The sequence below is a fragment of the Enoplosus armatus genome, chromosome 19 (assembly GCF_043641665.1).
Source record: "Enoplosus armatus isolate fEnoArm2 chromosome 19, fEnoArm2.hap1, whole genome shotgun sequence".
NCBI classification, from domain to species: Eukaryota; Metazoa; Chordata; class Actinopteri; order Centrarchiformes; family Enoplosidae; genus Enoplosus; species Enoplosus armatus.
Window position 1 is genome coordinate 14048438 of NC_092198.1, and position 50770 is coordinate 14099207.

At 40.0% G+C, this 50770-nt stretch overlaps 2 protein-coding genes across 2 annotated transcripts; both read right to left on the reverse strand.

Annotated features, from left to right (window-relative positions):
• Nucleotides 1-4834: 4834 nt before the first annotated feature.
• On the reverse strand, nucleotides 4835-19717 carry LOC139302630 (apolipoprotein B-100-like). The gene is made up of 27 exons (XM_070926333.1): nucleotides 19666-19717; nucleotides 19341-19453; nucleotides 19081-19226; nucleotides 18826-18973; nucleotides 18530-18682; nucleotides 18204-18328; nucleotides 18002-18087; nucleotides 17454-17898; nucleotides 17210-17324; nucleotides 16978-17124; nucleotides 16678-16889; nucleotides 16338-16533; nucleotides 16066-16245; nucleotides 15754-15957; nucleotides 15490-15657; nucleotides 15190-15395; nucleotides 14690-14872; nucleotides 14469-14599; nucleotides 14146-14356; nucleotides 13897-14069; nucleotides 13457-13620; nucleotides 13263-13372; nucleotides 12793-13166; nucleotides 6458-12487; nucleotides 6255-6366; nucleotides 5904-6090; nucleotides 4835-5818 (listed from the first exon to the last, which is right to left on the reverse strand). The coding sequence occupies exons 1-27, from the start codon at nucleotides 19715-19717 to the stop codon at nucleotides 4835-4837; spliced, it is 11355 nt and encodes a 3784-aa protein (XP_070782434.1).
• A 4710-nt stretch (nucleotides 19718-24427) lies between these two features.
• apobb.1 (apolipoprotein Bb, tandem duplicate 1) lies at nucleotides 24428-40128 on the reverse strand. Its single transcript, XM_070925967.1, has 29 exons — nucleotides 40074-40128; nucleotides 39698-39730; nucleotides 39487-39599; nucleotides 39241-39386; nucleotides 38969-39116; nucleotides 38672-38824; nucleotides 38119-38243; nucleotides 37934-38019; nucleotides 37389-37833; nucleotides 37144-37258; nucleotides 36912-37058; nucleotides 36612-36823; nucleotides 36281-36476; nucleotides 36009-36188; nucleotides 35688-35891; nucleotides 35413-35580; nucleotides 35096-35301; nucleotides 34704-34886; nucleotides 34488-34618; nucleotides 34169-34379; nucleotides 33909-34081; nucleotides 33126-33286; nucleotides 32935-33044; nucleotides 32473-32846; nucleotides 26148-32168; nucleotides 25943-26054; nucleotides 25826-25849; nucleotides 25517-25703; nucleotides 24428-25423 (listed from the first exon to the last, which is right to left on the reverse strand). Exons 1-29 carry the CDS (start codon nucleotides 40126-40128, stop codon nucleotides 24428-24430), a joined length of 11415 nt encoding a protein of 3804 aa, XP_070782068.1.
• Nucleotides 40129-50770: the final 10642 nt, after the last annotated feature.

Sequence of the window (50770 nt, forward strand, 5' to 3'; positions counted from 1 at the left end):
CACACAAAACAGAAACAATCGATCTTCTAAAAGAAATGTTAATTGCATTTTATGCTTTCCATCATATCAAACAACATGATCCACAAATATGGATCAATAAAAAACTAAAATAATTTTTTGCCACCCCTGTGTTTAATGGACCTCTGAGCTCACTTCAAAGTTCATTCTGTGAAGCTGATCATCTGATTGCTTGTGTTGTGAAAGGAGTGAGAACAGAGAGAGAGGATCAATATGGTTCAATGCGTTACATGTGGTGTCATTGTATGGCAACAGTGGTACTCAAAATCAATGTGGATGTAATGCTTCTGACTAATAAATCTGGACAAAGGATGACTAGGGAGAAAAGTGGCAACGATGGACATTTAACGTATAACGGTAATTTATAACATCAAAAACCCCAAAGCAGTGAAGCAGTAAAGTACAGTAAAAACATGAGATACAAGCAACATTACAAACATTAAAAAAGTAAGCAAAGTCGGCAGTAAAGTACACCCTGAAGTAAATAAAGCCTGATTGCGTCTTGCTTGTAATCTGGGTTTGCACTGCTCTGGACCCTTACAGGATTAGTTGGAGCCAGACCCATCACTGCTTTTAAAGTGCTCAGCAAAAATCAACTCACCTCTATAACTGTGGTGAGAGAGTTGATGCAGTGGGAGTCATAACTACTGGACTTAGAGATTCTTCTGACTGAAATACAGATGAAATGGCAAGGAGAAGAGATGAAAACCATTAATCATATTTTCAAATCACTACCAGATGGAAATATGCTGGCAAACACCAATGAACAGATTAACCAGACATTACAGACCAATCTAATTACAGCTGCTGATTTCTTCTGTGTTGTTGATTTAACAAAGAAATGTGTTTTAAGTTTTGATATATGGGGGATATTTGAGGCTTAAATATCTCACATGGACCCCAAAAAAGCTTCATGAAACCCTTCTCTTTTACACAGTTGCCAGTTTATTAGGTCCACCTACCTGAAGGTTCATAAAGGTTATAGTATTTGGTTTTTGTTGATGTTGTTTTGACATAATTGTTTATTGATATAAATGGAAAGGCAAAATATTAGAAACACTTCTAAGTATAATGTAATACAATACAATTCAACACTACAGTGAACATTACAGCGTTGGTATTATCTATTGCAGGCTTGTTGCTAGTTAGACTGGATTAGTTTCAGCTAGTTGTACCTAATAATATGACCTCTGAGTGTAGTTTGTGAGAGATGAGCCTCCTTAAAGGTTTTGCTTGTGCATATATACAGTAGTATTGCATTGTGGTGAATCACCACGCTTTTGCTGTAAACAGTAACATTTGCCCAATAGACATTTGTCGCAGCCTACTTTTTGACTTGTCATAATGTGCAGCTGTAATTAATAACATTAATGATGCCTCCATTACATTCCTTCCATCTATTTAAGCCCTGCCAATGAGCTGGCATGTTCAGCACCAGGTCCCTGGGACTGGTAAATGCAGTGCAACCATTATTAATGTTATTACAGCAATTCGGCCTGTGCTTTTCCTGCTACGACATGTTTGACATATGACAGTGTCTTTCATTAGGAGGGCTTATGGGCCATTACACAATCACATTAGAACTGTAAACTCAAGAGCTCTGTACCAATCAGGGCAGGGCTTAACAACAGATCAAATGTTGTGTCCTGTGTCTCACCTACACTTTGCATTTGCCGAAGTGGGTATTGCAAGACTGTTGTTGGGCGGACTGTTGTGACTGTGTTTGGATAGGGAGCACTCCAGTGTTTTTTCCAGTAGGTGGGTTTCAGTGAGTTCCTGAAGGTGCTAAAAAGCGTGACTTAACTATTAAAGTATACTTGGTAAGTGTGAGAGGAATGGTCCTTTCCTTAGTGTTGAAAAGCTAGAATAGTTTTAACACGTGCTGTTAGTAATAAAGCTGTTGAAACCATGGGAAAAATGTCAACATGTCATTAGTGAGTGATGGACCCATAAGCTGTAGTTTGCTTGGTGGCAGAAGACTTTGAGCTTGAACTCTATCCAATTGAGGAGAGCATCTTCGCAGTGTCCTTGCTTTGGCCGAGGCAGAACTTGTGGAAATTGTGGTAGTACTCACTCTGGGCGGCTCCTCCAACAGCAAATTAGGGTGTGCAACAGGTGGAGCAAAGTAGAGCCAGGTAGACATGTTGTTGAATGATCTTATTTGTTGCTCCTGTCAGTTAACAAATAATTGTACACATCTGCCGTATGTGTGTGTGTCTGTTGACAAACAGCAGGATTTAAAATTTCATAATTGCTAATCAACCAGTATTAGTTGGTCTAGCTTTCAGTGCTGAGCTTCCAGAATTCACTATACATGTTGGGGCTGGCTTAGGTTTTAATTTATTGTGTAATATTACATAAGAGCTGGCAGTAGGTGCGTAACTTAAGCAAGTCCACTGAGCAAGTACTTCTGGGCAGAAAGGCTTGGAATTGTTTTCACAGACTGTTTGTGGAAACTTTATTAAGGTGCACATTTTATAAAACTTCTCCTGTTGTAGTGCAGAGGGCAGCACTGACTGATATCTTCTAGTACAGTATCTTCAGGAACTACTTGATAACATGTTCCAGGACTGCTAAAGAAAGACAGTCATTGATCAAAGGTTTCAGTTTCTGACAGTGCTCCTCAAAAGCTCAATCAGGAATTCAGCTGAAGACCTAGACTTGTTTTGACTTATTTTATATACCAATATTTTATGTATTTATACTATATTGGCAAATATAAACTGTTTGTACACTTTAATTTGGAATGCGTCTTTTTCATGGTTGGTTGGTTGGAAAGTAGCTGATTGGCTATAAAGCTAAGTTGATAATCAATGTACAGTGAAGCGTTTCTACCATTCAGGATTTTACAGAATGACATGCTACCATGCAAATGAGTAATGAACATTTGGCAATGTCTTTATAAAACTACAGGACCATAAGACAGACATCCACATTGACCATTGTGGCATGGTTATCAACCCAAGCCCCAAGAAACACAAAGCTCCTGTTCCATTTTTTCTATTTTTGGTACTGAATCACCAGCATGTTGACTCTCACAGTCATACAATAGTAGCATTGTAGTTTATGAGAAAAATGTTCCAGTGACCCCCTCTGGTTGCTAATAGACATTACATTTGTGCATCTGTAGGCTTGTTCATGAATCTGATATCCAATGTGCAGCGCACATGGGCCAAATTTTGAGTTTTAGATGAAGTTGACATGCTTTCCTGTTTTCATTGGGGTTCATGAAGGCCTAATTACAATATCAGCATTTCAATTTTTTTTAATTGAAAACACATTGACATCAGTCAAAAAGAGTAACTCAAAGTAATATGCCTGTTAACATATTTTACAATTGTGTAACATGGATATACAGTATAGCTGCTTAACATTCTAAAAGAAAGAGAAAAGCAACAACAGCTAAAATGTAAGGGACAGATTGCAAAAAGTAGTCTTTTTAGTTTCTATACTTTTCAGGGGTAGTGATATTTGTACAATGTCTCTCTTTCACTCACTTCATCTTGTAGGTAACTTGACCTACCTACCTACCTAGTCACTGAATTTGATATCATAGATAGAAACCTCAGTCTATGATGAGGTGGCAGTTTATGTCTAACCTGATAAACTCTGTGTCGTAATCACAAGGTTTTCTGGACCCAAAAGCAAGACTCAAACAAGGTTAGTCATAGTTAACAAAGTTTATTGTGAAACCAGGTAGTTACCAGATGATTGGAGATGAGCAGGGTGAACTGAGCAGAATGGCAGAGCAAGGCAGGCAGCGTGAACAGATCTGTGAGCTGGTGAATGCTCTGGCATGGCAGAGAGCGAGGCAGGCAAAATGTAGCATTGTACCACGTTGGCAAACAATCTGGCGAAGAATGGAGTGAAGGGTTGGAGTTTATGTGCTGCAGGAGCTTGATTAGTGGATGAGTTGCAGGTCTGCAGGCAAATTGGCAACTGGAGCAGACGAAGAGAAAACAGGGGGCCGACAGGAACACAAGGAGGGAAAAAACAGAAGGAAAACACAGGGAATGAGGAAGAGGCACAGCTGAGACCATGACACCTTGCACAGCAAGATGCTGGGCTTTTTGCTCATCAAAACAACTGTCAGAGGGAGATGCTACCACAGATAGATTTTTTATGTTTAAATGATACACCTGGTTTTTACATTTGAGACATATTCATTGATAGGCATATTTAACTCAATGGCAGTTTCTAAAATTGTGGGATATTTTGCATTTGGAAATGTATGTTACAGGCAAGACAATAGTGTGCCTATACCTTGTATGAGTTGTAAAGTGCAGTTTTACACCCAATTCAATTAAATTTTATTGTCACTTTACTTGCATCGTCTTATCATTCCAAGATGAAAACTGTTTAACTTGTAATAACTTTTCATGTATTCATACATTGTGGTTTATAGACATAATACATTTATATTAGTATTAATTCATATTAATTTATATTATATTAGTTGCCCATGTCCATGAAAAGGCAAGTAAGCTAGTGTCCATTGGGAAAAAAAAGAATTGCTACAAAACTCTATTCAGTACACACTTTATTTCATAACACATATTTCCACAACACAAAGATAGAAAACTTAGACACAACACATATGGTGTACAGATTGTTATACACGCCCTTGTTACATGTGATGATGATACATTGTGTTCAGATAGAAGTTATTCATCTCTTTTTTAAAACAAAATTCAACATGTTTTGAACACCTTCATGTTAAGATAATAGTGTAGCAATTCAAATAGTAGCATTTCAATCTTTTAGCTTACTGGTGTCGTTAATTTCTTAATAATACACATCACTGGTAAAGGTGGAATCAAAAATGAATCTCAAGCTTTCTACCCTTAACTTTTACATAAGATCTGTACTGAGCAGGAGCCTTCTGCAGATAGTCAGTAACGGTGTAGTTAAATTGATTCACTACAGATCTGAAAATATCTAGAATGTAATTAATGGTGCCATTTATATACTCAATGTCCACAGCTCTGTGGGCATACCTGGTGATTATTTTCACTAAGCTTACGTATTTGTCATAGAAAGCATTAATGTAGACAGCAATGGCATCAAGGACATCAGACTTTAGGGTGTTGTCAACAAAGTCTTGAGCTTTGTCAACAAAGAATTTAAAGGTGTCACCCAATTTGTTCAGGAACATGTCTATATTCTCCAGGTTCTTCAAAAGATCCACAATAGGATTGGGCATAGTCTTTACTCTGTTCCTAATCTCGTCAATCACTTTGGCTCCAGCCATGACATCACCAATGGGCATTGTGACCTGAATTTTACTGATTGTGCCAATTACGACACTGAAAGCATATTCTACATTAACAGCCACCAGGTGGATTGTCCTCTCTAGCATAGTTGTAAGGCTGCTGGTCATCTTATTGAGCACCTCAATGAGAGGGGTCATCTTCTCAGAGCCAGGCAGTTTGACATGGGTCTCCCTCAGGATCTTAATGGCAGCATCCAGGAAAACATGAACAGTCTTCTGGTACTGAACAACAGTGTTCCTAAAAAGGATGGACACCTGGCTCAGATGTGGGGCATGGTTGTTTGCAATGTTGTGTGCCTCCTCAGTATAGTCAATAATAATATTTTTCAGCTGAACAACATGTCTGAACAGTTGGTATTTCTCAGCAAAGCTAGACAAACAAGAGGTAATGGCAGGAAGTCTTTCCTGTAGTCCACTGAGCATGATGTCAGGGGCATCCATGTTGAAGACCATCTTCAGATTCATTTTATCAGCATCCTTGGCAGAAGCTCTGATGATGAAGATATCAACATCCTTCCCAGGATCAGACTGTTTAACATAAAAAAACATAAAATGAGACAAAACTCTTAATCATTGTTACTCTGCAAATACAATAGCAGTTCGAGATCCTTACAGAATAACGGCCATAAAGCCTGGCATTCATCTGAGATGGGACCCTGGCATGAAGCTGGAGACCAAGGAAGCCAGTAGATGGGATAGAAATTGTAGTACTGATTCCATCTTTGCGGACAGCGTAACGCAAGTTCATGTCAGTGAAGGCAGGGCTAGTTATGTCCACATTCAGGGTGAGACGGGAGTCACTGTAGAGACAGGCACGAATGTGTGTCACTTTTCAGTACTAAAGAAGGCAACTTTACCCAGGAAACAGAACTATTTCACAGGAAATAATTTTCTTGGGAAATGATTAAAAATGTATGTTTTCGAGCTGTAAAATGTCACACGCAATGCTTATTTTAAGAGTTACCTCAGTGTATGGGAAAGAAGGTGTTGAATGTCCATGGTCAGATCGCTATGGGTGAAAACCATCTTCCCAGTCAGGCTTACGCCGGCATGTTCAATGTTTATGGTAATGGCAGCTGTTGAAACATATTGAATTTAGTTAAACCTTACAATGATGCTTTTTAGTTAAGATGTAAAAGTGTATTGTATGCTAAGGAAAAAACTTACAGTCCAGGTCATATTCCAAGAAGACAATGGCAGAGGTGGCAGAGGACCTTAAGTTGACTTTGAAGACAGGAGCACTGCCCTCTACTTCAGCTGCCAGGTTTGTAGTGTACAGTGGGCTGACAAACTTTGCATTGGTAGAGATCTTCTGCTTGGTGGCTGTCACTTCAGCAACAGTTTTCTCAAAGATGGTGAAGTCGCCCAGGCTGCTTGGCTGAGATATATCTATCTCCATATCAGCAGTCAAGGAAGATGTTGTTGCAAAGTCAACAGTTGCCTGGGCAATATGCTTCCCCTTGGTGTTGAAATTGAAGAGGTTTGCCTCGTTGTTGCCAGTATACTTCAGCACTACATACACACGGCTCAGGGACGCTTCAACAGCAAGATTCTCATTTACATCCATGCCAATGACTTTGGTGGTGCCATGGTTAAGCTTGGCATCAGCAATAACCTTGGAGGTGGAGCGTAGGCCATCATTATTCAGGTAAAGATTAACCTCATTATCCAGGACTCCCAAAACTAGATAGTCATCAAGAACTGTGCCATCCATGTTTGCCCTAGTAGATGACTCCATGGAAACATACTCAAAGGTTCCGTCCAGCTTCAGATTGTGGTCTGCATCAGCCTTTCCAACAGCCTTGATCACAGGAATGTTGAAATCCCCCCTCATTCTCAAGGTGGAGACAGCATTTAGTTTGGTTTTGGTGTCTCCAACCAAATTTTGGTTTACCTCCAGGTTGAGAATAGGAAGGGCAATCTTCGCAACACTAGCCACAGAGACGGCAGTTTCAAAACTCTCAGTACTCATGCTGATGGTGCTGTCATGAGTGCTTTCAATGTGACGATTTTCAAGGGAGAGGGAATTGGCCAACTTGATTCCTCTCTTGGTGGTCAGACTGGTGGTGCTATCAAGTTTGGCTTTTAGACCCTCAAACACAGAGGCTGTGGTAGCTCCCAGACGGAACACAAGATCATCCTCAGCATACAGTCCAGCATTGACATTCAGATTAATGATGGCAGACTTTAAGGACAGCTCTGTGATCAGGTTACCCACAGAGGGAATCTGGATCAGACCCATCATATCAACAAGGGGGGCAGCCTGGCTTTTCTGGTAAACAACCTTTGCATCTACATCAATAGTCTGCTCAGTGGTGGTCAAAATGTGTTTCAGCCCGGTTTGATCATACAAGTCAAGATCACTAATAGCTGGGGTTTGTAAGTCAACAAATGGAATATCAATCTCGGGAATGCTGATGGGCCTAGTCAGAAAATCAAGGTTTGCTTCTCCTTCTACAGCAGCAAGGATGGCAGCCTCCCTCTCATTGTTCTCTACAGTGAGGTTCCAGAACAGTTTGTACTGATTAAGACGGGCCAGAGCTACAGTGTTTATATTTTGTGTGTCAGGCCTGAAGGTTGCAGAGTAGTCATTCTGCAGATCAATTTTGGCCATAAGAGCATCATTGAAATTGACCTTGGTGTTTCCCTTATTCTGAAAGCTGAACACAACCTCCCTGGGACAGAGAACAACATCAATCCCATTGTATAGGGCTCCATTGACAATACCAATTAAATCTGTGCTGTGGGTTGCCTTCAGCTCAAGCTTCATGTCATTCAAATTGGCATTTACTGATCCCACTAAAAGGTTGTTTTTGATAGTGGGGCCTTCTGCTTCAGAGCGAATATCAAACTTGAAATATCTGAAGATGACAAAGTCAGCACTCAGGGTTTGTCTCATCTTCAAAAGGAATGTATCTGTGTCACTACTTAAGGTCAACTTGACTGCACTTGGATTGACCGTGACTTGCAGGTCACTCTTATAGATACTGTCATGAGAGTTGAAGGTGGTAGTACCCTGATTTCCAACAGTTATTGTAATAGAAGTGCCTTCCTGGCGGGCCACAGCTTTTTGAGCTACAGATGTCTCACCAGTGAGGCCCATGACAGGGAGGTTGAGCGCATGTTTATAGGAAGTGTCAAAAGTGGCAGATAAACCACCCTTGGTAGCTAAGAAAACCTCATTTAAAAGCTCAGCATTGTAAGATGCTGTGGTGGCCTTTACTAAGGTTTTAGCTGAGGCCTGGGCTGAGAAGTCATAAAATGTCACAGATGCATGATGATCCAATGCAAGAAAATTGTGAGTGAACTTAAGAGTCTCAGCAGCAATCACACGATGTCCCTTGGGAACAGCAATACGAGCAGTGGAATCCAGGTTGAAGTTAAGGATTTCAAAGCTGAAAGATGTTCCTTGGGAAGTCAGAAAAGCTGTCAGCTGAGGAGTCTCATCTACATCAAGAGAGCTCTGGACTTCAGCAGCATTCCTAATAGTGTAGATGGGGGAGTTGATTTTTATCTCATAACTTAATTTACCAAATCCTGGAATCATGATCTCACTAGGAATGACTGGCAACTTAAATGTTGGGAGCTGGAGAGTATTAACAAGTTTCTCTGCTGGAACATGAGGAAGTATGGGGAAAGAGAACTCAGGTACTGTAATCTCAGGAAGTGAAAACTCAGGCAGGACAGGAAGGTAGTTCATAGTCAGGTCTCCAAACGAAGCACCCATATCAAAAATCTTCATCTCAAAGTTGAGAACAAAATCAATCAACTCAATGATTCTCTGTTTAATGTCATTAATTGAGATGGTGGTGGCTTGCACAGTGTAGAAGCCCATGATAGTGAACTCAGGGATGTCCAGCTGTGGTGGGATTTCAAACTGGTGAAGCTTATCTATGCTGAACTTCGTGGAAGGCACAACAAAATCAGTGAGAGGAATGGTGAAGGATGGCATATTCAGCTCGGCTTTCTCTAGTCCAGTAATGAGCCCCTTGATGATCTGCAATATCTCACCGACAATTTTTTGCTGAGGTGCCACCTTCTTAATGATCTCAACCATACTGGTGAACATATCAGTGGCAATAGTTATGAACTCAGTATAGCACTTTCTTGCCAACTGCAGATAAGAGGTAATTTCAGCATTGACATCCAGTTTTGCCATTTCCTGCTTTACAATTTCAGCAAATCCCTTCAGATTACTTAACACAACCTGGTCAAACATATCCTTCACAACTTTCATAAATTCTACAACTTGAATTTCTCTCAGTTGTTCCACAGAACCCCTAACAGAGGATAAGACAAAGTTAGCAAAATCTCTTGTTGCCTCAAGTTTCTGGGGGATTTCAAGAGACGTGATCAAGTCATTCACTTGAGCAGTGTATTTAGCTATCATTCCATTGGTGTGATCCACAAAGTCATTATAATCAAATGACTTCAGTTTCTGCTCAATAATGGCAATATATACATTGAACTGTGAAATTATATCCTTAATCTCTGTTTCTTTCAAGTAGTTGATAGCACCCTGGAAGACTTCCATAAATTTGGTAGGGATGTCTGCGTCCTTCACCATCTTGGCTACAGCGCTGATGGTTTCCTCAATTCTGAACTGCTTGATGAGCTCCACAACCTTCTCCAAGATGACTTGAACCTTTTTATCAGCCTCAAACTTTACAATCAACTCTCTCATCTTGGCATAAAAAGTGTTGATCTTACCTAGGATGTCAAGGTCCTGAATCATTTCCCTAATATCATTTATTATATTGCTGAAAATCTCTGTGGGAATCTGACTCACCAGTTCCTCAATGTGAGCTTTAAAGTTGATGGATGAAATGTAGCTCTTCAGCTCAGCAGCAAATGTCTGCATGTCAAAGGTTTCAATTATTTGTTTCATATCACTCATGATTGTTTGCAGTTTAGCCATGATTTCATACTTGGCATCGATATCACGCAGGAATGCGATGCTGCTGCCCTTCAGTTTTCCCAGGTCAGTCTGCTGGATCATCTCCCTCATCGTATCAATCACATACACAACCATAGCCTTGATGTTGTACTCCTCATTAATGGCATTCAGCTGTTGCTGGATCTTCTGAATGAGGTTGTCAGGGAGGGTGCCACTAGCAAAAATGTCCTTCATCATACCACCAAATTGTTGGATGCAAAAAGTGAGTTCAGCCAGAAGTTTCTCAACAGTAACCTTCAGATTCCTCAAAGAGGCTTCCACATCCTCCATGGAGATGACATAGTTTTGGGTAAAATCATTTAGGTGCTCTTTCAGCTGAATTATGTTGCTTTCTATATTCAGTTGAGCAAAAAAGTCATTTAAATGTTGTGAAAGAGCCTCAAGTCTATTCTGGATGTCCTCATTGTTAACATAGTTTTGCAGTGCCTCTGCAACGTGTACAACGAGCACCTTGATGCTTTGCAAGAAAGTAGAAAGACTTTCAGCTATAGGGAACTGAATTATGTTACTATTTGTGCTCTTGTCGTACTTGAGGAAGCCAGAGGTAGTGAATTCTTGATTTTCTGTGGAGGCTGTGTTGAGGATATTTGTGAGGATGGTGCCAGAAACCTCAATTCCAGTTCTTTCAGCAGTGTTGTAAACACTTATGTCCTGATTGAAGATGTGGTCATTCAGTTTAGACTTAATTCTAAAACTGGTCTTCTGCTCTTGGAGTGAAAGGACATTATCCATCTTGTTGTCAAATGAGGTCTCAAGAGTAAAACCATTATCTAGCTGCTGGGTTACTGATGCTCTGCATTCATGTGAGCTAGCAAAAGCCAGGGGTTGTGCTTTCAGGAGGACCTTGCCATAGAGCTGGGCACTGTGCTTTCCATACATGATCATGTCTCCATCAGCATTGACAATGGCATCAAGGTTGAAATCAAAAGGCACAATACTGCAACGGATGATGTGGTCAAAGCGCATTGGCTGTGAGTTGAAGCGGGCATCATGGGTGATCCTGGCAGCAAGACCAACAGCTTCAAGCTCAGTGTTGTGGCTCATGTGAGTTCCAAAGAGTTTTCCGGTGGTGCTGCACTTTGCGTTAGCAGTCATATCAGCATAATTTACCTGATAGGTGTGCTTTATCTCTTCCTCACCATAGATGGCTTTCAGGTTTCCAGTTAGGTCCAGCTTGTACAGCTCTGCCAGCAGCTGAGCCTCATTAATATAGTTGGCCGCCAGAAGTTTCAGGTTGTTATTAACATTCGCAGAAGCAGTGTAGGGTTTCAGGTCAATGGTGATATCATGAGTGTAGGAGGCATACTCACTTGCGGTGGCTTCAGCCTTTGAGTTGAAGTCAAGGCTAGAGAGAGTAATGGTCAGAGTGTTGGCATTATCAACCTTGATGTCACGAATAGCAGCCTTGTTGTTAATGGATAAAGTAGCCCTTGAAGAATCAAGTTCAGCATTGAAGGTGTTTTCCAGGGACAGGGGGCTCTGGAGGGTGGTTGTTCCACTTGTGGTCAAACCATCCTTGTTCATTCTCACAGTAGCCTTGTGAGTAGCCTCATTATCAAGGAGCTTCACAGTGGCATCACTGTTTACAGCCAGACCATTAACATCAAGAGAGGCAGTCAGCAGAGAGTAAAAACGTTTTTCAGTGTGGTCTGCATTTGTCTCCATTCTCATGGTGACTTCGCCGGCACTAGCAGAGGCTTCAGCCTGGTTGTGGATCTTCATACCAAGGGGAAGGGCATTTGCATCACATTTCAGTGACAGCTTGCTGTCCTTGAATGAAAGCTCAGCAACATGGGTCAAGATGTCTTCAAAGGCATTGGTGTTAGACACAACTGAGAATTCACCATTGGCAAGGGTTGCTGCAATTGTGTTCTGGGCCTTAACTATTGTGGAGTCACACTGAACAGTAGAATCAATCTTTGCTTCTGGCCTAAATGGGAAGATGCTGAATGACTGGGTTGAAATGGTCTTGCCATACATGGGTCCAGCCTTGAACATTCCTTCAAAGTTGCTATCAGCAGAGATTTCTTCAGTGGTGAGTCCAGCCATACCAGTGTGCTCTAGTGCAATATTGAGACCAAATGGGCTTGTGGCTTCAATCTTGCTGTTTGATCTCAAATTGATTTTTTCTGTGATGGTCACATCCTCAACAATACTAAAACTGGCTTCAATTAATTTATGGGCCAAAGAGCTTTTCAAATGGGCCTGGATGGAATCAGTGGTGGCCACCATTCCAGAGCCTAAATAAAACACAGAAGAAGAAAAGAGGATTGATAAGTGATAATTGCAGTGATTAATTTTCGAGAAAACATTAAGATTTTTTTTAACAGAACAGAAATCTACACAATCTACCTGTTTAGTGTAGTTTTATCAGAGAACACTTTAAAATTGTAACTGAAATCAAGTCACATTGTTTCACACCAGTGGAAGATGAAAGACATTAACTGAAAACTGTTCTACCAAAAATGAACAACATATCATTTTTACTGAGTTGAGAACATTGTTACAAATTCTAAATTCATGAATGATATTTACTATGAAATACCTTCAATCTTTATTGAGAAGATGTCAATTGGGGAGGTTCCTTTCACATCAAACTTAGCTGAGTAGCTTGGTGTCTCCACAACATCTTTTCCGGCAGCCATTGAGGCCTCCATGTTGTATAAGTTGCTCTTCATCAGAGTTGAAACCTCAGCTTTTCCAAAAAGAGGAATAGAAAGGGTAAGGCTCTCAGGGACAAAAAGTTCTGGGATGGGAATCTCCATAGAGACAATCTCCAGTCCAAATTGGGGCACAAAAATGTGAGGAGTGGTCAAAGCTGGTGGGAAGTTAAGCTCCTCTGTTGACTTTCCTCCAAGAGGGAGAGGGATAGCAATGGTGAAATGTTCATTGTTGAAGTGGTAGACAGCCTTTGCCTCACTGTTAATGAGACAAATAAGATGAAAATCAATAACCCTACAATGATAACTTTTTCTGAAAGTTAAGATATTGATTACTGAGTTCTTTCAGACTTACGCATTCAGGAACAATGTCTCTGGCAGTGAAATCTCAGGTATTTCAGGCACTCTGAGGCTCTGAATGTAAGGGATATCTGCAGCGTACCTTTCCATGTGGTTGTTTGTTGCCTAAAGAATAAATAATGTATGATTTATACCTCTCCAATCAAAAAAGAATCAAAGATCTGTCAGTCAAAAATCAAAGATTTGTACCTCCACAAATGCCTTGAAGATTTTACTGACCGTCATGTCAGTCTCTCCTACCCGCATGTCAAGAACATCATTACCATACTTTTTGATCTCGCCAGCATACGGAAGGGTGTCCAAGATCTCAGAGCTCACATCTGACTTTACTTCAACCTCAATCTTGCTGGTATCTGTATAGAAAAGGTTTAAAAGAATCCCAAAAGAAAAAAAATGAAAACATTTCTCCAAGGTTAGATTTAGGTTTAAATACAGTTGTTTTTGTTTTTTTAACAAAATCCTTTCCATCTTATTACAAAATCTGATCACAAATAGAAGTGGGATAAAGATGAGCGTCACCTTGTGACACCGACAGAAAAAACGAACTGGACAAGCCAATTATGATTCATGTTAAAGTAAAAGCATCTAAAGAAGTCAGGAACGATACAGTAACTGGAAACTTATAATACCGTATTTCATTGTGATTTTCTGCTCAGCAGTGGTTTCCAAGAGCTTGATGTCACTCTTAAGCTCCAATTCCATCTCTTCATCACACTTCAGGTTAGCTGTGACTGTCGCATCAGCATTGATTGAGGGGACAAGAAGTTGGACTTGCAGCATACCTTCCTTCATGGCCTTCAGACTGAAGTTTAACAGTGAGTTAGTGTATGAGGGTGACATTAATGTTATTTCATGAGGAGTTATAGTTGATTTCTTACTTGGCACGGCCAACCAGGGAGAGCTGAGGGATGTTCTTGTTTATAAAGTCAAGAGAGATGGAGTGAGTTCCTTTGCCCTTGGTGTTTCCATCAACAACACCCAGCCTGAGTCCTGCCTCCACATCGTAGTCAGGGATCTGTACGTCAGCTGTGATGACATTCTTCCTTCTGTTATATTTCATGATTGCTCTGGCTTCAGTGGGCTCTGCACCTGTTGTTGGCCAACCAATAGAACAATATTAGATAACTCCACTAAAATTCTTGGGCCACTTCAGCCACTGAGAAGACAAAGATTTTTCCATATTGTCCATGTTGTACCTTACCTTCAGCCCTCAGAATAAACTTCACAGAGTCAACCTTCTGTCGTCCCTCTTCTCCCTCCCTGAGAAGCTCATAGGCAACAGTAGCTGTGTACTCAGTGACTTCACCAGTGGGATGGAGCTCCACAGCAAATCTTTCAAAATCAAAAAAGCAAGTATTTCTCAGTAAAATAACTAAATTTGAGAGGCAAATATTTGCTGGTGGTTTAGAAGGCCTTGCTCACTTGCTGTCTCCAGTGAAGGGGAAGTAGGGGGACGTCTCTTGAGAGAAAGCATCAATGTACTGCAGAGCAGTGCAGTATGTCATTCCAGTGAAGAAGGGAGTGCACTCACTAACATCAACCTTGTCCATCACCATAGGGGGGATGGTCTTCACCCCTGATCCAGTCACTGCTACCAGGGTGTTCCTATTTAGGGAAGTTACAAGGATAGCAATATGAGATTAACCTTTACCATATCCTTTGTCGGGAGCAGCTCTTCATATTCTTTAACAAGTGTAGCTATCTGTACATACTGTATATCTTGTCCATTTTCAATGACTGTCAATATCCCACTTTTTCTTTAGTTTTGCTAACAGTTGCCTTGCAACTAGGAGTGCATAGTACATTGTTTTCCTAGTGCCAGTTGAACATTGCTGGCACTTGTGCCTTACTGTAAGACAGGAGACAATCTTGTCATATATGTCACTATGTGATAACGGCCAAGAACTCCACTTTAGGCTTACGTCATTTTGATGAGCTTTGTAGGACTCATTGGAGCAGGGATGGTCAGCTTGACATTGTCACGTCCCATGGAGATCTTGGCACTAAGCCCACTCTTGTGGAAAATGTTGGTGTGCATCTCTAATCCAGAGTTGACATACTCAGGGATGTGAGAGCCAACCTGAGTTACAAACTCTATGGCAGCTGAGGGCATGAAGGTGACTTTGCTCTGTGGAAACAAAGTAGACATAGGTGACTTCTGTGTAATAAACCATGCAGTTGGCTGAAAACCCATTTTTGGCAATCATTTTTAAAATAATTACCATGTCAGAAGCAATCTTAAGTCCACCCTTGATGCCTGGGGTGAAAGTACCAGACAGTGCAATCCTCAGAGGCACACCAGTGACAGTAGGCAGAAAGAATTTATTGTCCATGAAGATGTAGTGGGCAAAGATTGTGTTGTCAGCCTTGGTCATCAGTGCCTTCATTAGCTGTGGCAGAAAATACAAATATAACTCAAATGATAAACAATGGTTGATAATCAAATCTGTAAAATACTTTAAATTAAAATAACTGGTTTTATTTACATCAGTTGGGAACATCTTGAACATGCTATCAGTCATCATGGCAGCGGAGTAGGCCATCTCTGTGATTTCATTGGTCCTCAGATATCCCAGCTCATTTCCTAAAAGCCTCAGGTAAACCATTGCCTCGGGAGACTGTGTGGTCTTCAGTTCCCCCACCAGTTTGTTGAGGTTGCGCCCGATCTCCCTCATCAAGTTCTGGGAGGCCTATACATATAAATGCCAATACTATATTACTAAATTCATCACCGTCGGGTGATTACTAATATAAGATATAATACATTTAATATATACAAAACAGATTACTCTGGATACCTGTCTTTTCATCATGTCCTTCTTCAGAGCAGGCAGCATGTTCTGCAGAATCTCATTGACTCTGAGTGGCATGTTGTCAGAGACAAAGTACATTGTCTTCAGGGCAGTGTCGGGGAAGAAGCCATTCTTTCCAAACAGGGCATCAACGGTTGGCTCAAATCCTTTGCCCTCCATACCAATCTGTAAAGGTGACAAAGTTTTCACAGTCACAACTGAACAGCTTACTGAAAAATTGTCTCTAAGCACGCTTTAGAACAGCTCAAAATGTTTACCTCCATCATGTCAATGTCATAACCAAATGCCTTCAGAGTCATTTCAAGCATGACCTCCTTTGGCAGGTAGCTGGTACCCTCATAGATCATGTTGCCTTTCACAGATCCGATCTTGTAGTTGCGAGAAAACTTGGTGGGGTCCATGGTGGGCCCAACCTCATTCCCCTGCAGGGCGTCACTGATCTTCTGTCTCAGTCTGTAGGAAAGAAAAAAATATGTTACAGTTAAATGAAATGAAGGGTGATGAAATTAGGACACCACGGACACCAATTAGGCTCACCATGTAGTGAAACAACAATTCAAAAACATAAAAATATAGATGCAACTGCTTTTCACTTACACTTGGGTGTCTGGTTCAGTTGAGGACAAAATGTTGGTAATGTGGGAGATCACAAAGCTCTTGACTTGTTTGTCCTGCTCATTGGTCAAGGCATCAGCCAGCTGGGCCAGTTCAGTGGGCTGGGGGTCCTTCATAAGTACCAGATATGCAGCAATACGCTTCTGCATGGGGCTGGCACTGTCCAAAAGCACCTGCATGAAAACCTCTCTGCCCTGTGACCAAACGAGATCAATAAAATGAGCATACAGTATAAAAAATTCTTCAGATAATCTGTGAAACCCATTACACAATTTGACTTGCCTCCTCAGGGACAGGAGTCAACCTGAACACTTGAATGGCAGCCTGCTGCACAGCCAGGGAAGCTGCAGGTTGGTTCACACACTGGATCACAGTGGCTCTGAGCGCAGGACCAGCAGGTACCACAGCTGGAGCCATGTTTCCAATAACCTAGAATCAAAGGACTCATTAATATTGGTTTGCTTATTGGTGTTGGCAATCATTTCAATTTTGATCTATGGGGAAGGTTACCCACTCTCAATGTCATGAAAGTGTTGTCCTTGTCACCAGAACAGTCACCCAACTGGGCAGCCATGAACTCGGCAACAGAGTAAATCTCAGGAATCAGTTTTCCCTCAGCATTGTAAAATCTGTCGAAGAAAAAAAAAGATATTTCAAATTCAAAACCTGTGTTTTATTTTACACAAAGAGGAAAAAATGTCTGCTGAAATGTTACTCAGATATTTAACCTGGAATAAAGTGTGGTTAACCCCACTCACCTCTTGACAACATTGCTCAGGGCATACATGATGGGCTTGCTGGGCTTGTATTTGGCCATCTCGAGCATGTCATTGATCAGGAGGGCAGAAGGATTGGACACGAGTCCCATAGCAAAAACACCAGCATCAACCTCGAGTGAAGAGCTGTCAAAAGTCCTGAGGATCTGCATGATGGCACTGCTGCACTCAGGGGTTCCACATTGGGCCAGAACCTGGTAGGTCAGGACACGGGACACGGCAAGAGCTTCAGGAATGGTGGGACTCAGGGTCTCAGTCTTCATTCCACGGACCATGGTGACAAGCTTGTGGAAGAGGTGAGCCCTCCTCTCACCCTCAGTCTCAGGCAGAGAGGCCAGTTCTCTCAGGAGGTTCAGACCTGCATCCTTATCCTGGACAACACTCTTGTCCTCGACAGCCTCCATGTGAAGACTCTTGACTATGTCACCTATAATACACAAGTAAAAGTTTGGAATTAGTTATTTATACTTTTTATTCAATGTTTAGTAACTAGCATTGCATAAAAAGAACTGAGAAAAAGAGGAGCTTACTGTGGTCAAAGACTCTTTCGTTGTGAGGAAAAACCTGAACCAGAGTCAGTTTTTGCTTTCCAACATTGGTAACTCCATATTCTCCTCTGTGGAGAGGCAACACAAGTTTGAAAAGTACAGTCAAATCCTTTGACAAGACATATCAGTACCTACACTCACATAACTGAGTATAGTATAGAGTGCAGTGTAAGGTTTCACTTACTTGTGTGAGAAGGGAATGAGAATGTGCTTCTCAGTGCAGGACCCAGAGGTCATGTGTTTTTGTTCATTGTCAAACTTGTAGTTGCAGGTCTGTGAGCTTCTGACCAGCTGGGCAAGAGGGTAGTGCTGAAAGACAAATAATTCAGCTAATCTGCAAGATTCTTGTACATTACTGTGAATGTTAAGGGTACTGTTGTGGTTTGCTTTTACACTACACTGCAGAGAGATTATGTGTCCGTCCAACAGAGTCAGGTTAGGTTGTTCCGAAAATTGTAATTTGTCAGCATTTCAAACCAGACCCACCCATGTGTTGTGTGGATGTCTTACCATGCCAGAGATAAGCGCTAAGGGGCTGGTGTGATCTCTCAATGGGATAAATTTGTCACATCTGGACAGATCCCTCGTAAGGCTGATGTCTGTTGCAATGTCCTCTCTAGTGTTGATGGAGTAATGGGTCTTGCAAATGCCGTGGATAGTGGGCTGGAAATACGTGTGAACAGAGAAATGAATAACATCTCATTGCCGTTGTATTCTTATCATCATTGTGTTTGAGGAATCTGTTCTCACATGAGGAAGAGAGAAGTGTTTTCTTTTTAGCATACAGTAATAAGTAAGGGACTTACCATATTCTTATTCTTGTCTTCTTCAAGCAGAGGCACAGCCAGGGCAGAGATGATACCCCTTTTGATGTTCAGGATGGTTGTTGTCTCACCATCCTCAGGGTACAGTTTCACATCGGACACTCCTTCAACCACATACTTCAGAGGATATCTACAGAAAATGTGAGACTTTTACCATTAAGTCCTATAGCAATTGTGTTTCATTGCATAATGTGTGTTCATTTATCTGGATGTGTCAAAACTGTTGATGTCAAATACCTCTCCATTTCAGCAGCAAAGGCACCAGAACTGGGTGCAGGACCGAACATAGGGTTGCCCTCTGCGTCCATGTCGACCACCTCACTCAGGCTACAGCCAGTGGTGCGGATGATGAAACTACAAGTCTGGGGTACTTCAATTTCAACCTGTTTTAAAAGATAATTTTAGCTTTTCCCTGCTAGATAAAATGTAGAAAGAAAAAGGTGTACCTTTATATATATGTAGAATGATGATAACTGTTAAAGCACAGTAGCATGTACCTTGCAAGTGGTTTTAGGTCCATTCCTGAGATGTGAACCACCACTGATAGCATTCAAGGACTCAGCTTCGTACAGGTATTCATATTTGTGGTAGGCTTTGTACCTTTGGTTTACTGGTAGAGAAGATAATGATTTTACATCAGATTTTTAGTAAAGCCATGATTTACAGTATGTGCTGTATGGATAAGACATCAAATAGTGTTTTCATCTAAAAATGTGAGACAAAATACTATATGTGTCCATATTTCTTGAACAGCCACAGTATAATTAACATTTACAAAGTGTTCAGATTGTATAATTAACATATCAAGATTTTGGAACTCACTCAGGCAGGTTGCATGCTCTTCTTGGGCATCTGTAAAGACAATCAAGAACATTTGATGTAAAACTTTCCTCCTGCAGGAAAACTATTTTACTTCAAAGAGAGATCAGAGTGTTCACTGTGGTGTTTATTCTTTAATACCATTATATTGTATTAACGGTATCCCCAATCAAAAGAAACATTATGTAATTTAAAGAATACTTACAAGTAAAAGTAAGTGTGATTAGGAGTAGGGAAAGACAGAGCTTTGAGTCCGCCATTATGGGCTCTGTGCAATTCTCTCCTTGGTGCTCCTTTGGTGAGTACTCAGATGAGACTGGGGCCTCAAGCTCCTCATAGGCCTTTTATACCAAAGTTGCTCCATAAGGACGTTAGGTGGAGATCACACACAGTACTGTCTCTGCTCCAAAGTCCACTCTATACGTACATGTGGAGGGACAAAGGCAACTGGTTTCATAAAGCTTTCCTTGAATATGATTGTCAAGTTTCAGAATCTGTCTTTTTGTGTTAAAATGTGGGGACACATTCAAGTAGCATTCTGCATAATATACTTTAAAGTTACAAATACAGTTACAAAGAAGTGCTTTATCCTGTATGTAACAGAAGAATTCACATACTCTACATCACTACTGATGGACATCTTTCCAGAGCAAAGGCCATTAGATTGAGCATTGTTTTTTCAGTGACAGGTCATGAAAAATATATATAACATATTCTTAGTAGGTACAATATCAGATTTTTATGTCACAGAAATAATATCCTGCTCTTTCTTCTTAGGTCCCACATAAATCCATAGTTGTGAGTTTCTTAATACCTCCAGGTTTTCCAAAAGTCTAATTACAGGAAATGCTGTATAGGTTTATGTCAAAACTACATCTGCACCAACACATTTCAATCGACTACTAAGTTCATCTTTTGCATGAAATACTTAACAGTGTTAATGTTGATAATCAACAGCCAATATTAAAGATTTAAAACATTCCAATTTCTTAATTTTACTTGGTGTGTAAAGTTGAGAACCATACATTAGATAATCATATAGTTAGAATGCTTATTCAGAAGCACAACCCAGAAACTGTGGAGTTGTGCCCCCTAGCCTTGATAAGGAGTTGTAACACAGAACTTGAACAGATTGTTATCAATTCTTGTCAAAGGAGTATTGGACTACAGTCCTGGTCCACTGTGAAGACATGGTGTTGCACACATTGAATTAGGTTTTACATTCTCTGAACTGGTTATCTGTTTTGGATAAAAATATCTTTATCATGACAAGATGAAATTCAGACTAAGACTATTAGCAGGACAAAATTGAGACAAATTCTTGGTACTGTAGAAGGATATTAGTTATTTTAATTGCATTCTAAACAAATCTAGTATTTAGAAAATTGATTGTATAACTTTGATTGATGGATTCTGCATGAACACATAGTTTTCTACCAAATATAGGACAGATTTGGTTATTCCACAAGAGAGACATTTTCTGTATTTTTTTTTGTCTGCACCTTTCTTACTGTTTGGAAGTGGGTGGTGCTTAGTTGGAAAAAGGGGATGTCATGTACTTGTGTGCACCAAGCAAAATGTGCTGACAGTTGGGTCGTTTGTCAGCCAAATCTGATCAAACCACACCCAAACAGTACAGATGAAGCAGATTAGCTCACTTTTTGAATGTTAAACTCTTAATAGATAATAACATAAAGACATTTTCTCCAAATGTTTTGCATTGTTGCATTCACACTTTAAAGAGTTACACTTCAAAGATAGTGACAAATTAAGTTTTTACTGCACAATCTGTGTTCAAACACTGGACTCAAATATACAATTAGATTCCGCAGGTCTTTCGTCCCGGCTGCTGTCAGGCTCTCCAAACAGCACTGCTCCCAGTAGACCACACACACCGAAATGGACAATCCACTCTCATGCAATATTTCTGAATGTATAACAAATGGTGCAATGTCTACATCTCTCTATGTGCAATACAGTATAATTCCTTTACCTTTGTTTTTTCATTCTGTGAATTTGTAAATTTGTAAATTATAGTTGTTTTTTAGTTTTAGCAGCTTTTTTTTATAATTGTCTTTATTGTTTTTATTTATTATATCTTGATTTTTCTTACTTATGTCTCTGCTATTACACTATCCTATATGCTGCTGTAACAATGCAAATTTCCCCACTGAGGGATTAATAAAGGATTATCTCATTTTATTTTATCTTACAATTTGACTGCTCAAAGCAAATCAATGTTTCTTACTTACCTGGTAGTTGTTAAAACTGTCTAATATCTAATCTAAGAAGTCTTATCATGTCAAATTGCATTAGTATTTGATATGAGCCCATAGTTACACCACTTGATGGCAATGAAAATAATGATTAGTCTGTGCTTGCTCGATCCTGGAAGGGCTACAGGCTACTCAAAGGGGTCCTGTGGAGTTTTCTTGTAAACAAACGAAACTTATGTTTACATTTAGAGTTCCTCACCAAAATGTGTCGTGTGCATTTTAAATCCAGCATTGTAAATAAATGGTTTACATCCATGAATACTTGCCTGCAGTCCTCTTCTTCCCTGCTTTTGCTGGGGCATTGCTGCATATCTTGGCATGTTACCACCACCAGTGGATTACTGTGTCGCCATTGGTATGACTGTGTATCAGGTGTGCATGTGGGTGATGCACCCACACCCTTGTTTGCATGTACGAGATAAACAAAAGGAGGGTCCGTTCTTAGAAAAACATCTCGATAGCACTACAAGAGGTAAAAACCTTAAAGAGACAATTACTGTAATTAACAAAATGTAACCATTGAATTGTGCTACTGTTTACAATTTGGTTTATTTGTTTCTCCTCTATTTTAGAAAATCTCACCTTCCTAGGATGAAAGGGATTATCATTTTTCCCAATGACATGCATGGGATATCTAAATGATTAGTCTGATTTAAAGATGTAAATCAGTCTTAAAGGAAGATGATCCAAACAAGAAACCCTAGAGGGAACTGAGTGAATGCCTGTCACATGAGAATCAGTCTGGATGCTTTTAATTCAGATAAACAGCTCAAAAATTATCTTAAATACTTCTTAATATGTTTCAGTCTGCGATGTGTAATTTGTTATATGCATGAAAAACATTAATCTTTCTAATGGTTCAAGTAATTGCTGTCCCCTTGATTGGATCCTCTTTCCATAACCGATTGCACTGGCTTCTCTGTCGTAAATCTGCGATGAGTAGGGAGAAAGTCCTGAAAAGCCAAGTTAAATTGTAAACAGAAAGTTTATTTAGCCATGCTAGCGGCATGGATCTATGGATGGCAATGGCTGGTTTATTAGTCGGTCGGTGATCACGAACGTTATGTTAGTCTTGCTTACGCTGGTAGCAAACCTGTCACTTCTCTTTCTTTTCCAGGTTTTCTATTGTATTCAAAAATAGTTTTTCTTTTGCTGTTGTTGCTGTTGTTTTTCCTAATGAGAAGATCAACTACAAACATAATCTCTGCATAATCTGATTTATAGTTCTTTAGTAACTCCCTTTTGTTCAATATTTGGAGGACTTTTCAGGACCTCCACTCTTGGCAGCCTCCACTCTCAGCTTAAGAAATTCTTAAGGTCATTCTTAACATGAAGGCTTTCTCAGCCCCTACCCTTGAGAGATGTTCACCATAGGAGCTGTCTTAAGTGCAAAGATGCTTTTCAGTGGCAGTTGCAACTGTTTACAAGCCTACTACTTGCACAAGCTACTGATTAGTTAGTTTTTCTGACACAGGGTCAGAACATACAGTATGTGCATGTTAGTCGGCTGTTGGCTCTAATCTATCTGAATCTATCTAAATTATGCAAAAAGAGGTGATGTAAAGTATGATCAGTTGGGCTCTGCTGGTGCTAGTTCTTTGAGTTCGGGTTGGTGTGTCAGTGCAAGTCTTTCAACAGTGTGAATGTGTGTTCTTGATATCTTCATTGCCCTTTGTAACTGGCAACCTACCTGGCTGTTTGTATGTAGATATCTGCTGTAGCCAGTTTTGTTTCATTGTCTGTTCTAATTTTGTAATAATTATGTTCTCATAATTATGTTAATTTTGCATTGTATTAGTTTGTTAGTGTTGGAATTACTTAACCCTTTACAGTGCATATTCATATTGTATAGTGAAACTTCTTTGTAAAATGCCATTATGTAGCATGAATAAGTCTTGGGTTGTGTTGCTGATATAGAAAATTGTGGCTTGCATGATCTACTGCACATTTAGATTGGGAAAGTATACATTTAGTTGACAATAGTAACATAAACATACAAGAATACAGTCTACAAGAATTTAGATTTTCACTAGCGTGACTAATATTTAGTGACTTCACTATCTGATTGACTCGGCTATGTCAATTTTGCAGATCCTCAGTTATTTAAAAAGTACCAATCAATTCATGAATCATGTCTCTGCAATCATGTCTGCAACAACAAACAACTAAGTGATACCCTTTCTTGTGTAGAGTGATTTTGATGAGTTGCTCTCATTTTTGTAACGTTTAGATGTCAATTCAAAAAAACATCATGAAACAGGAAATCATACTTTTTTACATACTTTTTTATTGATGCTTCTCACTCTTTGCCGGAAGGTGAGTTTCAGTAAAACTTTACACAATAAACCATCTAAATTAAAATGATACAACAGGTGTTTTTGTTAAACCCATTATTATAAATATGGTTAAAGAGCTAATTGTCCATACTCCTTCCAAGCATGTGTTTTGAACAGATGGTAGTGTTTCATATGGACTTATGCCTCAGTCTTTCACTGTTGGAAGGGAAATGGAAGGTCAACCTCAAGCCTTCCTTCACTAACTTTCATGTAGGCTTGAGCCTCCTCTGAAGCTTGCTGCAGGAAACCATAAACAGTGTTATTGAACTGGTCCACTACATAAATGAACATGTCCATAATGTACTCATATGTGTTGATGAGCTGCTCCATATTCAGGGCAGAGATCTGGTCAACAACATTCTTTATGACTGTGATAAGGTTACGATAGAGGACATTGATGTTGTTGAACACTGCATCTAGATAGTCAGACTTGACAGAGTCAACAAACTCCTGAGACTTCCCAACAACAGCCTCCAGGGTCTCACCCATCTTCACTAGCATTGTGTCAAGACTCTCCATATTTTTCACAAAGTCCACCAGTTCATCAAAGATTTTCTTGAAAGCTGTTTTGACCTGATCGAAGATCTGGCCTCCAGTAATTGCATCACCAACTGGCATGCGTAATTTCACACTGCTGATCTTCTCAACAAAGGAGTTATAGTAGACCTCTGTGTTCTCATAGATACTCTGGAGGGTCATATCTAGCATAGCAGCAATACTGCTGGTCAGCTTCTTTAGGACCTCAGGGAGAGTGGTCATCTCATCAGACCCAGGCAGTTTGAACTGGGTTTCCCTCAAGATGCTGATGACAGCATCCAGGAAGACCTGGACACTTTTCTGGTACTGGACAATGATGTTCCTGAAGAAGATTGACAGCTGGCTCATTTGAATGTCATAGTTCATTGCAGCATCATAGGCCTCATTAAAGAGGTTAACAACAGAGTTCTTCAACTCCTTAATGCTCCTTGTGATCTGGTACTTGTCAGCAAACATTGTAACTGTAGAGAAGATGGAAGGGAGTCTTGTCTTGAGTTCAGAAAGCATCACTTTGGGTGCCTCCATGTTGTAGGCAATCTGCAGGTTCATCTTATCAGCATCCTTGGAAGATGATCTGATGACCAAGATGTCAACATCAACCTCTGGGGCAGACTGTTGAATAGAAGAAAATATTGTTCTAGCTATATTTTGATTTTAAAATTTCGTTTTCCATCGTATCAAAAAGGTGATGTTAATGATACTCACAGGATAACGTCCATAGACTCTCGCACTCATCTGAGATGGGACTCTGCCATTGAACTGAAGGCCCAGGAAGCCAGAGGAAGGTGTAGACACTGAGGCACTGATACCATCTCGGCGAGCAGCATAACGAAGGTTCACATCAGTGAAAGTTGGACTGGTGATGTCCACATTCAAGGTGTGCCGAGAGTCACTGGAAGAGAAAGAAGGCAATTCAGATAAGAAGTCACAATTCATTCTTGACCTGATATTTAATAGGACAGATTTATAAAATAAATGAAAATGAGAAGAAACATTAGTTTAGTAGTAATTTACCTGTCATCAGCCTGGCGCTTTCTCCTAAAATGTGAAGAAAATGGGTTAATTACTTTAAACCTTGAATATCAGAGGTTATTATTTAACATATATTGTAAAACAAACATGGAATGTTACCTCAAGGCTTGGGTAATGACATGGTTGACATCCATGTTCAGGTCAGTGTGTGTCAGGACAACCTTGCTAATCATGTTCAGAGCTTCATTCTCAAAGTTTGCAGTAGTAGAAGCTATTGAAAGAATATTGTTTTGTAAGATTTAGTGCTCAACAATGCTTGCAACATCAAACAGATAAATATGTTTAGGTAATTTCATCAACTCACCATCCATGTCATATTCCAAGAACGCAATGACAGAGGTTGCAGTGGACTTTAAGGTGACTGTGAAGGCAGGAGCATTGCCCTCTGCTTCAGCTGCCATGTTTGTGGTGTACAGTGGGCTGACAAACTTCACGTTGGTAGAGATCTTCTGCTTGGCGGCTGTCACTTCAGCAACAGTTTTCTCAAAGATGATGAAGTCACCCAGGCTGCTTGGCTGAGACATATCAATCTCAACATCAGCAGTCAAGGAAGAGCTTGGTGCGAGATCAATAGTAGCCTGGACAACATGCTTCCCGTTGGTGTTGAAATTGAAGAGGTTTGCCTCGTTGTTGCCAGTATACTTCAGCACTGCATACACGCGGCTCAGGGACGCTTCAACAGCAAGATTCTCATTTACATCCATGACAATGACTTTGGTGGTGCCATGGTTAAGTTTGGCATCAGCAATAACCTTGGAGGTGGAGCGTAGGCCATCATTATTCAGGTACATATTAACCTCATTATCCAGGACTCCCAAAGCTAGATAGTCTTCCAGCACTGTGCCATCCATGTTTGCCCTAGTAGATGACTCCATGGAAACATACTCAAAGGTTCCGTCCAGCTTCAGATTGTGGTCTGCATCAGCCTTTCCAACAGCCTTGATCACAGGGATGTTGAAATCCCCCCTCATCCTCAAGGTGGAGACAGCATTTAGTTTGGTTCTGGTGTCTCCAACCAAATTTTGGTTTACCTCCAGGTTGAGAATAGGAAGGGCAATCTTCGCATCACTAACCACAGAGACGACAGTCACAAAACTCTCAGTACTCATGCTGATGGTGCTGTCATGAGTGCTTTCAATGTGACGATTTTCAAGGGAGAGGGAATTGGCCAACTTGATTCCTCTCTTGGTGGTCAGACTGGTGGTGCTATCAAGTTTGGCTTTTAGACCCTCAAACACAGAGGCTGTGGTAACTCCCAGACGGAACACAAGATCATCCTCAGCATACAGTCCAGCATTGACATTGAGATTAATGATGGCAGACTTTAAGGACAGCTCTGTGTTCAGGTTACCCACAGAGGGAATTTTGATCAGACCCATCATATCAACAAGGGGGGCAGCCTGGCTTTTCTGGTAAACAACTTTGGCATCTACATCCACAGTCTGTTCAGTGGTGGTCAAAATGTTATTCAATCCAGTCTGCTCATACAAGTTCAGGTCACTGATAGCTGGAGTACGGAAGTCAACAAAAGGCAGGTCAATCTCAGGAATGCTGATGGGGGATGTCAAGAAATCAAGATTGGCCTCGCTTTCCATGGCAACAAAGATGCCAGCCTCCTTTTCATTATTGTCAATGGTGAAGTTGTAGACCATTTTGTACTGATTAAGACGAGCCAGAGCTACGGTGTTCATCTGTTGGCTCTCAGGTTTGAAGATGGCTGTGTAATCATTCTGTAGATCTATCTTAGCAGTCAGAGCTTCATAAATGTTGACCTTGGCATTTCCTTTGTTTTGGAATTCAAAGACAAACTCAAGAGGACGGGCTACAATGTTGATTCCGTTGGACAGGACTCCACTGACTGCACCATACAGTTCTGTGTCATGGTTTGCTTTCAGCTCCACTTTCATATCATAAAGGTTGCCGTTTCCAGATGCCACAAAAATACTGTTCTTAATGACTGGTGACTCTACCTCATTGCGGATATTAAACTTGAAGTAGGTAAGGATGCCAGATTCAGCAGTAATTTGCTGTTTCATCTTTAAGACGGGGGAGGCTGTATCACCAGAGAAAGTGAGAGTGAAAATGCCACGAGAGAGGGACATTTGCAAGTTGCTCTTGTGGTTGCCATCATCAGCATTAACCTTGCCATTGCCTGAATTGTCAGCTGTTAGAGTGAGGGTGTAGCCATCTTGGCGAGCAATTGCTTTCTGGGTTAGAGTGGCTTCACTTCTGACATTGACAATTGGGAGGTCCACTACATGATTGTAAGTTGTATCGAGAGAGGCAGACATTCCTTCTTCCATAGCAATAAAGGCTGTGTTCATAAAGTCAGCCGTGTAAGGTGTGGTGGTAACCTTAATTGTAGTTTTGGCTTGGGCCTGGGCTGATGGGCCATATAGAGTTACAGATGCCTGATGTTCAACTCCAAGAGCAACATGGTTGAATTTAAGAGTCTCTGCAAATACAAAACGACTCATTTTTGGGATTGCAATACGAGCAGTGGAGTCAAGCTTGTAATTAAGAATTTCAAAACTTGAAGATGTGGCCTGTGAAGTAAGGAACCCAGTGAATGTAGGGTTCTTTTCACTCTCGGTGGAGTTCTGGAACTCAGCAGATGTCTTTACGGTGTAGATGGGAGTGTGGAATCTGATCTCACCATAGAGTTTGCCAAAGCATGGGGCCATGATCTCACTTGGAATGGTTGGCAGCTTGATCTCGGGAACCTGAAGAGACTTAACAAGCTTTTCTACAGGAACTTGTGGGATGGTAGGGAATGAGACCTCAGGAAGAGTGATTTCTGGGAAGGTTATCTCAGGCATGGAAGGAAGGTAGTTCATAGTCAGGTCTCCAAAGACAGCATCCACATCAGGCATTTTGATGTCAACGTTTACAAAGAAATTAATGAGTTCAATGATTCTCTGCTTGATGTCATCAAAGGAAATTGTGGTGGCTTTCACGGTGTGGAAGCCCAGGATGATGAACTCAGGGATGTCCAGCTGTGTTGGGATCTCAAACTGTTCAAGCTTATCCATACTGAACTTAATTGAAGGCACAACAAGATCAGTGAAAGGAATGATGAAGGATGGTGTGTTCAATTCAGCTTTCTTAAGTTCAGCAGTGAGCCCATCAATGATTTGTTGAATCTCGCTGATGATTTTTTGCTCAGGTGCCACTTCCTTAATCATCTCAACCATATTACTGAATGTATCAGTGATGAGGATTATGACTCTTGTGTAGTATTTGCTCGCAAGGTCCAAATAAGAGGTAATCTCAGCTTTAACATCAAGATTTGTAATTTCCTGTTTTATAAACTCAGCAAATGCCCTAAGATTATCAAACACAACCTGGTCAATGATATCCTTTACAGATTTAATCATTTCTGCAACTTTGATTTCTCTCAGGCGTTCCATAAAGCCTCTACCAGAGGATAAGACAAGGTTGACAAAATCTCGTAATGCCTCAAGCTTCTGGGGGATTTCAAGAGTCCTGATCAGCTCATTCACGTAAACTGTGTACTCAGCAAGAATTTGATTGGCATAATCCACAAAGTCATTGTAGTCCAATGACTTAAGTTTTTGCACAATGCTTTCAATATACATATTCAGGTCTTGAATTATATCCTTAACCTCAGTTGTTTTCAAGTAGTTGATAGTACCCTGGAAGACTTCCATAAATTTGGTAGGGATGTCTGCGTCCTTCACCATCTTGGCTACAGCACTGATGGTTTCCTCAATTCGGAACTGTTTGATGAGCTCCGCAGCTTTTTCCAAGATAGCTTGAACCTTTTTTTCAGCCTCAAACCTTACAATTAACTCTCTCATCTTGGCATAGAATGTGTTGATCTTACCTAGGATGTCAAGGTCCTGAATCATTTCCCTAATATAATCTGTTATATCGCTGAAGATCTCTGTGGGAATCTGACTCACCAGGTTCTCAATGTGAGCTTTAAAGTTGATGGATGAGATGTAGCTCTTCAGCTCAGCAGCAAATGTCTGCATGTCAAAGTTCTCAATTATTTGTTTCATATCACGCATGATTGCCTGTAGTGTATCCATGATTTCATATTTGGCATCGATATCACGCAGGAATGCGATGCTGCTGCCCTTCAGTTTTTCCAGGTCAATCTGCTGAATCATCTCCCTCATGGTATCTATTACATAGACAACCATAGCCTTGATGTCATACTCCTCATTAATGGCATTCAGCTGTTGCTGGATCTTCTGAATGAGGGTTTCAGGCAGGGTGCCACTAACAATAATTTCCTTCATCATACCAGCAAAGTGTTGGATGTAAACAGTGAGATCAACCAGCAGTTTCTCAACAGTTACCTTCAGGTTTGTCAAAGAGGCTTCCACATCCTCCATGGAGATGACATATTCTTGGGTAAAATCATTGAAATACTGCTTCAGCTTAATTAGGTTGCTTTCTATATTCAGTTGAGAAACGAGGTCACTTGCATACTGGGGAAGAGCCTCAAGTTTAGCCCTTATCTCCTCATTGTTGATGTAGTCTTGCAGTGCCTCTGCAATATGCACAACAAAGCCCTTGATGCTTTCCAAGAAGAAAGGTAGATTTTCAATTAGTGGGAATTGAATAATGTGACTATCTGAGTTCTTGTCATACTTGAGGAAGCCAGAGATGGTGAATTCCTGGTTCTGTGTGTTGAGGATGTTTGTGAGGATGGTGCCAGTAACCTCAATTCCAGTTTTCTCAGCAGTGTTGTAAACACTGATGTCCTGGTTAAAGGCATGCTCATTTACTTTAGACTTCATTCTAAAACTGGTTCTCTGCTCTTGGAGGGACAGGACATTATCCATCTTGTTGTCATATGTGGTTTCAAGAGTAAAACCATTATCTAGCTGCTGGGTTACTGATGCTCTGCATTCATGTGAGCTAGCAAAAGCCAGGGGTTGTGCTTTCAGGAGAACCTTGCCATAGAGCTGGGCACTGTGCTTTCCAAACATGATCATGTCTCCATCAGCATTGACAATGGCATCAAGGTTGAAATCAAAAGGCACAATACTGCAACGGATGATGTGGTCAAAGCGCATTGGCTGTGAGTTGAAGCGGGCATCGTTGGTGATCCTGGCAGCAAGACCGACAACTTCAAGCTCAGTGTTGTGGCTCATGTGAGTTCCAAAGAGTTTTCCGGTGGTGCTGCACTTTGCGTTAGCAGTCATATCAGCATAATTTACCTGATAGGTGTGCTTTATCTCTTCCTCACCATAGATGGCTTTCAGGTTTCCAGTTAGGTCCATCTTGTACAGCTCTGCCTGCAGCTGAGCCTCATTAATGAAGTTGGCCGCCAGAAGTTTCAGGTTGTTATTAACATTTGCAGAAGCAGTGTAGGGTTTCAGGTCGATGGTGATATCATGAGTGTAGGAGGCATACTCACTTGCAGTGGCTTCAGCCTTTGAGTTGAAGTCAAGGCTAGAGAGAGTAATGGTCAGAGTGTTGGCATTATCAACCTTGATGTCACGAATAGCAGCCTTGTTGTTAATGGATAAAGTAGCCCTTGAAGAATCAAGTTCAGCATTGAAGGTGTTTTCCAGGGACAGGGGGCTCTGGAGGGTGGTTGTTCCACTTGTGGTCAAACCATCCTTGTTCATTCTCACAGTAGCCTTGTGAGTAGCCTCATTATCAAGGAGCTTCACGGTGGCATCACTGTTTACAGCCAGACCATTAACATCAAAAGAGGCAGTCAGCAGAGAGTAAACACGGTTTTCAGTGTGGTCTGCATTTGTCTCCATTCTCATGGCGACTTCGCCAGCACTAGCAGAGGCTTCAGCCTGGTTGCGGATCTTCATACCAAGGGCAAGGGCATTTGCGTCACATTTCAGTGACAGCTTGCTGTCCTTGAATGAAAGCTCAGCAACATGGGTCAAGATGTCTTCAAAGGCATTGGTGTTAGACACAACTGAGAATTCACCATTGGCAAGGGTTGCTGCAATTGTGTTCTGGGCCTTAACTATTGTGGAGTCACACTGAACAGTAGAATCAATCTTTGCTTCTGACCTGAATGGGAAGATGCTGAATGACTGGGTTGAAATGGTCTTGCCATACATGGGTCCAGCCTTGAACATTCCTTCAAAGTTGCTATCAGCAGAGATTTCTTCAGTGGTGAGTCCAGCCATACCAGTGTGCTCTAGTGCAATATTGAGACCAAATGGGCTTGTGGCTTCAATCTTGCTGTTTGATCTCAAATTGATTTTTTCTGTGATGGTCACATCCTCAACAATACTGAAACTGGCTTCAATGAATTTATGGGCCAAAGAGCTTTTCAAATGGGCCTGGATGGAATCAGTGGTGGCCACCATTCCAGAGCCTAAATAAAACACAGAAGAAGAAAAGAGGATTGATAAGTGATAATTGCAGTGATTAATTTTCGAGAAAACATTAAGATTTTTTTAACAGAACAGAAATCTACACAATCTACCTGTTTAGTGTAGTTTTATCAGAGAACACTTTAAAATTGTAACTGAAATCAAGTCACATTGTTTCACACCAGTGGAAGATGAAAGACATTAACTGAAAACTGTTCTACCAAAAGTGAACAACATATCATTTTTACTGAGTTGAGAACATTGTTACAAATTCTAAATTCATGAATGATATTTACTATGAAATACCTTCAATCTTTATTGAGAAGATGTCAATTGGGGAAGTTCCTTTCACATCAAACTTAGCTGAGTAGCTTGGTGTCTCCACAACATCTTTTCCGGCAGCCATTGAGGCCTCCATGTTGTATAAGTTGCTCTTCATCAGAGTTGAAACCTCAGCTTTGCCAAAAAGAGGAATAGAAAGGGTAAGGCTCTCAGGGACAACAAGCTCTGGGATGGGAATCTCCATAGAGACGATCTCCAGTCCAAATTGGGGCACAGACATCTGAGGTGTGGTCAAAGCTGGTGGGAAATTAAGCTCCTCTGTTGACTTTCCTCCAAGAGGGAGAGGGATAGAAATGGTGAGACGCTCGTTGTTGAAGTGGTAGACAGCCTTTGCTTCACTGTTGAAAAGAAAAAAGTAGAATGCATAAATGTTTTGGAAAATATTCAGACAAATTAAACATTTATCATGGAGTTGTTCACGCTTACGTGTTCAGGAACAGTGTCTCTGGCAGGGAAATCTCCGGCATATCAGGTACTCTGAAGTTCTGAATGTAAGGGATATCAGCACCATACTTTTCCATGTAGTTGTTTGCTGCCTAAGAAAAAAAGACAATAAGTGTTTTATGCATGCTTCTACCAAAGAAAATCTGAATAATTGTTAAATCCTAGATTCATACCTCCACAAACTTCTTGAAGATGTGTCGGACCTTCATGTCAGTCTGCCCCACCTGCATGTCAAGAAGTTGGTTGCCATACTTCTCAACCATATCAGCATTTGGCAAGCTGGTGGTCTCAGTGTTCACATCAGACTTGAACTCAACCTCAACCTTGCTGGCATCTGCAAAAATGGAGAACAAATAATTGAATCCTGAGACATGAGGAAATATTCCTCTAAAAGCCGGGTTAGTGTTAAACTGGGTGTAAACTGATTCCAAACAAAATCAAATTTAGCATTTTCTCTCAAGCAAAATGGCAGTTTTGCAACTAAATGTTTTTATGGCTTTGATGACTACAGTATGCATGGGATGAGTAGCAGAAATGATCAAAACCTTCATTCTGTCTTGTTAATTGTGCCCTCAAACTGAGTTGCATTTAAATGGCCTACAATATATTATGATTGGTTTTTGGCCCCATATTTTGGGTCCCAAATTTTAACCACAATTTTGATAATGCCAGATGTAGCTACCTTTAGGATATGACCCAGGTTTATATGCACATGTCTAAGAAGTCAGCAACTATTGAATTAATGGTTATGTACGCACCACCTACCGGACACTTTATCTGGACACTTTATTTTGGTCACTGTTATTTATCTTATCTTATTTTTATTTTTATATTCTACATATTTGTTGTCAAAACAATAGCATCTTCAGACCACGGCAAATTCCTTGTGATGTATGTTACTTGTCAATAAACAGTTTCTGATTCTGATGTAACTGTAAGAGCAACTGGAAAATTACCATATGTCATTGCGACTTTCTGCTCAGAGGTGGCATCCATGACCTTGATTTCACTCTTAAGCTCCAATTCCAATTCTTCATCACGTTTCATGTTAGCTGTGACTGTGGCATCAGCATTGATTGAGGGGACGAGAAGTTGGACTTGCAGCATACCTTCCTTCATGGCCTTCAGACTGAAAAATTTAACAGTGAGTTAGTGTACTCTCATTATGAGGGTGAAATTAATGTTATTTCATGAGGAGTCATAGTTGATTTCTTACTTGGCACGGCCAACCAGGGAGAGCTGAGGGATGTTCTTGTTTATAAAGTCAAGAGAGATGGAGTGAGTTCCTTTGCCCTTGGTGTTTCCATCAACAACACCCAGCCTGAGTCCTGCCTCCACATCGTAGTCAGGGATCTGTACGTCAGCTGTGATGACATTCTTCCTTCTGTTATATTTCATGATTGCTCTGGCTTCAGTGGGCTCTGCACCTGTTGTTGGCCAACCAATAGAACAATATTAGGTAACTCCACTAAAATTCTTTGTGCTTTTCCACATTGAGCTGGTGATAAATTAGAAAGATCAATATTGTACATTACCTTCAGCCCTCAGGATAAACTTCACAGAGTCAACCTTCTGTCGTCCCTCTTCTCCCTCCCTGAGGAGCTCGTAGGCAACGGTGGCTGTGTACTCAGTGACTTCACCAGTGGGGTGGAGCTCCACAGCAAATCTATTTAGATAATTCAATGAATTAGCCAATATTCGTAGGTCATTTACTTTTAAAAATATAAATATTTGCTGTTGGCCTTGCTCACTTGCTGTCTCCAGTGAAGGGGAAGTAGGGGGCCGTTTCCTGAGAGAAAGCATCAATGTACTGCAGAGCAGTGCAGTATGTCATTCCAGCGAAGACAGGAGTGCACTCACTAACATCAACCTTGTCCATCACCATAGGGGGGATGGTCTTCACCTCTGATCCAGTCACTGCTACCAGGGTGTTTCTAAAGTTTCAATGAAGAAAAGTTAAAATATAACTTTGGCTGTTTTCATTTAAATGTAGAAATTTAAATTATCTTCATGATTACACAGAAGTGCAATGCAGCTTCTTTCTTCCTTACTAGTGATGGTGTTGCCTGTGTCCTGCATTTAAGGTGGAGAAAACTGAATAGTAAGTCTGAGTAATGAGTCTCAAAGTTCTACTTAGACTTACGTCATTTTGATGAGCTTTGTAGGACTCTTTGGAGCAGGGATGGTCAGCTTGACATTGTCACGTCCCATGGAGATCTTGGCACTGAGCCCACTCTCGTGGAAAATGTTGGTGTGCATCTCTAATCCAGAGTTGACATATTCAGGGATGTTGGAGCCAACCTGAGTTACAAACTCAATGCCAGCGGAGGGCATGAAGGTAACTTCACTCTGTGGAAACACAGTAGACATAAGTGACTTGTTGGGTTGATGTGTTATAGAAAGCCATGCAGTTAGTTTGTTGTAAAACACATTTTTGGAAATAATTTTTAAGATAATTACCAGGTCAGAAGCAATCTTAAGTCCACCCTTGATTCCGGGGGTGAAAGTACCAGAGAGTGCAATCCTCAGAGGCACACCAGTGACAGTAGGCAGGAAGAATTCATTGTCCATGAAGATGTAGTGGGCAAAGATTGTGTTGTCAGCCTTGGTCATCAGTGCCTTGATCAGCTGTGGCAAATAAAAATACATAGGACATTTAATACATTTCTACATTCATGCATTGTTTCATTATCAAGTTTTCTTAAAAAAAAGGAACAACTACTAAACTTCCTTACATCAGTTGGGAACATCTTGAACATGCTGTCAATCATCATGGCGGCAGAGTAGGCCAATTCCTCCATTTCGTTGGTCTTCAGATATCCCAGCTCATTTCCCAAAAGTCTCAGGTAAACCATTGCCTCAGGAGACTGTGCCATCTTCAGTTCCCTCACAAGTTTGTTGAGGTTGCGTCCGAGGTCCCTCATCAGGTTCTGGGAGGCCTGAATATAGATGTGCACACTCTATTACAAGATGTTTCCCTTTTGGAAAAATTGATCATCATAATTACGGTGGTTTTTAGTCTGATTAAGGGGTACAAAAAAGACTTGTCTAAGTACCTGTCTCTTCATCCTGTCCTTCTTCAAAGCAGGCAGCATGTTCTGCAGAATCTCATTGACTCTGAGTGGCATGTTGTCAGAGACAAAGTACATTGTCTTCAGGGCAGTGTCGGGGAAGAAGCCATTCTTTCCAAACAGGGCATCAACGGTTGGCTCAAATCCTTTGCCCTCCATACCAATCTGTAAAGGTGACAAAGTTTTCACAGTCACAACTGAACAGCTTACTGAAAAATTGTCTCAAAGCACGCTTTAGAACAGCTCAAAATGTTTACCTCCATCATGTCAATGTCATAACCAAATGCCTTCAGAGTCATTTCAAGCATGACCTCCTTTGGCAGGTAGCTGGTACCCTCAAAGATCATGTTGCCTTCTACAGATCCAATCTTGTAGTTGCGAGAAAACTTGGTGGGGTCCATGGTGGGCCCAACCTCATTCCCCTGCAGGGCGTCACTGATCTTCTGTCTCAGTCTGTAGGAAAGAAAAAAATATGTTACAGTTAAACCACTGATGGTGATGAAATTAGGACACCACGGACACCAATTAGGCTCACCATGTAGTGAATTCAAAAACATAAAAATATAGATGCAACTGCTTTTCACTTACACTTGGGTGTCTGGCTCAGTTGAAGACAAAATGTTGGTAATGTGGGAGATCACAAAGCTCTTGACTTGTTTGTCCTGCTCATTGGTCAAGGCATCAGCCAGCTGGGCCAGTTCAGTGGGCTGGGGGTCCTTCATAAGTACCAGATATGCAGCAATACGCTTCTGCATGGGGCTGGCACTGTCCAAAAGCACCTGCATGAAAACCTCTCTGCCCTGTGACCAAACGAGATCAATAAAATGAGCATACAGTATAAAAAATTCTTCAGATAATCTGTGAAACCCATTACACAATTTGACTTGCCTCCTCAGGGACAGGAGTCAACCTGAACACTTGAATGGCAGCCTGCTGCACAGCCAGGGAAGCTGCAGGTTGGTTCACACACTGGATCACAGTGGCTCTGAGCGCAGGACCAGCAGGTACCACAGCTGGAGCCATGTTTCCAATAACCTAGAATCAAAGGACTCATTAATATTGGTTTGCTTATTGGTGTTGGCAGTCATTTCAATTTTGATCTATAGGGAAGGTTACCCACTCTCAATGTCATGAAAGTGTTGTCCTTGTCACCAGAACAGTCACCCAACTGGGCAGCCATGAACTCGGCAACAGAGTAAATCTCAGGAATCAGTTTTCCCTCAGCATTGTAAAATCTGTCGAAGAAAAAAAAAGATATTTCAAATTCAAAACCTGTGTGTTTTATTTTACATAAAGAGGAAAAACGTCTGCTGAAATGTTACTCAGATATTTAACCTGGAATAAAGTGTGGTTAACCCCACTCACCTCTTGACAACATTGCTCAGGGCATACATGATGGGCTTGCTGGGCTTGTATTTGGCCATCTCGAGCATGTCATTGATCAGGAGGGCAGAAGGATTGGACACGAGTCCCATAGCAAAAACACCAGCATCAACCTCGAGTGAAGAGCTGTCAAAAGTCCTGAGGATCTGCATGATGGCACTGCTGCACTCAGGGGTTCCACATTGGGCCAGAACCTGGTAGGTCAGGACACGGGACACGGCAAGAGCTTCAGGAATGGCGGGACTCAGGGTCTCAGTCTTCATTCCACGGACCATGGTGACAAGCTTGTGGAAGAGGTGAGCCCTCCTCTCACCCTCAGTCTCAGGCAGAGAGGCCAGTTCTCTCAGGAGGTTCAGACCTGCATCCTTATCCTGGACAACACTCTTGTCCTCGACAGCCTCCATGTGAAGACTCTTGACAATATCACCTATGATACACAAGCAACATTGTTATAATGAGTTACCTTTAGTGACCATTTTAAAACAACTAACAATCAAAACAATATAAATTAAACAAAGGGCGCTTACTGTGGTCAAAGACTCTTTCGTTGTGAGGTGAAACCTGAACCAGAGTCAGTTCTTGCTTTCCAACATTGGTAACTCCATATTCTCCCCTGTGGGAGGAAAACACAAGGTTAAAATACTGTAGATCTCTTGAAGAAGACATATCAGTATGTACACAGATCATTTTATAGAGTCTAGGTTTGACTTACTTATGTGAGAAGGGAATGAGGATGTGCTTCTCAGTGCAGGACCCAGATGTCATGTGTTTCTTCTCATTGTCAAACTTGTAGTTGCAGGTCTGTGAGCTTCTGACCAGCTGGGCAAGAGGGTAGTGCTGAAAATAGACAATCATATTAATATAATGGATTAATTGAAATCAGTTAAAAACGAAGTGCAGTGCACTTCCCAGATACCACAAATATACAGAAGTTTGTGGTACCGTTTCAGTCTCTTTACTTTGATTTTCATTCCATAAAGTTTGAGTTTCTTTTGGTGGTGCCTTATTGTGTCTTTGCTGCTATTACAGCTCAACTAATCAATTTATTTCCTAATTTACAAAAAATACTTCTGCTGCTTTCACAACATAAAATAACTTAATGTGCACCAGGAATATTTTGATGTGATCCAAGACTGGATGTGTAGGACAGCAAATGTAGCTAGCATAAAAGATGTCATGAGATAGATATTTTTTTAATCACCTTGTCAAGATTTATTTGAAAAGTTCATGTTGCTACCACGGACAATGAAATTTGGATGTCTTACCATGCCAGAGATAAGTGCCAGGGGGCTGGTGTGATCTCTCATTGGGACAAATTTGTCACATCTGGACAGATCCCTGTTGAGGCTGATGTCAGTTATAATGTCCCTTCTGGCGTTGACAGTGTAATAGGTCTTGCACTTGCCATGGATAGTGGGCTGAAACGGATGATCAGATTAAAAAATATATATTTATAATGTACTACAGGTAGTTGTTGCAGTTACAGTGAATGTCAGCATGGTTTACTTTGAAGGTGGTACTAAAATATGCAGATTTTTCATTTTCTTGGTTATTCAATGTACCGTGTTCTTATCCTTGTTTTCTTCCAACAGAGGCACAGCCAGGGCAGAGATGATACCCCTTTTGATGTTCAGGATGGTTGTTGTCTCACCATCCTCAGGGTACAGTTTCACATCGTACGCACCCTCAACTACAACCTTCAGAGGGTATCTAAAAGAAAATGTATGATATTTGAATTTAATTATCAGTGCAAAATCTCCAAAATATCAGATTGGTGATACAAGTTGCAAAGAAGATAATCTTTGACATCAGGGGTTTTCATGGAGTAACATACTTCTCCATTTCAGCAGCAAAGGCGTCAGAGCTGGGTGCAGGACCGAACACAGGGTTGCCCTCCGCGTCCATGTCGACCACCTCACTCAGGCTACAGCCAGTGGTGCGGATGATGAAACTACAAGTTTGAGGCACTTCAATTTCAACCTGTGAGTGAAGGCAAATGTTTTTTTATTCAACTCTCAGAAAAGGATGGAAAGAGAAGAATCAGATGACTAAAGATGATTGTGAAAGATCTTTCTCTTACCGTGCAAGAGGCCTTGGGTCCGTTCTTGAGCTGTGAGGCTCCATTGATGGCATTCAAAGATTCAGCTTCATATTGGTATTCATACTTGTGTAGAGTCTTGTACCTTTTGGCCACTAGAAGAGAAAATCAGTGTTAAGTTATCTATTTACTCCCATATAAGTATTGTAAATATTTAGACCTGATGTCAACACAGGAGTCTGGTGTAACTTACGCAGGCAGGTAGGCTGATCTTCATCTTGGGCAACTGTTATGAAAAAAGTCAGTTTTATTTTTTAGTAATTCTAATGCAATTGAAAACAATGAGATTGACTGTTAAATAAAATGAAATAAAATATAGCATGACTACACTAATCCATAGGTCCAAGGTCATAATTATTATTGTGGCAAATGGGTGGGTAACATTTCACTGTTATGACAAGTACTGACATGATAAGTCTAATTTTAAAGCTGTGTAAAAAGAATACAATACAATTTAGGAAATATTTGATTAAATAATTTGCAGCAAATGGAAAAAATAAAACAAAAAAAACATTGCACAGTTAAACTATGTACAATGTTCAAAAAAAGGTTTTCTAAGAAGTACTCACAAGCCAAGGCAGATGTACTGAGGAGCAGCAAAAGGCAGAGCTTGGAGTCCCCCATGATGGGTTCGTTGAAGCTCTCTCCCTTGGAGTTGACGAGTACTCAGACGAGACTGATTTTTCAGCTTCAGCTCGGGACTTTTATACCCTCAGCTGGGCTCCGTCAGAGGCCTGGGAGGCACAGACAGTGCTTTGAACGAACGAACAAAGTCCACTCCACCCTCCTGTGTGGAGGGACAAAGGCAAAAGGTTTGAAAAGATACTCATGGCTCAAAGCGCAGGCTTCAAAAACTGATCAATTCTGTTAAATCTTCAAAATGTCTTCTTTTTACTGCTTAAAAGATGCATTTTATGGATATTTAAATTCACGTAGGACTTTGGATAAGATATTTTGATTGATTAAAGCACATTAGAAATTAGCCTTATCAGATACTGGTGGTTTTATAATACTTCATTACTTCTAATATAATTGAGATATCCATGAAGTTGTGTGGTCACAGTGATTTTACTGTTTTTCATATCTAGGCCCATTTCTCGGTGTTAAACAAGCCATTCATTTATATAAGAATTATTAGATTTAAGGTGATTTACTGTTATTCATTGTGTAGATTCATATAACTTAAGGTTAGACTAAAGGAGTTTGTTTTGACTTAAAATCTGGGTAAAATATTTCAGGCAATAATCTGCCTATAATCAGGCAGAAGTTGATATTCTTGAACTTCTGCTGTAAAAATGCAATCAATGAAATTAAAGGGGTAACAGCTCCAGTGTTAATTAGGTCACTGATAGGGACTCATTCATGAACATAGAGTGATCAAGGTGTGCTCCAAACACAAAGTCCCTCAAGATGAAAAGATGATAACTAAAACTTATCAGCTGCTTTATCTCTTGATGATACTGACCAAAAAGAAACCAACACTTTAAAGCAGCATTTCCTCGGTTAGATAAATGTTGGATTTAGTCTTTTAGTGTTGGTTTGGTCATTTTATTTACTGGTTTATTTAACAGGGACAGTGTGTCTGTAAATGCAGAGTTACACAAAAGGTTGTTTTTCATCTGCAGTTTCATCTGCAGCCAGTTTTACATTAACTTAATTACCTTTAAGTACATTTATTAAACACAATACTACACACATTAGGACTCGTTATACTTGGTTTAAATGGGAATGTGGCTAATATTTACAGTTAGAATAATTTTATAGTACTTACAGTATATTACCTTGTAAAAGAGTTAGATGCTTGTTGTTCTGCTTCCACTGCCACAAGCCAAAATGAAGACAGTAAACACATTTGCCAAACTTCGATATGGGTAAGATGATGAACTTTGATCTACAAAGATTCAAAGGTTCATGTCGAGTTTGATTTGCTGTTTAAATTGGGACTGCAGTCAAGTTTGTGGCAGTCACAGCACAACACATATAAATAAACAGCGATGACCATGGACTGGCTGAAGTATCCTCTTTTATTACATTTTATTAAGTATTTTTCCTTATACTTTACAAGTATTTTTCATTACTATGCAAAGTTCAAGAGAACGCATAGTTTTTAAAGAATATTTCCTTCTTTTGTACATTGATCACATAACTACACTTGAATGTTGTGTAATGGCATGTTGCAATATATCCCCATCAGCACCTTTTAAAAGTTTGTCAGATACTCGCAGTGTTTGCACTGACAGACGTGTACACAGAGAGAGTCCAAAGGGGCTTGAGCCTCTGAACACTTTGTGTGTTTCATTGGCATTTTAGACATTAGCTGACGTTTGAATACATCCTTTTTTTTGCATATATTCACGTAGATATTTAAAAAAACAAAAAAACAATCGTCTTTGCTGAAAGACAATTGCAGATATACAGTCTGAGGATTATCCTGCCAAGCCTCATTGCAGCAGAGTAATGCATCTCCATGCACTCAATGATCTCAGAGGGTCTAATGGGAGAGGGTACTTTGAGGGAACAAGTCTAAAAATAGTTGCTAGCACGCTCTCGTGTTTGAATCATACACTACATGCTGAAGAAAAAACATCTGTTCTTTGAAAGATTTTATTCAACAGGCAGTTGCCACCGAGCAATCCATATCACCAAACATATCAAATCTGTATGTGCTGTGTACTTATATATACAGATGTAAGTCATTTCAGTCATGTTCAACGTTAATGATTATTACAGTATGATAAGTTTGTTTCTAAATGCAGGTGTTACCCTTGTCTTCCTTTAGTTTAAAAGTACTTTTAACCTGCTGTCAATCTTAAATATTAGCCATGTGTAATGTTAGCTTTTATGGTACAACAATGTGCACCACGACATCTGAGCACATTGTTTTTACAAAATCAACTTCACTAAACAACAGAGTGCCTAGGAATCTTCCGTATTTTGTAGCAAACCATTTTTTTACCTTTTTATATTTATCTCTATTACTTTTTTGTTCTTGATGTTGTGGGCTGCAGCCAATCTTGTTTGTGTTTTTTTTCCTCGTGATATAAATAGCCACTCTGTTGATCAGTTTATGAAGTCTGGTGATGGGTGGATGATGAAGAAGAAGAAGAAGGAGACGGCAGAGAAGGAGAAGGGAAAGGAGGAGACAGAGATGGAGAAGGTGGCGAAGAAAGACAACGGGCCAGAGTGAGCAGATCACATCAATGTGGGTTATTTTCAGTCAAAAGAAATGAAAGAATGGCACATAATCCTGCTGCTGCTGTCCACCTGATGAGGCCCGTGAGAGTGATATAAACTCTGTGACCTGCATCACAGGAGACAGACATGTGCAGTCCCCCAGCAGGGCAGCTGTAGGCACTCTTGCCTAATCGATCGTTGGGCATAAAGGTCAGCAGTTTGATCCGGTGAGAGCACTGATTCTGTTTTGTAAGTACTGTTCGACTTTATCATTCACTTATTTTCCATAGTTAAAAGTAGTCTGAAGAGTACATATAGCTTCCTGACAATGCACAATCAAGCTGCGTGATAACATTAACCCATGGCAATTTGAAAGAGGCCCAGCAGTGCAGATATTATCGACTGCATGCTTTGCTCCGTGTGATCAGAGGTTATCTGTAGACTTCTCGATCACATGTCCCAACCCTTCAGTATGGATTGCTGTGCTGAGTAGTTTGCCAAATCTGCCAACATCAGCTTTGACATCATATAAGCTTTGAGTGATGCTACTTTAAACAAGATAGTCAAAATGATTCAATCAGGAAAAGATGTTATTATTGCAAGCCTACAAAATGCTATAGCCTTTCAAATCACAATTAGACTATAAATTGTATTTATTTTTATTTTTTCTAAGCAAGACCACACAATAAAATACCATAACACAATAACCTCACAAGATGTGACATAAGATTTACTAAATGAAACAGACTTATATGTAGAAAACATGAGGACCAGGCTTTCAATATGTTCAGAACAAAGCAATTAAACTTTAAAAGAAACATTTGCCCTTGGTGGAATAATTGTTGGACCTTAGGATCTTTTGTCTGTCTCTACTATCACTATCAATAAAGGGTGAAATGCCAAAAACGATTAAAATATTTGTAAGAACATTGTCATTGGTAGCATAAATGAAGCAAAATTGGCCATTTGTTCATTAGCTTCAAAGACACAATGCATGATCCAAATGTAAACAAATTTTGTAAGACCTCACCACCTTGACACAGCTGATCACGTCACTCCCTTGGACAGTAATCATGCTGTAATTTATTTCTCTCATTCAGAAACAGAAGAGTTTCTGTTAGGATTGAGAACTTTTCTTCCTCTGTAAGAATCACCCGTGGAGTACCAAAAGGCTTCATTTTAGGTCCTATTTTATTCTCTTTTTTGTCATAAAACAACATGTGCAAATGAGTGTTGCCTGAGGATGTTAAATGCTGGATGCATCAGTATAACAAGTGCAAGACAGAAGTCTCTCAGACTCCATCTTTGGTCCAATGAATGCCCTTGAGCCTCTATCCTCAAATATATGCATCCATGATGTTTGATTCTACCCTAAATTTGACAAACAAAACTGATCTCAAAAAGTTAACTTTGGTTGTGAGCTGTTGCTTTTTCCATCTTGGGTCTGTTGCAAAATCAAAAATCTATTCTCATAATTAGTGGCTGACTGCAGATGGTTTTACATTCATTTGGTTATTGTAACAAAGATTGGTCATGGGCCAAGAAAGATTCAGCAAAAAAAGTTTTTTCACCACTCCTCTTGCACATTTCATGGTTTCCTCCAAACATCATCTGTTACTGTATATATTTGTATGCCTTCCCTCAATAAAAACGTTTTTAATTTGCTGGGCAGTATCGTATACTGTTCTCCTATAAATATTTGCCAAAGTCTTCTAGGCGTAGCCCATTTTACATGAACTGACTGAAGTCTTGTGAGAGTGCATCGTGGTATTGCAACTACCTTTAGGGGACAAATGCACATATCAACTCTGATCCTGCTAAATGTAATGACATTTCACTTATCGGAGGGGCTGCAACAACATGATAGATTATCACAGTGTTCAGTGTTTCTCACTTGAAATATTGCACAACTCATAGCCATATTAAATAAACCATGAAAGATTTAGATATTCTCTAAAATATATTCTCCTAAAGAATCAACATTATTGTCCACTAATATGTATTGTATCAGTGTATATTGAATAATATGCTTAACATGCAGTCCTGTATTTAAATATAGATTGTATCTTTTTGGCACAAAAAATGCATTAACCTGCAACACTGTTAATTGCATAATACAGTTTGCAATATATTCTCTTACAGTTTACTGACCTATCAGTCAGCCTGGTTGAGCAAACATTGGCTGAAAGTCCAGACACAATGAAGTCATGCACAGGGTATCGCTGTGTCATAAACCGCAATGTTCCCTCGAAATCATATTGTTCTTCAGCTTTATCTGGAGCTGACAGATAGCACTGAACCTGATAAAAACTGATAGAACCACTGCATGAAGACAGATCAAAGTTTATCACAGCATAGAGAATACATGCATGCACAATACATACATAAAAGATTCACATGTGCAGTAATCCTTAGATTTTTGCATATGCATCAATATAGAGAAATGTAACTCTTTGGTAACTGTTAATGCAGGGTAGCATTATTTGGAGAGTGCATATGCTTCACATCTTATATCTTATGCTTCACAGGTATTTAATGTCATTGTTTTCACCCCTTGTACACAAAGTCTGATCTGTCCATTATTGCATTATTGCATATAACATTATTGCACTTGAGACACTATCATTGAAAAGATATGTGTTGATATATTATCAGGGATGTGTTGTGTGTTCAATACCGTTACTGACTGAATTGTTTATAGCATGCAAATAAATGTTACATTTTCAAAAAGGTTCAGTGAATTAATTGTGTGTGTGTGTGTGTGTGTGTGTGTGTGTGTGTGTGTGTGTGTGTGTGTGTGTGTGTGGGTGTGTGTGTGTGTGTGTGATTTTAACCACCTTCCTTGTTGAAAGTCCCTTTCCTATGGCCTCTATGGAGTCCTTGCAAGTTGACAGCAGGACCCACACACACAGTACTTCACCTGTAAAGAACATACATTATATTGTACCTGTGCAGTACATCAAATACACTGCACATTTGGCTTCCTTCCAATAGACATATACGCACATACATTTACAGACACACACACATTGTGTTTGGACTTTGATTGGCAAAATTGTGCTGGATTCAACCTTTGTTCTACCCCTGAAGACCTCGCTGACTGTACATGATGTTCCTCTGGGGAACATGAATGTTCCCTCGACATTCATGTTCCTCTGGAGAACATTTCATGGTAATCCATCAAATAGTTGTTGAGATATTTCAGTCCGGACCAAAGCTGCACCGACCATCAGACAGACAGAGCAACGTTTCCATCCCTATAGAGCCATTCAGACTCGACCCCTGAAACAAAATCATAATATGGCTTCAACTAACAACTATGCATTGTTTTGGCAATAAATGTTAAGTTGCACTTGTAACATTTATAGTAATATATTATACTTATGACATTAGATTACATTTTCATAATACTAATAATACCTGTGGTAATACATCACATTTACAATATTGTATATATTAATCTTGAGGTCATTAGAGAAGAGGATTTAAATAAAAGTGGACCAGTTGGGTAAGGTTAGACAAACACTAGTAGAGAATTCTTAGAATAATGCATTTACTTTACATATAATTGGCAGACTTTCATAAGGGCCATAGGTGACAACAGAGCTTAAGATAATGAGTCTGGAACTAGGGCAGAGCTTGGGCTGACCAGAGAACTGGTACTGGTATCAAGATGTGACTTTTGGTCGAATATATTTCACAAATTCCTCCCCAAAAAAGGCATTAGTCACAATTTGGTCTTATAATGCTTTTTAAGGGGTTCTCTATGATACATAACATCTAAGGAGCTGTAAAATGAACAAATCAAACCATCAATAACTGTGGCTGTAGTCTCACAGTCTCACTCTATCTAATGCAAAGATATGTCAGGAGGTGTCGTCATATTCAATATTGTCAACTCAGAACTGCATGTACCGTTCATTCCATTCTAACATTTTCTGACCAGCCCCTAAAACAACACCTGTGATATGACATAACATGTCCACTTAAATGTTCATCACCTATGACATAAATAACTACTTAACTACAAAAAACCCATCATTATTCAACCCGTGTTTTACCTTATGCCAGAAGCTTTACTAAAACACACACATACACAAAATATCCCATGAAGATGTCAGTGTATTCATTGTAAGTCATTCACTTACAATGTACATCTAGAAACTTCTAGGAAGGTCTACTCAGCATTGCCACTATCTACACAGCACAATAAAAAGTGAAGTAGTGCAAATATGATCAGCAAGCTGCAGGTTTTACAGCACATGTAGCTTATCGGTGTATCAGCATGTCCACATGATTCTACTGTCTGCAGCCTGATGTCCTTAAAAAAATCTGCATATGTATAGGCGTTTAAAATACTTTCTTCAGATGTTGCTGTAATTGTCATAAACAAACAAGATTATTACCAAGATGAGTGACAGAATCTACAGAGCACAAAAGGGACTGAATCTGTGGGAAGTCTGCTGGAGGCCGCAAAAAGGAAAAATGGCACTGTTTCTCCACAAAACAGAGCTGACATGGTCGAAGAGAAGAAAGCTGAAAGCAGAGATGGAAATAACTTTGATTAACAGCATCGGTTTATTCCAGATCCTTGCCACAGTGTCTAAATAATACAAAACAGAAGCACCACCAGTAGCACTGGCATTAGATGGAGGTTGTTTAAACATGGTATTATTTTGTAAGTTAATTACATCAAAAAATGTTGGTTAATTGATCAAACAATTATGTTTTGGTTTAATGTACCCTGGACTTTAACACATGACATGATGATGATTGAAATGAAATGATTTAACAGGAATGTTATTACAACTTAAACCTTGATTGAAGTGCCATGTGCTCCCTAAATATTGACCCTCATTCTGTGTAATGTAAAGACAGACAGATCAATATTTGAGGAGTGTGTGCTGCTTTTACAGCAGCAGTGACTGTTTGTCACTAATCATGCAGACGATTAAATGGAGGAAGCACAGAGGGTCAGCAAGTTTTTATGAATTAATTTAACACTATTATGCAACATGTATAGACTTAAACTTTAGTGTATCTAACCTTTCACATCAGGACTATATAAAACACAGTAAGGTACTATGTAGTCAAGCAACCAGAAAATAGTGTGTGAAGTAAGAATTGTTTCTGAAATTAATGTAATTTTCTTGCACAGACACACTGTGTAGATAGACCTGCTAAACAACCAAAAAGTAAGATAAACTCAGACTGAAGGACAAACTCATTGGTTGTCCCATGATGATCTAAATGTTTTTTTCTGAAGTGTTTTCACATGTCGATGAAATCTTAGGTTAAATATTGAATTCCTTTAATTGTGAAAAGGTAAATTTCACAATATTTTTTAAGATATTGCCACAAAACCAGTTAATGGGAGGTCTTTCATCATAATGGCGAAAGGTGACCTGTTCTGAGTTTGATGTTTATTTCATGGCAACATAAAAACTTTGTTTAACAAGTATTAGTTTATGTACTGTACAAATAAGTTGCCAGCATCAAACTGATTCGTACTGTGTTTATAAAGAAACAAATCCAACACTTTTAGTTTGAGAGCAAAAGAGAAACACATTTTAGATACAGTATGAGACCTGTGTTTGTGCATGTGGTTGTATACATGTTCACATGTTTGTGTGTGCATGAGCATATCTGTGTGGATAAAAGAGCGATATGTGTTTTTGTGACAACAACATGCTGTCAAGAACTACCAAAACAAGCAGAAAGGAGAAGTGACACAACATGGCACCACCTCACCCAAATACAGAATACTCTTTAGTTATTGGCTGGAAGGGGACTGTGCCCGTAAACACCCCTAGCACAAATAAATAGACCTGCCTGACCTCGTAAAGCCCACCCATCACCTGAGTTCAAGCTTTAGGACAGACGTGCCTACTTAATAACCAACCGACAACACTACAGTAGCAGCAGAGTGGAGGGCTGTCAGCGGCCTCTAGTGGATCATTATGTTTCTGCAGAACAACACAGAAACGGCCCCTCTCCATACTCCTACATGACTACACTGTCTCATGTTCATCTCAGCCATTATGTATTGTTGTAGTGACCATGAGCAAGATTTAATAAACGCAGTATTTTTCTGTCCGTTGTTAGAGCATCAACTTGATGCCTAAACTGTGTATAAGATGTAAAATGTAACCGCAGATTCAGCTAAATGTTCATTTTGTAACATATGATGATATTCGATTTGATATATGTGTAGTTTAATTTAATTGGTCCTCTATCCATTACTACTGCACTTTTTTGATGAGCTTTTAATTTAGAAAAAGACCAGATAGATTGTACAGCAGTGCCTCTGTTGGAGGGACAAAGTAACTGTCTTAAAAAAACATTCAAAAACTAAAATAAATCTTAACTTAAGGTCCACTTATTAGTTTACAGCAACATCTCACAGTTGTAACTACAAGAATTCAATATTTGACCTGACATTTTAAGTGAGTGTTACAATGGTTAGCAGTAAATATTTGGATCATCAAGGTCCACTTAATATCCTTTTCTAGAGATTTCAACCACATCTCACAGTCTTAAGTCAAGTTTTTCTCTCTTTTTTTGGTCAAACTAATGTTTCCAATCTCAAAATTCAGGATCTGTTGTTTTTATTCAATCTTGCCAGGGTTTACATATACAAGTTTATAGTTTACCTTATAGTGGCCTTAACATGGTTTTATAACATTCAAAATGGTTTGACCTGTAGTGGCTACACTGTGCACTGAGTTGCAAATTGACAATAACAACAAAAGCAACCTCAGACTTTATCACTGCCTTGAACCCCCCCCCCCCCCCCCAGTCTGTATTGTACTCACTCTCAGGTAGAGATAAACACTCCATGTGCTTATAGAAACAGGTGTCAGGCTTCAGGAAGACACACACACACACACACACACACACACATGCACACACAGTTAATTATTTATCCACTCACTGAAATGCTGACATACACACCACCCTACCTGCAGTGTCACTTTAGCCTACACAATAGAGGTTACTGTCATAGGTACTGATGGATGACTGTATGTCTTCAGAGAGGCTGAGAGAGAAAGCATACTGGGAAAAAATGAAATTAAGTTATAACTTGATTATGTAATGCCACTGCTTTCTGGTGCAGCTTGTACCACAACATTAGAGGGACTTGTGACAATATAGATACATTTGTTTTTCTTTTATTTATCAGAACACATAATGATGCTGGTGTTTGTAGGCTGTAATTAAAAACTCTGTCCACCAAGGAGGTATGGCACCACCAACACTTGTGCTACTCCAACAAGAAAACACTTTCTGTATATTTCTCTCAGGGGGTTAAATCTTAATAATAGGATTATTCCAATAAACATCCATGCCTACAGGATGTCTTATAAACTGTAGCTTATTCTAGAATTGCTTTATCTAAGTTTTATCATAGAATAACATCTTTTTTAATGGATTTCTGCATGATAGTATGTATGTTGGGTGCAGTTGCTGAGTGTTTCTTCTAGTATCAAGATTTTCCCTCAAATGTGAACGGTTTATTTTAGATATTGTGCTAATAATAGTCTCCAGTGATAATTTTCCACAGGACGCTGCTGCGACTGTTTCTACGATGGAAGCAGCGAGTGTGGACGGATCCATTCAGTGTGTGTGGGGGGGTTTGAAGTACTACACGTAAACCACAAGTTGACAAATCATTATAAAACACCATTTAAATAACGGGTATATTTACTTTTGACACGTACTAGAAACTACTGGCTCACTTCTCCAGCAGTCAGACGAAGTATGTTTAATCGCCCTCAAATAGAAAAAAAAAACCCTTTAGTGGTAACTTGGGCAAGTCGGATGAAAACCGAGCTCTGTGCCACATCTTCCACTAAATGATAAAGCCGCTACAGCGGGAGCTGGAGGCAGGACCGACTAAATAAGAACCTAGCTTAAAGAAAACAACGACATTTAGCCCATTCCGCTCAAACTTCATATCTTTTTTTTTCTCTGAAAGTGTCTGACGGTCGTAAAACTCACTCGAGCTTCTTGAATGATACTCGTGTTGGATTTTTATAGAGTTTTATCAAGAGGAGGAGGTGTTAGGTTAGACTACTGTAAATTAACGGTT

Bases quoted from the DNA above. Each gene is read 5' to 3' on its own strand.
- LOC139302630 (XM_070926333.1), bottom strand. From the start codon at position 19,717: ATGTTCTTGATTGTCTTTACAGATGCCCAAGAAGAGCATGCAACCTGC. The intron at 18,088-18,203 runs GTAAGTGAAACC...GCCTCTCCACAG, and splicing joins CTCATTCCCTTCTCACACAA to AGGAGAATATGGAGTTACCA. The intron at 14,873-15,189 runs GTAAGCCTAAAG...TTCCCTAAATAG, and splicing joins ACAAAGCTCATCAAAATGAC to GAACACCCTGGTAGCAGTGA.
- apobb.1 (XM_070925967.1), bottom strand. From the start codon at position 40,128: ATGGGGGACTCCAAGCTCTGCCTTTTGCTGCTCCTCAGTACATCTGCC. The intron at 38,825-38,968 runs GTACATTGAATA...CATCCGTTTCAG, and splicing joins AAAACAAGGATAAGAACACG to CCCACTATCCATGGCAAGTG. The intron at 26,055-26,147 runs GTGAGTTGATGA...TTCTTTCAATAG, and splicing joins CTTGGAATATGACATGGATG to CTTCTACTACTGCAAACTTT.